The 66,229-nt window shown below is 43.1% G+C and overlaps 3 protein-coding genes across 8 annotated transcripts; 2 read left to right on the top strand and 1 right to left on the bottom strand.

Annotated features, from left to right (window-relative positions):
• Positions 1-14,219: 14,219 nt before the first annotated feature.
• On the bottom strand, positions 14,220-18,302 carry adra2db (adrenergic, alpha-2D-, receptor b). Its single transcript, XM_037459609.2, has one exon. The coding sequence runs from the start codon at positions 17,943-17,945 to the stop codon at positions 16,665-16,667; it is 1,281 nt and encodes a 426-aa protein (XP_037315506.1). The 5' UTR covers positions 17,946-18,302; the 3' UTR covers positions 14,220-16,664.
• Positions 18,303-27,254: 8,952 nt separating this feature from the next.
• On the top strand, positions 27,255-33,318 carry simc1 (SUMO interacting motifs containing 1). Of its 5 annotated transcripts, none has more exons than XM_037460034.2 (11): positions 27,651-27,792; positions 28,667-28,743; positions 28,868-29,974; positions 30,055-30,299; positions 30,425-30,494; positions 30,812-30,960; positions 31,385-31,477; positions 31,585-31,716; positions 31,894-32,050; positions 32,204-32,288; positions 32,851-33,318. In XM_037460034.2, the coding sequence occupies exons 2-11, from the start codon at positions 28,693-28,695 to the stop codon at positions 33,051-33,053; spliced, it is 2,292 nt and encodes a 763-aa protein (XP_037315931.2). In that variant the 5' UTR covers positions 27,651-27,792; positions 28,667-28,692; the 3' UTR covers positions 33,054-33,318. The 5 variants fall into 5 exon arrangements, with proteins under 5 accessions (XP_037315930.2, XP_037315931.2, XP_037315932.2 ...); XM_037460035.2 differs by lacking the exon at positions 27,651-27,792 and adding an exon at positions 27,903-27,920; XM_037460033.2 differs by having other exon boundaries at positions 27,255-27,792; positions 28,667-29,974.
• Positions 33,319-33,446: 128 nt separating this feature from the next.
• On the top strand, positions 33,447-45,454 carry cnot6a (CCR4-NOT transcription complex, subunit 6a). 2 transcript variants are annotated; one of them, XM_037460037.2, is made up of 12 exons: positions 33,447-33,582; positions 34,727-34,848; positions 35,532-35,718; positions 36,020-36,105; positions 36,203-36,307; positions 36,451-36,519; positions 36,903-37,060; positions 37,320-37,474; positions 39,800-39,954; positions 40,145-40,378; positions 40,847-41,049; positions 41,130-45,454. In XM_037460037.2, the coding sequence occupies exons 2-12, from the start codon at positions 34,737-34,739 to the stop codon at positions 41,343-41,345; spliced, it is 1,680 nt and encodes a 559-aa protein (XP_037315934.1). In that variant the 5' UTR covers positions 33,447-33,582; positions 34,727-34,736; the 3' UTR covers positions 41,346-45,454. The 2 variants fall into 2 exon arrangements, with proteins under 2 accessions (XP_037315934.1, XP_037315935.1); XM_037460038.2 differs by having other exon boundaries at positions 33,472-33,568.
• Positions 45,455-66,229: the final 20,775 nt, after the last annotated feature.

Genomic DNA, 66,229 nt, shown 5'->3' with positions numbered 1-66,229 from the left:
AAACATATATTAAAGGTTGGCTTATACTTTAAAAAAACTCTTAGTCATCATGATCTGCAGAAAGTATGAAAAGATCACAGCATGAGTAGCAGGACTGGAGGGGAACCAAGGGAACGTTTTTCAGAGGAATATGACAAGGTGGGTCATTTTGGGTCGCCTTTGACTTTATATGACATTTCTCTTCATACTTTTTACATGTTTACTTGAGTATTTTAATTAGAGAATGTTTTAAGTATAAACAAATGGTTTCATAAATGTCTACACCATTGATTGATTAAAGCAATAGTAACATCAGGCAGAGCCTCTTTACTCAAAGGACAAACATCTCGTCACATAATATCCGAGATGAGGGGAATATTTGAGCATGAAAGATGTTAGCAGTTTGGTGAACCCAATGACTGAGAGCTTGTGAGATGGTTGAGCCAGCTGATAATGATTAGCTCATGACAAAAGGCAGGAGGGTTCCTTCCAAATAATATTTAATCTGTCCAGAGAGGCACAAATACTCTTGGTAACTTAGTAAGTTAAGCACAAGCTTTCTTGGACTTTAATTGAACTGAAACCAAATAAAACATCTTTACTGTGAAAAGACAGATAGGCAATATTATTGAAGTATAATATGACTATATAAAAAAATAATAACTGGAAGCCCATGTGAAAACTGTCTCAGGCAACGACTTCCCGTTTAAGGAATAAACGTTAGACCAGCTCACGCCAACAAATACATTAAGGAAGAATTCCACACCCCCAGATGAATAACTGACCTTGTCCTCACATGGAAGGCTGAGGACGGACCGCTGGACTCAACTCACTTTTTCAGGCACTAGTTTTTGCTCTGTACTCATTTACTTCAATTTGTATTTTTGTCAAAATGTTTATCATGCGCCACTTGCCAGTTTTCCTCCTGTTATTTAAGCCAGACACCCTAAAAATACCCCGGGAATGTCCAAACCGCTTTGTGAAACAGGCCTCTGTTTATTTAATACATGTTTGTTTACCACGGCTGGCTGGACAGAGTTTAAAGAAAAAAAGAGAATTCATGTGAGGCGTCAGCAAATGTTCCATCGGAGACACAAGCTTTTTTTTTTAACCCTTTTCATCCATCGGGTCTGCGCCTCCCTTCCTGCGGCGACTCTAACGGACGACTGGGAGCGTTTCATTAACCAACCCGAGTTTGGCACCATTTAACACGTAAAGTCTGACAAGTCAGAAGTCTTTTCTTACTGACCTTCGAATGATTTCGCACAACAACCATATTTGGCAGTCAACAAAATCACAAAGAGGATTTAAATGGCTTGACAAAGTTGCGCATTTACTCAAACTGATGGTGTGCTGAATGTCTTAGAGAGCTGCGGCGACAGCTGCTATTAAAACGTAAATCAGTAAAGGTTTTCTCTTTTATGCCTTTTTTTAAATGAGTGTGCAACAGAAACATGAATCTTGGCAAAGCTGTACTTTTCACAGTAGATTGTGCCAACATGTTACAACAAAAGCATCAACGGGTGCCAGGACCGTTCTCTTCTTTAAGGGACCATTGTAGGAAAACTCTTTGTTATCTAGTGTGTTGTGTTTTTCTCCAGCGGTGAGTCAGAACACAGTGTAAGCTCTGTGTGAACTGGACTTCTTCGCTTGTACTTTGTCGTGACCAGGAGTCATGGATGAGTTTGCCTCATTTCAGTTTGTGGATAGCACACTAATCACATGCACATGCACACAATCAGGGAACACCTGGAAACATACACACACGCACAGAGACACACACACACGCCACAGACCAAATGATCCATCAAATTACTGAAAGGGAAGTGGGAATTTGAGTTTGTTTATCCTCAGGATCTGAAAAAAGAAATAAATGGCCAATTTGCCAAACAACAGGCAAATAGGCATTGATTTAAAAGTTTGCAAAACAATTTTCAGGAGGAGAAATGAATCATTAGCGCTGCGTGTTTAAATTCACCTGAGAGAAAAACAAGGCCCGTGGGCGAAGCTGGTCGCTCTATGAGACCACAGCGCTCATCTCACTTTAATCTAAGGTTGATTTATTGTCACATGTTTCATTTCACTCACTTAGGTTTGGTGCATTGACTCATTGACGATGGGGGCATCTTAAGAACGGTGCTGTGTGCCGGCACTTAGCAGCACTGATGATGTGATTCCACCTGATGCATTGAGGCAGTGGCTCATGTATTTATGAATCTGCCTTCAAAGTGTTCATAGAAATGATGATTAAATTTGGCTAACTTCCAACAGCGGCTCTCACTGTACAGTCTTTGCTTCTTCTATATATTTGTTCATATAACATCTTGATTGATTGAAGGGGATGGTGTGCAGACACACACATAAAACCCAGAAGTGACTCCTAAAGCATTGATGATGATCATAAAAAAATATGTATAGGCAGCAAAATCCATTCACAGAAATGCTGCTACTTGTGGCTGTCCTTACCCCAATTATATTTGAAACCCTTCAATAACAGTATTTTGGTCACTTAGGGTCAGCCCATGGCTAACAATCCATTATTTACACATCCAACAGTAGGGCCGATCCCATCTCTGCTTTTGGCCTCCTCCAACTAGAGATACATATGTCTCTATTTAGCTGCTAAATTGTCCACCATGTTCTCCTTTTGGTAGCGAAATGAAAAGAAAAAATGAAAATATTTGTGGTACCAAACGCTACAGACTGTGCTGTTATTTTTTGGTGCTGATATATCATCCAGTGCCGTCAGCAGCTCTTCAGTTTAATGGAGCAGCGGTTAGATCACATATCACACTTTTCTAGACTCAAGTCTGTCTTCTTTTGAAAGAAATGTGAGGTTTGCACACACATACAGAGACGGTAAGATAAGACGGTCGGAAGAGACCAATTAATTATTTCAAGGTATAATTCACAAGATCTTAGAAGATCAAGTCCAGTTTGTGACGCCACCTCCATCTAAATCAGGACATTGGACTGTCACTGAGTGAGTGAGTGTGGCTGTGGTCTCGATGCAGATGCAAACAGATGGATGGAGAGGCCTCTCTTCAGTCTGAGCATGTTTTTTCGCGTCCCTCTCTCCTTGTTATTGACAGTTGGTTGTCAGCATCGGTTTACTTGACTTTCCCAATACTGTCACGTCTTCTGATGTGATATTCGTATAGTAAAAGATGCTGTTTGTCTGCCGTGAATTTTCCTGCAAAATGCATGAATACAATTTATGCTCATCACATGCATACACCTTCTTCCAACAACAATTACATTTAGACAAGGAAACCACTTCATTTGTATTTGAAACAGATCGTTTTGGGGGTTCAAATAACTACGGATGTGCAGTCGCTGAAGAGTGCAAGTTTTGTGTCGAATAAATCCACGTAAGCTTCTCAGTTAACACAGGAAACAAATATCGGCTTTCTGGGTGAGGGATCGTTGTTTGCTCGATCCATCTACCTCACCTCCCACCCGCTCCGTGTGTCCTCTCAAGCTTTTTGTTAATTTAAGAGGATCTGAGCAATGCTACACTCACTGCTGCCTCAAGAACATCATGTACCACGGTGCAGCTCACTGTCTCGAGCCCTCTGCCCCAAAGCTCATTTTCATCACCACGAACACTAACTTTTTGTTGTTATCGCTCTTGGTGGTAAAATGTTTTAACAGTTTAGCGCTATTTGCCAGATCTTCATGAAGTCTAAGGTAAATTTGGACAGGAAGACTTACATGCATATCACTCCTCAACCATCCTCACTCATTGTTTCCTTGCTGGTTGTTGTTCATGATATCAGCTGTTTGGATCAGCTGGTCTTTTCTATCCAATCTACCTTCAGTACCTACCTCCCCGCTATCTATTTGGAGATGTTCATCACAATGCTGTCCCTAGTTCAGTTGATTTATGACTTGAGAACTCTCCTAACTCAAGTCTTTAATTTGTACTTTAACTTGTAACGTCGCAGGTAGAAAAGTGTTGTAGTGTTGGAGGTTGTAATTACAATCATTTCATTTAATGCCACCAAGACTCTAATAAAGATTCATTTTTAATTTCATCAATGTGTCCCAACAGAGAGAATCTATGTCTATGTATCGTAGTATTGAGATGCTTTCTTGCTATAAATGATATAGAAAGAAATTGGGCGGTGGTGGAGGAGGTCAGAGGGCGTCATGACGATTCCATCTGGGGGAGCTATTTTCCAGTTTGCAGTCAGTCACTAAACAGTCGTTCAGGAAACGTCTCCACATCAGACTCACTGGGACATGTGCACACTCAGTGCGTCTCAGGCTTGGTTTGTTTTTACGAGTGCTCATGATGACATTCAATAAAAACGCTCTTCCAGCTTCTCTTCTCCTCTTATGCTGTCCTCATACTCTTCTCCTAACCCTGGTTTCCTTCCCTTCCTTCCTGCACAATGAGCAGAATGAATCCATTTTTAATTGACAGGTTCCTGTTGCACTGTGGCCTGGCCTATGTGCAATGGGTAATGCATTAGGGACCTACATGGTTGGATTTCCAATGAGGAACGACACAGTCAGGCGCAAGTGCTGTGTGTATGTGCATGCATATGCTCACCTAACCCAGCTTCAAATAAGCACTGGCAGAGCCAAATGGCCATCAGATGACAGCTTGCTTGTCAGAGTGTGTTTACGGATTCGTTTTGAGCCGGAGTCATGAACTACATCGCACACTGAACTACGTCACATTGTGTCTGAAAGCGATCAGTTTCGCAATCATGATGTCAATTGCAGGAAAACAAGGGGCAGATAATTGTATGAGCTGAATGAAGTGAAGCATTAGTTGTCCATCAGCATAGGAATTAGGCAATAAAGTCCTTATTTCGGAGTGAAATAATACATTTAAAAAAGGATAGTCAAATAAGAAGAGGCTAACTGAATTAGTTGGTAAGATACATATGAGAGATATTTGTGGCATTTTCTCCTAACACCGTGCAAGATACAAACTTTCCTGATCACGAAAAAAAGGAATCCTCCGAACCTCGACAATACATTGGACTACTGGGTTGTGCCCCTAATGAATGCAGGGATCCATTTTACATTTACCAAAACCGTGAGTGAGACCGGCAGGTCGAAAGGAATCCGATTTGAGAAGCAGCGTGGCACATTTCACGTGATTTTACTTTCCGTGATTCATTTAGGATTTGTTTGCAGGTTTGGATTTAAGCCGTCTTCATGTTTCATCGTAGCGTTTGAAACGGATGATGACGGCGTGCTGCCGAACCAACCTGCCTTCCCACTGAGGGCACCTGGCACCACAGAGCGATTGCACCAGTGTGCCGTCTCTAAGCCACAAGTCGACCCTGCAGAAACTGAAATATGAGCTGGGGTTTTATCGGGTTGTGTGCTTTGAGCTCGCAGCGGGCTGTGATGGAGACATGAGATATGTGGAATCACTCACAGAAGAGGCCAAGAAGTGCTCTTTGGGGAGAGAGCAAAGCTTTGAGGCACAAGGACAGACAGGTCGGTGGTTTGGGAATAATAATGTGAGATAAAGTGCATCAACTCATCTTTTTCAAACAAAATGGGGTGGGAACAGAGATTTTAAATTGAGAATTTAAAAAAAAAGAAACGTCCAATGATTTGTCCCTTGAGACTCTTTTTCTAGTTTTCTAAAGTTCTCCTGAACAGTTTGAGCCCACACAGTCAGTGTCAGTTTAGCTATATTTAATCAAACAGTACGGAGGTATAATACTCATTTCTTGCTCACATTAAATGAGATGTGGTTGAAAAAATCCATGTTAGGTTTATTTTAGGAAATATGCATATGAACGGATCTCAATGTGTTGTGCATATACTGTTCCTCTGCTGAGACTCTAAGAACGTTACACTGTCATTAATGATGTGAATTTCCCTCTTCTCCTTCAAGATGGTGACTTTTGGAAGAATGAAAAGCGCAGGCAACCGCTTCAGTTTGTGTGCGTCCACGTATGTGATGTACGAGCACTAAACAGCAAACGCGCAATTAAATCAGAAGAAAAGAGTCAGAAACACAAACGCGATGATCAAGTCTTCACAGAGTCCGATGGATCTGTGAAGATGGTGAGATGGTGAGTAACAACAATGCACTGGTACCGTATCTAAAAGGGACAGCAGCGAGATAATAGGATAGGCTCACAATGAAATTGTTTCATTGTGCCATTGGATGGAAACTCCTGTTCAGAACCACTGCAAAAAGTATTAGCGTCCCTGAATAAGACCATCAAGGAAATGCATGAGGAACAAATGGCTGATGTACGAGGAACAAAGTAGCTTTAGCATACAAGACTAAAGTCTTATTGACTAAACCGATGCTCGAGCTGCATTTGGCTGTTGAATTGAACATTTAGATGCAGATATTTTTGTCAAAGGATTGCCATGGCCCCTCTGTGTTACAAAAAAAGTACATTTATATAATTTATCCATTTAAAAAAACATGTCTTGCCAAGAAGCATATTCCCCTTATTTCTGTGATTATGTAATTTATTTTAAAGTAAGTTTACATCCATAAAGTCAACAGAGAATAATTGGACAGAACTACATGTGAAGCAAAGCACCCTTGGGACCGAACCAAACTAAATGCAGGCTGCATTTTGTGGTATCGCTGATTGTGAGGAGATGAGAGCAATATATAACGACAAAGGTTTCGTTACGCAGATATAATAAGTACAGCAGGATAATTAACCTGCCAGGTAAGATTATTTTTAATGGTACATATTCCTATTTACAATCCAGCAGTAAGCCTTCTTGACATAATTGTCCTCTCTGCACTGCTTTGCCCTGTTTTTGTGATCCAGCCTTTCCTTTTAACCTCAAAGGATGCCAAGGGGATTTCAGAAATATTCTACCCATGACACAAATGCAGCCGACATACACATGAAAACCCCTCTGAACTGTAGGAAGCGCACACACAGCCCACAGGCTGCTGCAGCATTAGCATGTCGGCTCGTTTGCCTGACCTAACCCTCTGTCTGCTCCACCGGCTGCTTGGTCCCTCTGCTCCCTCCCTCATCTTACACCACCAAACCTGGCCAGAGCAGAGATGGACGGAGAGCTATTGGTGTGGGTACAGTTTGGACTACATGGTAGGCTGCTTATGTGCACGCATGACTTTTGTAAACTACATACACTCACGGTAGCTTTTCTGTCCATATGGTCTGGTATCTGTTTCAACTATGTCTGTAATCTGCAGGTGAGAAAAGAGCCGAGCTGTAAGAATGCAAGACATAACGTGAAAGAAAACTAAGCTGAACCTCCAGCAGACACAATGATGATGAAGGATCTCAGACTCACAAGAGTTCAGCAAGTGACAACCCGTAGGAGGCTAAAGTTTGTGGTGCAGGTGCAAGCTTACGTGGAGCTGAAGAAAAACAGGAAGCCTGGCCAACAGCACCCATAGCCAAGTGCAGAAGTGCTTGAAAATAGTGACATGCACGCTCGTGCAAAGCCTCGGGAAGGAAAATGATATACAGAGAGATGCTTTGGGTCTGATGAGGTTTCCTGTTTGAGGGCCAGTTAAGATGCATATCAATGAGTACATGAGAGGCTGCAGGCAAGACTTCCCATATTTTGAGAGTGAAGTGATGTTCTCCCTGATGGAGCGCAACATGTTGGAAGCATATCATGTTTCCTTTTAAAACTCCTCTTAACTGCACAAATGATACGGAGGAGGTGTAATATTTTGGATTTTAAAAGGGTTAGAGATGTGCTGCAGATGTTCAGCTGTTGTTAAACTTTGATGCCACTGAAAGCATCCTGGTAAGAATAGAAGAGCGTATGTGGTCACTCTAAAATACATAACCACAAATAATTCAGCTTGGGGTATTTTGCTATTCAAATCTAAATACATACCATATCATCAAAAAAGTAGTGGATTAACAAAATGCGTCATGTCACATCTATCTACAACAGATTGTGTTGTCTGAACAGCGTCGTGGACATAATTCAATGCAATTAAATACGCAGTGATGGGTAATTAACATGGATATAATGTACCAAAGTATAACATTTGAGTCATTGCTACATCACAAAATGGTGCCTTTAGTGTTCAGTTGGAATGAAACCCTCACTGTTTTCTCCCGTATTTTGATTCTTTGTTTTTTACAGCTGAGAGTTTGTGATATTTTTCTTTGCCTGATAGTCCTAAATTATTCTGAATCGGCGCTGCTCTCCCCGTCTATGATTCTGACTCACTGTGTCCATTACAGGAAGGTATGTGAACACCAACCATGTTTTCAACCGTCGATTTACGAATGCTGTTTGATGGGTTATGCAGAACTTCAATAGTTTCATCAGCTACATCTGAATGAACTCCAAATTCAACCTGGATGAGTCCCCCAGGATGTAACATCAAGCCCAATCGCAGATGGATTTGGAATTTATTTCATGATAAAATGCTACAAATATCGCCACTGCCTTTGTTTCCAGGAATTGTAGTGCAGGCCACATGGACATTGCATAATTCACAGGCAGAGCAGAGGGACACATCGCTGTAATAACCCGGTGTGACGCAAATCGTCCCCTCTGTCAGCGATAAACAGGATGAAATGTAAACGAGATGCATTGTAGAAACACAAGCACATTGTATTCAATTCAGGATGTTTCACATCTTAATGAGAACGAGTTCTACGGTTTTAAACCCACTTCGTTGAACATGGATGGAGACCCATTATTTTAAGCCTCCAGAAAGTATTGAAAGAACTACAATGATTTACTGTTTACAGACATTCATGGTCTCCAGAGGAGGAATCTGAAACACTGCGGTGGTCCAGGCTTTACCTGAGGTCCAACATCCCATCATCACCTACAGAACCCTTGATGCACACATTCAGCTTCCTGTACAAACTGAAAGGTTTCCCTCTGATGAGGTCCTATTATTTAAGTCAACGTGACACCAGAGTCTCTACAGGGGAGAATTGTGGAAAAATAGCAATCCTGCCAAACACTGAGTTAATGGATTCTTTTAAAAAATGATCACAATGTTTGCTTTGTATTACACGTTCTTTGCATGGGGGGATACTTGCTTTTGCTAGTATCAGGTCATGCATTTGAGCATAGAACAATTTATTACCTGGTGGCAGCACAAAAGTGGAAGTTTAGAGGATCCCTGGAGGTAACCACAAATGTCTGTACAAAATCAATCCCTTGAGTACTGGTGGATATTTAAGAATCAATAGATCTGAGGCAAATGCTGCAGAGAGCTGGTCTCCAACCGTTTTAATACATTCCATAAAGAGTGTCTGTCATACAATTAAAAAAACAGTTTAGGATCAATTATAAACATCATAATCTCAAATAACTGCAACATTTTTATCAGCCAAGTGTGTGTCTCTCGCATCCATCCATCTGTCACCTGTCAGTCCAGTTACTTCTTCCTTCTATCATTTCATTTCTCACCTCTCGGAGTGTGTGTCTCTGTATATTTCTGTCTCTCCTCTCTTTTCACCGTCCTCTCTCCGCTCCTCTACTCCTCCATCTGCCTGCCAATCGGAGCGGCGCAGGTCCCCCCCCCCCACCCTGACCCCCCCGCACCTGTTCTTCCTTCAAGGAGTGTGGATCCCAGCAGCGGGGAAGATACTGCCTACTCATTTAGCCAGCAGAGCACTCACAGTACATTCACTTTGCAGCAACATAACAAGGCTATCGTCTCCCTTGAACCATTCAACAATAATGTCTCTTTTTGTTTCTTTTCACTGCGGAACATTTTTAATCAATGTGTAGCCTCAAAGAGCACATTCAAAGCTGAGGAGGCCACCTTCAAGCGCCCGACCCATCACAGCACACCTACTTTACACCCTGAGAATTGTTCATGAATGGAGATCAGAGAGTTATTTTTACCCCGTGAGGAGGAAACGTGTTCTCAGACGGGGTCTAAGGCTTCGTCAACGTCCTGAGGCGAAGTAAACAGGTCTTTGCCTCACTAATGAAAGGCAAGAATGTCACACACACATGAACACACATATACAAAAAGTATAACCGCATATGCTCATGGACGTGTGTTATTGGGGGGACATGATGGATTAAGAGCCTCCCAATTGTCCCTTGGACAGGGAGGGGGGGTCGTCAGTTCAACTTCTGACATCGATCATGCTTATTAAAAAAAGTATGTCTATCAGGGGAATCTCAACAACACAGTACCCAGGAGCTCAGGCCCCTTTGGATTTGTTGCAGGGTGCTGGACAATCGTCACTACATTTGACTTTCCCTAAAACTAATGATTACAGTTTTAAACCTTACGTAGAGATAAGATAAGGAAAATGGAGGCCACTACGTGCGGTGGAAAGGGATCATAGGTTATGAAAACAAGCCCCTCGTTGGGATCAGTTTGCTCTCTCTACGGGACGTCAGTGCATTCCCTCACAGGGTCGTCAGCTCATCTTTCATTCACTCCTGTATTCCCCCCCTTGCTTTGTTTTGATGTCGCACAAACAAGGGGCCAGTATCTTGCACAGCTGTTCTCTCCTCAGCAATCACTTTCAATCAGCCCCTGCCTTTGATGGATTACTTCCTGTCGTCTTTGGGATCGCTGTAACTACTCACTGCACTCGGTCTGTCTGTGGCGGCGGTTTGAAACTCCATCTCCTTTGGTGCTTGGGAGCGCTGACCCAAGCCCCGGCTGAGGGGTCCAAAATAGTTTGGAGTCAGGGGATGAGATTAAAGAGTGGGACGGAGAACAAAACGACGATCCTTCCAGATCTTGGCTGCTTGTCGGCAGGTTCGACGGCCTGCGAGAACGTGTCGTCCCGCATGATGGGTGTGGGGGGGCCCCCGTCGACGTCCGACAGACCAACACTTGAGTAATTGTTTCACAATCTAGCGTCTGAGTGTCAGACACTGTGTCCACACACGGCGTGATTAGTGAATGTGAAGCAGATACATAACAGCTGGATCTCTGCTTGCGGAGTGACTGTGGGCCTCATTAGGCTGCGTTCAGCTCGGGGTCGCTGAGACCGAGGTCAGCGCCGGCCGGGCTTTTTCTCCTTCCTGTCCCAACAGCTGGCTCTAGCCCGTCCCCTGGAAAAGTGATAATTTATTATTTCAGTGGTCAATTTTGAGGGTGAATTAGTGTGAGGAAAACATTGATTGAGAGCAGATGGTGTTGGACACAAACAAAAGAATTTCAATAATTTAACTTGATTATCTTTTAAAAAGCTAGACACCGCTTATTCATCTTTTTGTTGTCGATATTTTTGTGGTAAATGTCCCAGATGCACATAATTATATGGAGATTTCTGTTCATGATTGTCTGCACTAAATAGAATAGGGTTGGGTTTATTTATTTATTTATTTGGGGCTTTCCAGTTTACATATCTAGCAGACTTATTGGCATTTGATTGGATTTGTGTTGTGGCCACGATACCAGTGACATTCACTCCCTTTTGGTCTCCACCAACTGCAGGTGGAAAAAATCTGTCTCTTGTGTTTCCAAATGCTTGACTGTGTCCACCAGCTGTTCATATTTGGTTCTGCGCAGTTTGTGGATTCGTCAGAGCTTTTTTGTTTTTATAAAGAATCGTAAAACTCTTTCACCCAGATTCGTTTTGGATCCTCACACTTCTGCCCTTAGCTACAGAATGTTATCTTCTCCTTACTGTAGCTTAAAAAGAATCATCTCCTCCCTTCTGGTATTAAAGCTTGAACTGATGGCCCTCACATGCACACACTTTATGGAAGACATTTATATATTTCAAAAGGATGACAGCCAAAAACACCCGGGAATTCAAATGGGTGTTAGATTATTTTCGCTCTTGTCTTGCATTCGCCTTACAGTTTTGCATTTTTGAAGAATCGATCAGGCTGAAGGCAGTCTTGACTTGACACTAATTTCTATTTTTTATCCCTTGTTCAACATGTCACTTGACACTGCACACTGAAGGAGCTCGATGATGAACGTGAGCGATGAAGAGGTTGCAGAGTCGGAGAGCCACGCACAAACCCTTCCTGCTGCAAAGTGCATGCGGCCCACCGAGGCCAAAGGCAAATTCAAGCACAAGAGACCCTTTAATTACACCTGCAGCATGAACCCCCGCCCCTCTGACTCATTGAAACCAGGTCAGAGCAGAGAGTGCAATAAACTCCGGTCATTGTTATTTCGTCATTCTCCCATAGCGCCCTACATTAGTTTAATGGCTGCAATTAATTCTACTACAGCTAGCAGTAGAGCTCTTTCGGATGATGATATATGCAAGCTGTTGATCATGACAGCTTGCATATTGACATGGGAAGTTTCTTTATGCCAAGTAGGCGGTTCTGCTTTTGTAAATTGTATTGTTTTTAGAGAGAAAAATTGGTTGTGTATAAATTCTTTTTTGAAATGTTTGTTTTTTTTCCGGTGCTCCCTTTCTTCTTGTGACCCTCCTGCACACAGTAAAGCCAGTCCATTTCCTGTGTTTAGAGTTTGAATAGTATCCAAGGTCATAGAGGTGTCCGGTTAATGGCATGACTACTATGACAAAAGAGTGCAATAAATTCATGTGTTTTTAAAACATTCAGGACAGCAGAAAGCCCACAGCTTCAGACGCAAACCACAAACACACCTTGAGCGGATATACCTGGACGAGGTAGTGCTCTATTAGCACTTACCATGCCACTTACTTTGTCGTTTGCCTTTCTTAAAGAAATTGTAGTGTCCTTGTCGTTCTGGCTTCATCGCCTTGTGGTTGAATGCATCATTTGTAAGTCGCTTTGAAAAGAAGCGTCAGGTAAAAATCTAAAAATGAAATATAGAAGTTATGGAAGGAAATAGGAAAAACAAAAGGGAGGAGAGAGAAATCTTCTTCAGAGAAGCAACGGAGGAAGTACTGGACAAATAGCACCTTCCGTCAGACACAGAAACACATTACTTACGATCTCCTTAGAAAATGAAGCAGCTGCACCTATGTTTTGTTCGGGTTTAAATGTTGCCGGTGAATGCCCACTAGAAACGAAAGAAGATTAAATCTCACACAGAAGGGCTGAGGAGGCACGTTCACTTTATGAATCAGAGTGTGTGGGGATGAATACAATTCCTCCTACAAAAGAGAAACAATACAATTCAAGACAATGTTCACACATGTACATCTCCACGGTGCTGGACCATCTGTGCTCATCAAGCAGCCAACATTCCTCCAATGTCCACCTCTGTGTGTACGAGTTGGATGGGGAAACGATTGTAACTGCAAAGAGTTGAACATAATCTTTGCATACACATTTTTAAAAAACAATTTACACTAGTCGCTGCGGAATGGGAATAAATGGTTAACAGATCTCTCTTTGAATAACTGACTTCGTAACTAGATGTTTAACAAATGCAGGAACAAGACAGGTGATAAATATCTAGATGAAGGATCCCCACTGTGCCTTAAGGTACCGAATGTTATCCAACGCACTCCAAATGAATCACATCAACGCTTTCTTCTCCAGTTAGAGGAACAGAGCACATTAGGGGAAAGCATACTTTTGTTAAATCATAGCATAATCAAAGTTTCCTACCCAAACCCAAACAAACCATTTTAGTTCAACCAATTGTTTTTGTTCTACTTTTATGTCTTTTTTTTACTGGCAGTGTTGAAAACAGCTCCAAAAGAAAATATTAAAATAAGCAAAACGAAGGTCTGTCTTTCAATACTTTCTGAACTACAATGTCGGTCTCTGGCTCTCAATCACATTTGTTCATTTGTTTACTTCAAAAAAGAAAACACACATATAGATTCAGTATCCAAAACACAATCAATTGTTATACCTTCCATAGCAGCTGGGCTCTGGCAGCACACGTTACTCAAAGAGAAGTTAAGTGTGTTTTCAGGTTGAATTCTCGGGGTGTTGAGTAAAAACACAAGAAGCTGCTGTTTCCGTTCCCTGTGAACTTGTTAACTGTGTTTTGGTTTTCTTTCAATTTAGTTTAAGCAAAAATATGTTTTAATTGTAAACCTGACCCATTTTTTTTTTAATTTACAACTTCTACCACCTGTTTTTTACTGTTTCAAACTGCAACCCTTCCAGAAAAAATGTCCTCCTTGTGAAAGCACTTTAGTCGTATCACATTTCCTTGAAGTCGATATTTTTAAATACAAAATACGCAATAAATATACAGTATACTGAAACGTGTGATTCTTCTATCCTCCATCCGACCAGGACCCAACTGGTTAAGAATCTGAATACGAGTACATGCAGAGCCGGTAATGTGACTGTCATCTTTAGGTGAGCACTGCAGTTTTGTGATTCCCTTTGACACCTCAAGTCGCCTACTTGTGTCTAACGGGGCGACATGCTACGAAAGCTTGAAACATTTAGAACCACGTTTCCTCCAACTGCTGTGACTCTAAATAGCTTTGCCCGCACAGATGACCCTAAAAAGCCCAAGCAGCTGGCTCTGAACCGTCCACTCTTCCTCCGCCTTAAAGGGCTTGAAAAAGGCGTTCCCTTCACTCTCCCACACCAGCCAATGTTTTGCTTGTGTCCAGTTGGTCTGCTGCTCTCATTAAGCAGATTTGGGAGGGTTCAAGGTCTCCTCAGCTCGGCTTCCCTTCCTGAACTAGTGTCCAACTCTGTTTACAGTCTGTGATTTAAAAAAAGGCTCACCAGGAGAAGCTGGCAAGCCATAAAACAAACAACACCATTTTTTGGTCTTGGAAACGGATGCAATTAGAAGAGCATTTTTCTCATGAAGAGTGAAGGATTGTAAGGGACCTGTGAACATTTGGGTTTTCTTTAGATACAATTGACCAAAATATAACAGACAATGACGCTTTGAATGTGGGTCTCTCAATTCGGACTCGTCATCTGACAGCTCATTAAAAGCACAGTGCTTCATTTGTGATGTAATGTTGATTAGAAGGATAATTTAATTGGGAAGTGAGATTAAACAAGGGAGTTGCAAGCCTTGTTGGACAGTAATCGGTTTTCAATCAGAAAGAGAATCACATAGGCGTACTCATGGGTCAATAACTCTGTTGTTTATATTGAAATTAAGTTGTATACGTACACAACAACATATAGTTACACAATTCCCAACATCATTAACACCTTTCCCCCCAGTAGTAGCTCTTCAAGTTGAAAAGCAAACAAACATTTGAATGCTACCTGTGAGTAGGACTATGCCCATACATTTCATTATTTTGAAGCCTCTCCCCTGCTGCACTTGTCTCAGAATGTTTAATACTCATGAATAGAATCGTGCCATGTGTCCAGAGTCAAAAAAGAAATATGCAAACGCATTCGCTCTGGTTTCCCTCGACAATATGTTAACAACAACCTCATCACAAGAAAGACTTGGATACAGCTATAAAAAAAGGACTCCTTTCAAGCATGACAGCCTTCAAACAGCGTGATTATCTTTGGCGAGGCGCCATTGAGCCGTAGAGCTGCTTTGAAGACATGCCGCAGAGGATACAAATATAGTTTATCCCCCCCCCACCATGAATACAGTAGGCTAATACGGAACTAGTCAACTTTTTTTTCTAACTATGCAATGTTTTTCCAAAGAAGAGCAGGAACTTGCAAGTTTCATCATATGTACAACATTTCACATCCAATTTACATCCAGTACGATGCAGGCAGAGTTTGAGGTGGCCATGATTTATAGGACTTTTTCTATAACAGCTACATGAGGCCGAGGAGCCTGAGACTTGGCGAGATACTACAGTAAGGTCTCTTATTACACCAAGGAGATGGCGTGCTGGGTGGAGATCAAGCTCTTCCCACAATATCTCTAGAGATGTTTTTTTAAGTTTCTCATGTGAGCAGCTTTACAATCCTGTGTCCATGTAGCAGTCAGTCCAGTCTACTGAAGGCTACTTTTCTCATCCCAGCAGTCACATTGTATTCATAAGAGACTGGAAAGGTGATTTTAAAGCACAATGAAAGTAGAATTTGCAGGACTACACAACCCAAAAATAAGTGTCTGTTTCAAATATTTACCAAGGAAATGCCGAGGTACGTGGAGGTGTTAAAATGAAACCCACAGATTTGTCCAATAGGTTTTGCATATGCAGGCCTCAGCTTAGACATTGTTGTGGCGTGAGGTGGTGCGAGATTAGACTCTTACATAAGTTTAGAGGGTTCACCGGCAGTATCGCCTGTCTTTCTGTAGCTTTAACGGCAGCAAGAAAAAAATCGATTCGAAAAACCTGCCGTTGCGCCACTTTTATCTACGATGCTGCATTCTATTTTAAGACGAGGACTGTAAATAATTTCATCTGTAGCATTTTATTTCATTTTTGATCCACTGTGAGATACACTGACTGAACATACCTGCTTGCCTCCTCATCCCCTTGCTTATTATTTATGGATGGTGGAGAATAATCTCCTTTTTTTCTTTACACAAAACACACACCGTGATGCAGGCGCCAGCAGTGGAATGCAGCTTCATCATGACTTCAAGTTTGCCTTGAAGTCGTTTTTTTCTTGCTTTTTTGCAGCAGTGGTGATTTATGCAATACAGACATCTTAAGATCAAACGTGCATGTTTGCAGGACTTCTTATACAATTACATATATTAAATCTATATAACATTACTGACCATAGCGACATTGATATACTAATATGTTTGCTTTTTTTGCTTAATTTAGAACTGTATTCACAGATATTTTAGATGTGCACACAACACACGTCTTTTTTAAACATGAGAATAGTTCAAAGTAAATTATTTTGGAGCGGCGGGGGGGGGGGGGGCTGTTAGTCAAGGAGATTGAGTGCCAACCACAGCATAAAACAACATATATCAGTGTTTATGTCCGTTCAGAAGTTCTGCAAATGATTTTCATGAAGGATTTCCTGAAATCCCTGTTAAAAATGGTGTAAATGATGGGGTTTACAGAACTGTTGCAGTAGCCGATCCAAAAGAAAAGGTTGAAAAGTGCGTCAGGTATGTAGCAGCTGTCTCTGCAGATAGCGTGCAGGCTGTAAGTAAAGAAGAAGGGAAACCAGCAAAGCACAAACACTCCCATCACCACCGCCAACACGAAGGTGAAACGCTTCTCCCGCATCTGGCTCACTTTGGACTTGTTGGCCGCTGCCAGTTGTTGCTGTCGCACAGCGGGGTTCCTCTGCTCCGGGTAGAGCTGCAGCGCCCGCGACGAAGCCCAGGAGAGACGGCAGTTCTGAGGCGGGCAGCAGTCTGACCCTTCGACCTTTCTCCGTTTGGTGAAGCAATGGTTGCGCATTTTGTTATCCGTCGGACAGCAACTCTCCTCCAGGTCAATGTCATCCAGCTCCCCCTGCCTCTGATTCTGATGGCGGCTCCCCGAGCTCTGGCTACTGGGGCTTTCCGTCTCAAACCGGTCCTTCCTCACGAAGCACGTCTCGGACTGAGACGGCTGCCTCTCCTGGCCGTTCTTGGCCACAAACACGGTGGAGGAGCGCTGCTTGGCCACCTTGTAGATCTTACAGTACACCAGAATCATGATGAGACCCGGAACAAAGAAGGACACCATGCAGGAGGAGAGGATGTACCAGGTCTCGTCGTTCAGCAGGCACTCCCGTTCATCGTGTTTGGTCATGAGAAGAGGCGGGAAGGAGATGACCGCGGATATCACCCACACTACAGCGATCATGGACTTGATGCGCTTCGGTGTCCGCTTCAGGTTGTAGCTGACCGCCTTAGTCACTGACCAGTAGCGGTCCAGGCTGATTGCGCACAGGTGCACGATGGACGAGGTGCAGAACAACACGTCCAGAGCCAGATAGAAGGCGCACCAAGTACTTCCAAAGTACCAGTAGCCCATGATCTCATTGGCGAGAGAGAAGGGGATGACCAGTGTGGCGACTAGGATGTCCGCTGATGCAAGAGAAACCAGGAAAAGGTTTTGGGGCGCACGCAGAGCCCGGCTGGTCAGCACCGCCACGATCACCAACACGTTACCAACAATGGTCCCCGAGATGATCACCGTAACCACCAGGATGATGAGCGCAGTGGTTGCCACCGTGTGCGGCAAGCCAAGCGATGCGTCCGTGGTGTTGGCATTGTTGGAAACGTTTTCCGCCAATACATTTAACTGGGTCGTATCCATTCTGGCTCCGATTTGCGCATTCGTGTCATGTTGGTCGTTTCGCACCCTCTTCCTTTCCAAAACCAGACAAGACTGGCCGCGCTCCTTTAACGCATGGAGATGTGTGGTGCGTAACGCTCAGGATTGTAGCCCGCAGAACGCTCTCCTCAAACAGCAAATATTCCGACCGGCTCATGGTGTTCCGAAAACATCACAACGCGAGTAGATTCGCTCCTCTTTTGTCACCGCGCGCTGCGCAACGGTGTTTTTCTGCGTGTTGGTGAACAGCATCTTTGGAGAGACAAACAGCCAGTGGAATGAATGCCCACACTGGAGTGAAGTGACATCACTCCAAGCCTCCTCTAAACTTAATGGAGAGAGAGGGAGAGGGGGCGATGGGAGAATAGAATGGGTTGGAAAGGTGGAGAGAGAGAGAGAGAGAGAGAGAGAGGGAGAGAGAGAGAGAGAGAGAGAGAGAGGGAGAGAGAGAGAGAGAGAGAGAGAGAGAGAGAGAGAGAGAGAGAGAGCATTGTTCGAAAGATTTAAGATTTCTTGGAAAATGGAAGTGCAGGCATGGAGCTTTCTGTGTTTTATTTTGCAGACTCACACATTTTTTTCTTACTTTTCATATGAACGTGTCAAACACAGAGCTCATCCACATCTGTAAAGTTCCATTCAAATTCTTCAATCATTCGACCATTATTTTTAGAATACGTTTTAATGTCACTGCTGAGAGAGGTTTAGGATGAAGTGGCCTTTATTAGTGACTGATGAATATGGATATTGAGGTGAACTTTATCAGCCCTGCATGGCTGCTAATTAGGAAGTCACCGTGTTTCATGCAGCATTGATTGTGTTCTTGGCCCGTCTCTCTGATGCAGCTCCTGGGATATTATCCTCCATCACTCTACATCAGTCATTCTAGAATTGTTCTACTGCTGCATATGATGACCGTAATACCTGTTGCTGAGAAACTCTTGAGTTATTTAACATGTATGTCGTGTTGTTGGGCGGGTCTACAGCCAGGAGATATTTACCAGTCAGGAGTGATACAAAAAGACACACACATACAGACACACACACAACCAGTCAGGGGTCACTGTGAAATAACACTTTAAAATAAAATAAAAGCTGATGCATCATTCTGCAGCTCTGCTTACCAGATTCATTCCCTAATTTTGGATTTTAAAAAAAATCTATTTGTAAATGAAAGAGCATCTGCTGGATGCCTGTCATCAGCGGATTGGTCCAGCTAAGCTGTGTTCATTCAATTCAATTCATATTATTTTGTATAGCCCACAATTCAAAATCTTGCAAGCTGACAGGAAGATATGAGCAAAAATGAATCAAAATTCATTTTGATACAAACAAATATGTATTTTAAAAATAGAATTACTGCCCATAGGGTTCAGAGGGCTTCATACGCTACATCCCCAAAACTATCACCTCGTCACTGGTAAAAATCCCCCCAAAAACCTTTGATGGGGAAAAAAGGGACGAAACCTCAGGGAGAACGGCAGAGAATGTCATGTGCACGGAATGAACAGCGTAAGAGATGTAAGAAAAAGTTCAAAGTTCTACAAAACGATTCAACTGATGAGAGAAGCAAGCCAGGTGTGATGCAGCAGCAACGGCCACCATCCACAGAAACATGTGGGCAGGGGAAGAAAAAGTGTGTAACGCTGCGATGACAGAAACAGAATTCATCATTATAATGAGAGTGATAGCAGATGCAGTAGCGGGGCCATGGCAGGAGGCAGGAACAGGTCCAGACAGAACCATGATCCATAGACAGCACAAAAAGTCCAGGAAAGAAGCTGAATTTGCGATGTGCATCAATTCGATGTGAAATCCCTCGTCAGTCTAGCCCTACAGCAGCTTATCTGAGGGCTCGTCTAGACTAACCTGAGTCAGCCTTTAAGCCTCAGCTCCATCTTAAAGGAGCTGACTGGGTCTGCTGCCCGGACTCAAAGAGGAGGCTGGTTGCACAAAAGAGGAGCTTGATAACTGAAGGCTCCTGGCTCCCATCCTACCTTTTAGGACTCCAGGACCAACAAGTACCCCGATATTCATGGAGCGCAATGGGCAATATGGTATCATAAGCTCCTCAAGATTAGACGGCGCTTTGACCAGTGAGTGCCTTGTAGGTGAGGAGAAGAATACCGATAAATTCTATTCTTGATTTAACAGGGAGCCAGTGCAGAGAAGCTTAAAACAGGAGTAAAATGATCCCTTTTCTTAGTGGTAATACACATGCTGGAGCATTCAGAATCCACTGGAGAGACTTATAAGAGCACCCTGATAATAAAGAATTGCAGTAATCTAGTCTAGGAGTAACTCTTTTTTATGTATCCCTTTGAGACAAGAACTGCCTGTTTCTCAAAATCAATTAGATAGAGGAAAATCATGGTTGAGCGTTGTCTGGAGGCTTGGCGTCCTTCAGTGGCTGCAGAGACAAAACGCAGAAGAAGATTTGGAGTAAGATACGAACGAGGATTTGGATAGCCTCACTTCCCTCTCCCTCTCTCTCTAAATTACTCCCCTGGATGAACAGGAAAGTGAAGATCATCTAAAGCGAGATTGTCAACATATATCAGCGGTTTCCTCATTGATCTCAGTAACCAGCGTCCCGCAGCACCAACATGCTCTTTACCAGCAGAACGGACACTTTTGAGGCTGACTTCGTAGCCGGCGGGGAGTCCAGAAATAACATGCAATTGTAATCATTTCAAATGAGCTTTCCTTTGCAATCCTTGGGAGGATGGAAGATGCAATCATAGCTTTCCTCTGTTTTTATTACTTTTTTAATTTGATCATTAGTTGTAAAGGAAATGCAAGGAATGAATGGATTTGTTTTGAAGCACAGAGATCGGACAAATGCAAAAATGTGTAGGTAGGTCAGACATGTAAACGTAGATATTCTCTTAATTTAAGTAGACCTAAATGAATGACTTGCTTTTGTAACGTTTACCGTATTACAAATAGGAACCGTAATTCTTATTGTTCTGCTTGCAGGTGTTAACAAAATCCAGTCAACATGTCTTGGTAGTTAGTATCTAGCTGCACTTTCCAACGACTTGTTTAAATTGTTCTGGAGAAGAAAACTTTCTCCCGAGTACTGTTGACCTCTCTGATCTAAAATAACAAGTTTTGCAGTTACATAACGCATATTACTAAATATCTCTAGAGCTGAAAGTCACTGCAATATTCTTTATGTTACAAGGTATTGTAGAACGCTCGTTCCTGTATTTTTGAATACACATAAAATGTGTAGAGATGTACTGCACATCTACAAAATATTGTACTTAAAGAAAGAAAGAAAAACAGGTAAAAGTATTCGATGGACAAATACATGTATTCATGCTTCATATCTTGACAAACAAGCTGTCAAAACCAAAATGAAGTCATCACAGAAAAATGATTTGTGAGCTGAGAAAAAATGAAAAAATGATTGCGCTGCGTTCCGTGCTCTTCATCCCAAACAGCTCAACAAAACCCCACATCCTGACACTTTGGATTCAGCTTCCTGTTGATGCACTCAAGTCCTAATGAGGGCTCCTGAGGTGCACGCCTCTCTGCTGCCAAAGGTTTCCCCACAAATTAAGAAGTGACACACATTAAATCTCCCATCAACACTTCTACCAGACAATTACAGTTTCCGGGTTGAGAGTAAAAGGCGTCAACAGGCAGAACCAATCAGCTGTCTCGTATGATATCTTCGTGACACACATGACGCAGATGCCAGACTCGTTTAGCGTCACATTTTACAATATTAGAAGCTCTCGGCAGCCAAAGAGGTGTTTGTTTGGTGGTTCGTTAGGATCCCCAGTAGCTTTTTCATCACAGCAGTCATTCATCCCAATCTGATGGGAGCAAAACGCACATTTACAGAGTCGACGGGATGGCTTTAATCTCGCCAACCCATCCATTATTAGACATGCACCGTATTGCTTTGAGTCATGTCGTTTTTAGCTTAATAACACTCAAAACTACAAACACCTTTTTTTTAAAACTAAAATCTGAAAGTGACGTGCAAATATCCAAGAAGAGTCTGCAGCTCTACTGACATCTGATGATGCTGAAAAGAGTCATTCTTTAGTAAAATGTCATGTTGTCACAGGCCATACAAGGTGTGTGTGTGTCGACAACAAGACGACTGCCGCATTCAGAGGAGACTGATGACTGCGTCCCCCCCCCCCCCCCCCGCTTCAGTCCGCGTTTCTTCTGCTTTGTCCAGGCGGGTTGCGAGCGGAACCCACTGCTGTGTTATGAAACGTTCCAGCAGTAAATGGCTTGAGACGGAGGGTGAAAACCTCATCTCACTTTCCAGGTGGTTTGTTAGAGTAGATATTTTCATCAGGAAATCCAGCCAGGACCCCATATGATTACAAGCTCTTATTGTGTGTGTGGGAGATGGTGTACATTGAAGTGGGAGGTGTGTGTGTGTGTGTGTGTGTGTGTGCGTTTGTCACATCAACACTGTGATTTACAAGTTTTTCTTTCAGAGATTTCACATTTTTACACATCTCCCACTTTCTTGCAGTGCTGCTGTTGAGGCTCGGCAGGTCGGGATAAATACAAGAATTCTGACCTTTCCTGTGTCCCAAACAAACAAGATTTGCCTCAGATGTTTCCACAGCTTTGGACACGGCTCCACTGGCATTTTTTGAAAGCATGAACGGTTAACGAAGCCATGAAGGCCACGCATGTCAACACATTCCTTAACAGAAGCTTCAGTTTTAATTTCAGATGAAGTTTGGGCTGGCTTGTTATCAAGGGAGTCTCCTTTTTTTTATTAATCTCAGAATGCCAGGCTGTCATCTCTGTATGTCTCATGGCCCTGAATATGTTTAAACTGGAACTGGTTTCATCAGCTGCTCTCTGAATTTGAATAATGTATAAAGGGCTTCATCTTGGATGAAGAGCTGTAATGGTTGTGAACACATTCAGCAGAGGAAGGAGCTTTTAAACCTCACTTCTAAGAGCCCCTGAAAATGCTTCCTGGAAAAACACTCCAGTGAATGAAACCCCCCTTCTAATTTTTAAGGGACAAAACACATCTGTAGCTTTATAAAAGTGCCCTGCTGGAGGGATTTTGTCAAATTAAGAACAATGAATGAGGGCTAATAAAACCTTTAGTAGATTGATCCGTTCACTATACTGTAAGGTGTGGAAGAGCCCTTCCATCTAATAGATTTAGTACAGAAGAGTCACTGTGTTTACACAGAAAAAGGAGATCAATGACTCACAAAACATTGGGATTTGGTAATTGTGACAAACTATTAAACACGAGATACCAGATGAGGCAGATTAGAGGGAACATGACTCATGAAAGCTTTACTAATGTGATTTCATTCCTTTGATAATTTAGTGTGTATTTATCCTGTGAATGATATGTAAAGGCAGTGTACTGCTAATTACATACGGAAAAGTACAGTTTATGAACTCTCAAACAAAAAGTACAGTTAGGCCTGAGGATATGGCACAGATATGACCGTCGTGTTACCAAAATCATACCTGTAGTTTTTTGTAAAGATCTTTCACCTGCCCCACTAGAATACCATCACTAACTCAATGTCTGCCTCAGATGAGGTAACAGCGTCACTGACAGTAAAAGAACACAAGGACGAATGCCAGATTTAAAAATGACACAACAAAGGTGTATTTTATTAGCCACGTTAGTGACATTTTATACAAAATGGGGACGGTTGTATTTCACTGTTTACATCACCATGTCGGTGTTAACCCTAACCCTGTGAGCATGTCTTTACAATGGTCGCTGTGTGTGACACAAAGACATTTTGCATGGGATTTAAAACTAAGCCTTGTGTTCCCGGTTGTTCTCCAGTGTCAGCTGTGAAAACAAAGCCATTTAGCCTACCTCACGGTAATTCTTGTAAACTCTTAATCGCCATAATTTGGCCCTTCTCTGACCCTGGTTAGTGTACTTCCCAGCTCAGGAAGAGAGCTATTAATATTCAAGGTATCCCTCTGCTTTCTAACTCCAGCCCGAACGGTCATTAGAGCTTTTGTTTCAAATCTGACTTTGGCCTCGTTTCCTGTTATTTTTCTGTCCAATGCATTGTGAAAAAAAACAACTTTTAATTGACAAAAACAATTTTGGTGGCACTGATTGCCGCTCTATTAATTGCATGGTTGGGTTTTGATTAATATTCAGGGTAATACATACATTTATTTTAAAGAACCATAAGAAGCATCTGCTAATTCTGGTGTATGGTTTTGATCAAGGCTTCCCATTAAACAGAAATCATCAGCACGAAATAAACCCTGGGCTAGAAAAAAGTATTTTTCACGTCAGTTTGGTTCTTACTTAGCTTTGCCTTGTGCTTTATCTGAGCAAACAATGCCCACAGGAGAAAAACCCAAACCATTCTGTGAATAACCCATCTCAAAAAGCATGCGCTATTTGTGATTCTTTAGGCGTTGACAAAATATCAAAATACCCTTTCAGTCCTCTGACACATTGTCCGGTAGTTCCCAGAAAACAGGCGTCCAGTGAAAGATCATGTTGTGACATCCATCAGCCTCTGAGGTCACAGATTGCAGGGTGAGTCATGCAGCCATCAGCCTCCTCTGTCTCTGCACCCGGTACGCTCTGCCACTCAAATGAACCTCGTTATGGGCCCTCTGAAGCTCGACCGCCAGATGATAAAAAAACAAAACAGGTGCACAGAGCATGACATGGATGTGCACGGGGAAACAGAAAAGTGCCGAGGTGGGTGTGGGATGCTTTTCAGGCAGCGTCCCTGGTGTTACCCATCACCGTCTATCTTCACCAGACCTCTCTTGTCGCTTTCATCTATTTGCGGTAACAGATCTGACACCTGTTGGTTCTGTCGTCAGTGTCACTTCTCCCTTCTCTCCGCCCTTGTTGGGAGGCTCCGTTGTTTTCCCCTGTCTGCAGCTCTGTGGCAGCAGACCTGTAGCTCGAGTGCTCGTGGCCCTTTCTGCACAGGAAAAGGAAAGCACAACCCAGCATACCCGTCCAAAGGCCGCTGACAGCATGAAGCCTGGCTGTTTTCATGAATACAGATTTCTTATAGAGCAGTGATTTTGTTAAGTGACACTATGACTCTCACTGAGAGGAGGGATTATAATCCACTAGACGTGTAAAGTACTTTTATCAACCTACTCAGTACTCATGTGAAAATAGTGACTTTCTATTCTGCTCTATTCATTTGACAGATATAGTTACTACATATGTTCATTAATGTCTCATATATATAATACTATATGTTAAATAAATCTCTTTCATTGCTTGTTACCAAAGTTGGTGTTTATTTCTTTAATTTTGTCTGTGAAACTGGCAGACTGAGAATGTCACTTTGTTCCGAGAGTGTGCAATATCATGTATTTAGTCATAGGTCTTAAAAGAATGCTGCGACCTTTGACCTTTGACTTCAGCGGAGCGTCATGGGCAACTCGTCGATCGATGCCACAGAGAGTCTGCACTGTCCGCCTGGGACAGGAAGTGATAAACACAAGAGTTGTCAGCTTCTCTATACAGTCCTCCTTTCTGCTTATTTGATCTTCTATCTGAGGCTGGTTTACCCAGAGTTTAACGCAGGTTAGCGGTTAAACAACGATACATTTGCTCCATACCTCCTTTACGGTAGTTAGAGTCCGGCATGGGGCTAATGTTCTGATAATTATAAACCTTGTTGTGTTGCAATGTTTTTGCTGCACACTCATAACTCATAACGGATGTGTTCCTTTGTTTCATTGTGTGCTGTTAGTTTGCTGTAAAGAATTCCAAAGCTTTTCACGGATCCGCCAGCTGGCCTCATATCAGCCATCATTGGTTCCCAGAGAAAATGACTGATGGGGCCAGACGTGCTTTAGCTTACCTTTTAATAGAGAATATCACATGCTGTGATCTTGATAAAGTATTTTATTCTAAATCGGTATCCATCTATGGGCAGCAGAGTGTGGAGGATCGTTTGGGATTTAAAATATCATTTATCTCTCCTTCTAGGTCTAATTGAACTTGGACCACCTTTTGCAGCTGAAATATATTTGATATGGTGACAATAGGTTTTCCCACAACTATTAAGCCGAACACAATAATATGAACTGGCTCAAAATGATGCAGCACCAACCCCTGTTGTGTTGGACATTATTATTCTGATAACAACTTACTCAGAAATGTAGTGCGCAGTCTGTTTTCCAGCTCGTGGTTGGGCTCCAGAATTGGTAGAATTCTAACAGGACAAAAGGTAAGGATAATATCCAATGCACAAAAGAAACATTTACACTTACAGTATATATATATTATTCCATTATTTCCATTACATAAAGACTTCCCATTGCTCAATACTTGTCAGGAAATTGTGTATGCCTGATTACGATGACTCATCCTGCCTATAATCCTCACAAGGCTTAAGGATTTTGCGCATTTGGGGTTAATAACACCAATTATATTAAATGCAGTATTCAAAAAGTCCAATTCTTTGAAAAACAAGTATGAGTTATAGAAGGAATAGTGATCTTCTGTGGTATATCTGCTGTCCATATCACATGAATTTCAAAATAATAACAACATTTATATTTTTGTCATAGAATAAAAATGTTATCGACATTATAACAAGGTTGTAAGTTGACAGGTTTCACATTTTCCACAGCTTAAACAATGTTCTTATTGCCACACAGTGTTTCTTTAAATCAACTCAACACACCAGTGTCCCTGTGTGTATGTCACAGCTTCCCATTAAAAGAAAGCGACACCATGCATCATAAAGCACTCAAAGCTCTCATCCGTGCTTATTATGGGAAAGGATGCTGTGAAATACCATGTAATGTCTCATCTGGGGATGGCTTACAATAAACATGTACTACATTTGTTCCCTGTGGTGTACTTAATTATGTCACTGTGTTTACATCAGTAAAACACAAGTGTTTGCAGGACACTGTCCAGTGGATCCACTGAGTATCAGAAAAGGGTTTCCTGCGGGATCAGAGAGGAATAGAAGAGCAGAAGGGCCACGGCAGAGTTTTAGGAAGGAAATACATCTTCCTGATTGTGTACTGTGTACATTATGTTAAATCAGGTAGGAGTGTGAGACATTTCTTGAAGGAATGCTGAGCTCTGGCCTGTGGAGGTTATGTATTGGGCCCATTTCAAAATAATGTGCAAAACACTAGTGCACTCTAAAGGTGATGAGTGAGATTACACAATGTCACAAAACTAGATAGGAATATCCGATTATCTGTGTATTTATTATGGCACATATGAAACCCATATGCACAGTAAAGTGACTAAAGGTCACCTCTGTTTTAACAGAGGAAACCCGGCGGCTCGAGTCTTCACACCCCAGTAGGTGGTGATGTTTGCGACTAGCTGATTGCGATCCACCGTCCTGTAGAAGGAGAGATACAAGAAAGAAAAAAACAGGAAGCGTCATCGTTGGGGTTGTCAAACACAGTTGATTCAAGCGTACGAACGCAATGCCTTTGGATTATGTTTTCTTCGGATGGTGCCGAGTTTTAAACTAACTTAAGACAATGTTCAAGTCAAATAAGGACAGACTGGGGACAAACTACCAAGGAAAATGCCAGAGGACCTAAGGTCACAGAATGCGGAGTTCACTCTAATGTCAGCTCTTCCTGCGGCTACCATGGGTCCGCTCGAGGTGGTCACCCCCAGCGGAAGCCCCTGATATTCCGCTCTCGTTTTGACGGGTTTGCAGAGTGAGGCGAAATGGATGACGTGATCACTCTCAGCTCGGACAGCGATACGGGAGACTCCGACGTGGAAATCGTCGGCTCCTTCAGTAACGTCGAGCCCAAACCGGACCCGCTGCCCCTCACGGCGGTCCGGGTCGAGGTCGAGGCCCTCAACGTGGGGACGGTAAGCTAAGAGACGTTAGCTAGCTGCTAGTTTACGTAACGTAACGTAGCGTAGCTTAGAGTAGCGTAGCGTTACTTCAACGCGGCCGTTACCGGAGAAACATCGAGTGGATACAAAAGTAGACACGAGTTAAGTAACGTCAACTTTAAATGTCCTCAAGGTGTCGCTGTAGCTGTAGTTGTCGTTAACGCTCCGTAATTTAACCCGAAACTGCTAAATATAAGATGTGTTAATAACATTCGGTCGTGTAAGGCTAACGGTAAAGCTAACGATAAAGCTAACGTCAACAAGACTCGTTGACATATTGCGTAGGCCAAGCTTACGGTGTCTCAGGACAGGTAACCAATGGTTAAACAGATCAAACGTTGTTAACTCAAAACGAATTTAACGTTAGTTAACAACAGAAGATGCTTTGGCGCCGTGTTCCTTCCAACCAACATGTTGGAGTGAAGTAATGTGCGTTTGAGCCACTTATATGATAACAGTTCAATATGAATTCAACAATTCACAGGACCATCTAGCAAGTATTAACGTTAGCAATATTTTGACAAGTGTCTTGAGTTCTACGGAAAATACAAGATATACATAGATAATGTTATCCGTGTCCGTATGCTTTATGGGTTTTGCTATACGTTTTTTTAACATTCATTAACATAACATTAACATTCATTCAAACGGCCATATTCAATTATAAAATTCTTCTCAGAAGTGTGGATTATCAGTCTGATACCTTCATATACTTTGACCTTATTTTCCAAGAGAAAGTGGGTAAACAGTCAATAAGAATGTGGAGAAATGTGTTTTTACTGCCATAATCAGAAGCCATGAATTTAATCGCTGTTATGACCTTTTTTTATTTTACCCTTTTTTTTAGCTCTACATTGACCTCACAGATCCTCGATGGACTCTTCCAGAGCTGAAACCCAAGAGACAAAATTTGTCTGCTTCGAGGTTGGTAGACTTGACGGATGACACTCAAACGAAAGAAAACGGTACAAAAATCGAAACTCCTACCAAACAAGATGATAACTTCAAAGGACCCTCATCAAGAGACCCAACTGTTTTTGCCCTTCAGAAGGACTGTGGTACCATGAAACCAAAGAAGAGACCGTTGGACTCTCAAACACAACACCAGGAGCACGCAGATAAAACGCATCATCACACAGCAATTGTAAAATTGAGACGATTGCCCTTCCATGAAACTGAAATTGCAGAACTGCAAACATCAAAGACTTGTGTCTATTTAAATGAAGATTGTACACAAATGTCACTGCACCTTCAGAAAATGGACAATAACAGCGAAGCACCAGAACGGGTTAGTGATTTGAGGACAACTACTGCATCAAATGGCACTCCCCTGGATCCCTCACTGGATGAGTCTCTTCACAAGGTGTTTGAATCTCCGATCTGTCAAGAAGAACGGGAGAACAGTACTACATCTACAAACGCGCAGTGTAGTGGTAAAATATCTCCCCATCGACAGACCCCGGCTGACTCTGCCTGCTCAGACAAAGGGGACTTAGTCGAAATCTCAAAAGAGCTGAGCGCTCATGAAGACGAGAGAGATGACTTTTGCTCACCTGTGCTCATCCCCTCTCCAACATCCTCATCCCAAGATAGAGCACAGGATTCTTTACAAAAGTCTTTACTAGACTTCTGCTCCAAACTGGAACAACGGAACACAGACAAAGCGGGATGTGAACAAAGCTATGTCTCTGATCCCTTATGCTCCAACACTCCTACCACAGGACCCAACCGATGTGGACATTTTGACAGAGACTCGTCGTCCCACACGAATCCCATCTCTCATAACCTTAATAGCCGAGTAGACCCAACAGCAAACCTTGAGGATGCAGTAGCTGAAAGTATGTCTGAATGCCAGTCGGAGAAGCTCAATACTAATGAGGTGTCGAACAGCTCTGACTCCTTGCACTGGAGCGTCCCTAATGAGCCTCTTTTGTCAGTGTCCGATGAGGACAGGGATAACGGATCTGGGGCCGGGACATACAGAGAGAATCTGGGCATTGACAGTCCACTTCTTTGGCGGGATGGTAGTGACGTAGAGCATATGAACGAAGATGGCACATTTGATATGGACTTTAGGGTGGCCAGTCGAAAGGACAAGCAATTTGTGTGCCCGGTTACACTTAGGGAAATAATGTCTGGACGTCTCCAGGTGCTGGTAAGAGACATTTTCTGTTTCTCTCTTTACACAAGATGATATGCTAGTCCCAATGTACATCATCTCTGTTTCTGATTTAGCTTGATGAAGAAGAGAAGCTCGGAGCTCCAGAGGTGCTCTGCCGTCAGAGCTTGAGCCTGGTTTACAGTACCATCGACGAGAACTACCCAGAGGGCACTTTGCAGCTATTGTCTGACCTACTGCAGCCTGGTCACTATCCCCCCAGAGATATCACATGCCACCTGCTGCGTGGCATTCTGCTCGACCTACAGTGTCCCTATCACCTGTGCGTGCAAGCCTTTAATCTGCTGATGAGGACACAGAGGTGAACAAATCTAGAAACAAGAGTTAATAGTTAATGATTGACCTGTCCTTTGCGTCCCTCTGTCCATCTTCTATTTCCAATTTCCATATTTAGATTTATAGATTAAAACTGCTCTCTTATTGCAGACACCACATAGCTGATAAAAGCGCAGTTCCATGGGACTGGGAGTTGCTGGCGTCAGTCATGGCTGATCAGGTACTATCTTTGCTAGCAAAATGTGTGAGTGTACAATAAAGCTGGGTGATTTATCAATGTAAGAAGCCCCCAGTGTGGAAAAAGACCCTGTTGAATAAGATTTAGGTTGTAATATTATTAAATGGGCCATTAAACACGTGTGTATCAAATATCACAATGCCGTTGTCAAACTATTGTTGATAACATCATTGGGGAAAGATATTTCGATATTTCTTGACGTGTGCAGACATTTTTAGAGCTGCATAGCTTTTTGGTGAATGAAGTGTACTGAGATGTCCCTATCTGTGCCCTTCCTGCTTCCTTCTTACCTCACAAAGAGAAATTCATGTGAGGTTGTGCGGATGCTCCTGGACTATGTTGTGCAGACGTTGGAGGATGACTTCCAGGCCAAACGCTCCATATCTGCACTCCACAACTCCATTGCAAAGGCAACATTGTCATGTGACGAGCAGTTCCCTCGTGTCAGGTGCACATGTTTGTTTTTTTGGAAATGCTTATCTTTTGCTCATGCATGATCATGATCCTTCCATACCTGGTCTTTCATCCGGAAGTATACTTTTACTGACATCATTTCCCCATGTGTCCAAACCGCTGCATTTGAATTTGAACATCCTGCTGGTCTCAAACGTATTGGATGATAGTCAATAACCTCACCACTTTCCTGTAAACAAGATTCATAGCTTCCTTAACAGATTGGGAGTTCAAGAGAAGATTCAACATTCAATCCCACTATGTTGTTCAGGCTACCACATGACGTATACAGCTGAATATTGCAAATCAATCTATACTAGAGTGATCACATTAATGTTTATAGATTAGAAATACTACACTTTTTAAATTTATGCTATTTTCCTTTTTGTAATAATGTGGATGTGTACTTGTTTTCCCAGGGAGGTAATTAAGTGGCTCTTTTCTGCCATTATGAAATCAACAGAGCAGAAAGAGACTAGAGAAGCAGCCAGAAAGAGAGATGAACTAATCAGGTGAGTCACCTGGATTTAGAAATATAAGAAATAAGTTGTTTGATACATTTACATATCATTACGCCTGTCTTACCACCTTCAAGTTTTTTTCCTGTTGACCTGTGCAGAATGGTGTCCATCTTCCAGAGGATGCTGTCTTTGGCTCTTGAGGTGGACCGTTCTCCAGCTCTAAACTCTGCCAAGCTGTCCCAGGAGCTCTTTCACATGCTCATCAGCGGTATACCTCTGCGAGCACACAGGTGAGGAGGAGAGAGAGGAGTCAAGTTACATGACAAAGGAATAATACTTTTAAATGTATTTACATAATGATCATTGAAAAAAAAAATGTATTCCCTATTGCCTTGGAAATTCATTTATGTTCTTAATTCTGAGTTTCCGACTAAGCTAGAACGGGCCAATTTGTGTCTCGCACGCAGGACGTTGTTGCTGGAGAGCTTGCAGAGCAAGCTGCTGAGATGTAAGCTGTTGGAACATCTGTTGGATTACGCATGCCCACTGAAAACCCCTCTGCCCATGTCGCTCAGTCTTCTGCTTCACTTTCTGAAGTACTGCACTCTGGCACCAGACCCCTCGGTGAATATCACTCTCGCACCATACTTTCACCTTAATCTCGACAGTCCGCTGTGCACCGATGTAGTTTTATTAGATACAAATGTGATTTCCGATCCAACACTTGTAAGTGAGCCTCGTAAACCCCTGCAAACTGATCCATGACTGTGCTTACAGGATGGTACTGAACGGTGGCAGAGGTGGGAAGAGTTGGTTCATCTTCTCTGGATGTTGCTGCTCAGCTACAACAAAGCAATGAAAGGTAAAATGTTGGTAGATGCTAGTAAACTTTGCAACATGATTTGACACTATAGTCAGGAGATGGTTCCCCATAAATTCTGTAACTTTGAAGAGATGGTATCACTACACTCATAGCCACAGCAGAGTTCTTACTATGGTTAAAAAGATTAAACAAGCGTTGGCTTGTTCTTATCACACATTTATAAATTGATTTCCTTTTTCTTTCTACTTTCATTTTCTAAATTCTGTATTCTTAGTTGATTGCTTTCTGGTAACCATTGTTACCATTTTATCTATTACATAAATAAATCTTATACTATTATGCCTAATTTAAATACAATAATATTTACCGTTACTCACATTTTCACCTGTGCCTTTCCTGTTGTATCAGCAAGTTGATTTTTCACCTGCATTGAAATGTTTGTATGGTGTTTAAATACATTTCCATAAAAATGTATCCCTCACAATGCCTTTAAAACATGGGTTACATTAACTGATACTGTATCATATTCCTGAAAATTAAACTTTTCAATATTAGCAATTATCAATTTAAATATAAACCTTTTTCCATTTGTTTTACCCAGGCTATCTGTGCAACTCTGTCTCTGAACAAAGAGGCAACTTGGTTTACAAACCAGATGATATGATATCCAAGCTGGCCATTCGGGACGCTGTGGAGGCCTTCCTGTCCAGATCCCAAGCGGACCTCGGCCAAGCCTTACCTCTTCACGTGGAAGAGTCCCTCACGTATCTACAGGAACACCTGCTGGATGTCTGTCAGTGTTAAAGACAAAAGAAACCGTGTTGTTCACTGTTTTTCTTTAATTATTACATTTTAGGCATTGTTCTAAATTAATATTTATATTTTTGTACGAGTTGACTTGTTCTGATTTTTTAATCTAAATAAAGGCTGTGCCTTGTGTTTTATGAATTAAAAATATATTGATATAAAACATAAAACATGTTTTAATGAACTATTGTCTCAGCCAGCAAAGCGCATCTAACGCAATCTTCCTTGGATCGCCATTTAAAACTTAGCGTCATTACTTTGACTACATATTGTTCCACCTGGCCTCCTGAACTGATCTTTCATTAATCAGTACCGTGGTCCATATACAGCATTTGGGGATCTTATGTACATCAACAGCTGGTTGGACCGTCTTGCACGCTGACCAATAGGATCGCACGCTGTTACCGACGCGGAGAAGAAAAAAATCCCAACAGTCGCCATGATACAGCAGCGGAAGCGAGTGAGAAGTAGCTAGAAAACAAAAGAGAACACGCAGTCGTCCTCGCGATTTGGTATGCTCTTGCAGGTACAACCAAATAAATCTTTCTGATTAGACCGGAGTAGTTTTCAGACATTCCACGGCAATCTTATTTAGATGTTTAAAGCAATGTGGTCATTTTTCAAAGTAGGACTTAATCTGGATAGGAAGTCTCAGCTTCGAGTAATTGAGCTACGTTAGCTGAAAGCTAACAAGCTACCTCAATCTAAGCTAAATAGCTCACAATTTCATGCAAGCCCAGCATTGTGTAGCGTAGGGAGCGCGTTCACTTGGTTTACAACATAGCAGCCAATTCTGGCCTTTGGGGTGCTAGCTAGCGGTAGCTAACTTAACTAATGTTAATGCGCTGTTTCGTGGCCTTGTGTAAATGCGCAAGTCAGTGCTTTGCCATTATGTAAACACCAACTGTGTAGTACATTTTAATATACATTTGTGTTTTTTTAGCTAACCTACTCGCAAACGGTGCTAAGGACAATTAACTAATGGCACTAACATGATATCACCTAGCGTTACTTCCCTTGTTCTTTTACGATCTTGCTAGCTAGTTAGCAAGCTAACTTTAGCTATTTAGCGTTTGTTATGTTAGTTTGATAGCTAACGCTACTTATTGGGGTTAAGCTAGGCTAATGAGTTAGCGACAACGGAAGGAAACATCGTCTAATTTTAGCGAGAGTTTGCTATTTTTACTCTACTAAATGCAGTTTAATATCAGATATTTGCTCAACGTTAATTGAAGCTTTAGTCTATTCTAGTTTGCCAAGTTATTCATGAAATGTATTGTTACGTTGCTGATTTTAATTCTGCTTGTTATGTAACTTAACTCTAATGCAATCCCAGCCTCTCTAGAAAGCAGTTTAAAGTTAGTTGTATTATAAACAATTGTAAGTAATATCTCATCTTAATCATATGTTAATTAAGTCAATTACTTGCTCTCTGAACGGTGGGGGTTACAGTTTAGTCTTCTGTTTATATGTGAACATTTGTGAACATTATCGCGTACATGTGTTAACATTATTTAATGTGTTTACCTGTGTAGTTAATATGTAAGTTTACTCCTTCCTACATCTGTATATTTTAGGTTTAGTATGAAGAGAACCTGACTGGAATGCCTTTCAATTGAGGACATACGGGAAGTCCATGACTGATATTGAAAATAATAATATCTCCGCAGTGTTATAGGAATGCCCAAGGAAAAATATGACCCGCCGGATCCCAGGCGGATGTACACAATAATGTCAACCGAGGAGGCAGCCAACGGGAAGAAGTCATACTGGGCTGAGCTGGAAATCAGTGGCGAGTATAGTTGGAGTTTTTAGTTCAGTAGGAAAAGTCGTGTCTTTATGTATCAACTCTTCCTGGTCGCATGTAACAGGCCTGTTGGCACATGGTCCTGTTAAAGTAAGACACAGCATGCACAGTACCAGCAAGCTTAAGTCAAAGGAATGGATGCCTCATTTGATTAAGTCAAATAGTCTTGCACAAAAATTGCCGTAATACTCAATTTTCACTATTTCAACTCTGCACATGTCAGTCCATTTTTAATTTGTTTTTAACTGCATGTGTTTATTCATTATGGCCTTGGTTCCCTGGCATAACAATAGTGTTGAATGTAAATTGGTTTGAGATATTTCTCCTACAAAATCATTTCAAGTATTTAGCCTGTATTCCCGTGGTTTGCTAGCTAATTCTGTTAAATAACTTTGATAACTAATTATCAAAGCTCCACACTGTTTTGCTAGGTTGGAACAAAGTCACTGTAACATTGTTTTCTTACTATTATTTTGTTTGTCCATGTTTTATGTGAAGTTTTCTGTTTCATGCCTAAGCATCATCTTAATCATTCAACACAGTGTTGATACATTCACCCTAATAGAAAATCAGTTATTCCATGTTTTTCCCTCATTGAAAGGGGAGTAAATAATTGGTTAGCTGGATTTAATTCTCCCATCCGTGTTCCTTTCTCACCATCACTGCAGGCCGAGTAAGGAGTCTGAGCCAAGCCCTCTTCTCTCTCAACCATCTGACTGCCCTGCATATTGCTGACAACTCCCTGTCACGCATTCCACCAGACATTGCCAAACTAAACAACCTGGTGTACCTGGATCTCTCATCCAATAAGATCAGGAGCCTGCCGGCAGAGCTTGGCAACATGGTTTCTCTCAGGTGAGTTATTTCAGTTCATATTTAATCCGTAATTCTGGCCCAATGGCAACGAGTAGCTGTCACTGAGTTGATCTTAAAACCAGCTTTGGCACTCCCACACGTTACATGTTGGTACTGCCATATTTGGCAACATGTGTTATTTCAATCAATCGTAGAACCATAAGGTATCTGCTGAGTTCCTTCCATATTAAGTTCACATTAGCAATCAATCTGAAGTAGGGAACCGTGGTATAGGAAAGTCTTTTGGATTATTTCTCACAAGGGCTGGTTTCTAATATTGGTTTCCCTATGTCCTCCACAGGGAACTGCTTTTAAATAACAACCAGTTGCGAGTTCTGCCATTTGAATTGGGGAAACTGTTTCAGTTACAAACACTGGGGTTGAAAGGTGAGTGCCTTATCAATGTTGTTCGTAGCCATTCTAATTTTGAAATCCCATTTTCCTTTCGGCGCTGATTCAGCCCACTTTGCTTTTTCATCAACAGGAAACCCACTTGCACAAGAAATTATGAACCTCTACCAGGAACCCGATGGCACGCGAAGACTGCTCAACTACTTGTTAGACAATCTGGCAGGGGCTGTCAAGCGCAGTGAGTTTATATTCACCCTCTAAAATGTCCTCAGTAAATGTAGGTGGTGAAAGTTTGAACTCAACAGCGTATTATTAACTTAATCGCTTGACTGATCTGTGTTCATGTTGTCACCATATTACACCACTTCTCCCTCTGCTCAGTACCAACGGAGCAGCCCCCAGCCCGGTCATGGATCTCACTGCAGGAACCAGACCGAACAAGGCCCTCGGGTAAGGACAACACACCTGAGGTTAAGGCTCCAATAGATAACGGAACCTTTTAATTTCTGTCAAATTGTGCCTCGATAGAGGATTTTGGAGGAAACGAATACATGCATGCAACCTCTCCTCCATGGCCACACCAAGTCTCCTTTTACTATCACTAAGTGTTACTAAATGGATCTGGTTTGCCAAACTGCATAGTGTTTTCTATGTATACACAGAAAAAAAGAACACAGCATTGATCTAGGCTTTATTATGGTCATTTAATTTTAAGACCTGTAGTTAAACGATTGGATATGTCCCTATCCCTCCTAAAAATAATTTGAGGCAGTAAATCATCAGCTTCTCCAGCAATTCTGAGTTCTGTCCTGTTTGTCCATTTCTCCCGTTAGCCCTGTTCTCTGTGATGTGCTACAATGTGCTGTGTGATAAGTATGCCACACGTCAGCTTTATGGCTACTGCCCCTCTTGGGCTCTAAACTGGGAGTACAGGAAGAAATCCATCATGCAGGAGATAATGAGCTGCAATGCTGACATCATCAGTTTGCAGGTGAGATATAAATAACAAAACTTTATCAATGCAGATTCAACAAGATAAAAAGATTTGGGTTTCGTTGTAGCAGCAAACCAGTCAATACAAAAAAGCAACACTTATAAAATGTAATGCTTACCAATGAATGCTCTTTGTTGCGTCTTGTCTTAAAATGTTTCATTTTGAAAAGATTTGTTTTGTAAGGAGCTGTTTTGTTCTAAATGTGTGGCTGTCAGTCACTCCCTCCTCACACGTTTCCTCTTTCTGGTAAATGCAGGAAGTTGAGACCGAGCAGTACTACAATTTCTTCTTGCCTGAGCTGAAGGAGCAGGGATACGAAGGGTTCTTCAGTCCAAAGTCACGAGCCAGGACGATGTCTGAGTCTGACCGTAAACACGTGGATGGTTGTGCAATTTTCTACAAAACCGACAAGTATGTACATGTGTCACAATATTGTTGTCGAATTAGGACATGAAATAATTTCATTTATATTTTAAACAGTTAAATAGTTATGATTTGTGTGTTTCTCGATCAAGTTAATATCTGGTATTGTATGAGGATGGATTTAGGCTAGTTCCTGATTTTGTTGCTTGAGTGGCTGATGCAGTGTTATCGTTGTGCAATTATAGTTTGCTAAACTCGTACAACTTTTTCCCCCTGTACTTATGAGTCTCAAATTATTCTAATGAAGAAGTTAGGGCGGACCCTTTTTTAAATGCATTTGCAGTCCAATTTGTGATGCCGGAGAACTGAGTCTTGTACTGTTTTGTTTTTTTAATCGCTGCGTTGAAGGCGTCTGGTTTTTGTTGAGCAGTGTGGTAAACACCGCTGCTGACCTACCCAACCGCTTTGACTATTCAAAGGTCTATTTGTTAAAGTGTTGAGACGGCGCATTTGTTGCTGTAAAATCCCGCCTGCAGTCATAGATTTCAGAAGCTGTACTTTTTTAAGATGGAATATTAGGGGTTGGGATTGATCTTTGAAATCATCAACATTGGTTGGGCACTTTTTAAAAGATCTATCAGTTTTGTCAATGAACCTGAGCTCTTAATTTTAACTTCCATTAGAGGGGCACAACATGGATTTAGCACTTCAGTCTTTTTAAGGGGTTTGGCAAATATTTGGAAAAAGTTTGTACAAAGTCTTTTGTGGCTCCACTGAGCCGCGTTGAGGCTGCTGCATTTCACAAAGTGATCCATTAAAAAATGAAGATCTGCTATTGTGGAGCAACAGCTGTGTCAGCTCATCGGACCTCTTTAGCTGCTACTCGCGTCTGGTTGCATCCTCAGTCGTTGCTCGCAGCGTAATCCTAGCCCAGCTGTTGGACATCCTGAATCGTGGGTAATGTAGTTACAAGAAAGAAATGTGTGGAATGCATTTTGCTCTTTTCCGCTGTCCAGCTTGAGTCTAATTAAAAATATGATGCTAAATTGGTCGGTTACTAATGCCAAGTTGACATAAAAATCATTAGTCCATTTTTAACAACAAGCGATCATTTAATTATGACAATTTTTAATTGATGCAGAGGGTTGAATTTTGAATGTGGCTTAGTGTGGGTGAAAACGATACAACCTGATGTTGTTCATGGGACTGTTATAGGCCTGTAATGAATAAAAGCATGTTTATAACGTCATTTAAAAACCAATAGCATAGTGCTGATGACTTACCATACAGTGAATGGTTTGAATTTGTAAAAAATGTGTCAAATCAATTGAACTGCATGTGATTGCTATTATAGCTTTACCTAAATTGTCATAAGAATCCTTTCCCATTTCTGCTTGCTTTCTTGTATGGATATTTAGAGGAATCAAGTTCCACACATTGATGAAATGTGAGTCGTCTCTGTGCTTTGGGAGAATATTTGTCTTTATTACGTGAATAAATATACAACATCTTGCATGTCTAAAAGAAGCATTTGAAGGACACAGCTGCAGAATGCGGCTGGCTGTCACATTCAGTATATCTCGCCTCCAGAAGGTGCTTCCACTCAAATGTTGGTATTGAATAGTCTGGTACCAGACTTCGAGTAGAGGGGGAAGGACTTGTTTCCGCTGAGAGAATGTTCAGAGAAGAGACTTGATTGTAGTGCTGGGTTCTATGGCCAAAAATTCATATCACAGTATTGTATACGACGGTATCACAGTACTTTTTCACACATTAATTTATTGACCCCGAAAAGGACCGCGGCGACCCGAACAGCTGTTCCCCGCTCGCTGGCCAAATAGTCGGCAAGTTAGCTCGTTAGCTCGTTAGCGTGTTAGCTAGTGTGGCTGCTAGTGTTGCCATCAGAGGCAAAACCAGTGGCTCAACAAATTTTGTTCTGCGTTTTCATGTAGCGACAGAGGTTCTCCTCATTGATCTGGCGGGGAAGCTGTTCCCAGCATGCATTTCAGCAGGGTTATGTTACAAATCATGTGTGTCAAACGGTCGGGTTGTTTTAGCCTGTTAGAGTGTTATTGAATGTTGTATAAAGTTATGACCGTCTGTCAATCTATATACACGTAACACAAGTAGCCATGGCACCGGTTTTCAGTACCCAACCCTCACATTCTGTCTGAGCTTGGTTGTCACCCAGCTATCTGTTTTGTTAAAGTGTTGCAACTCGGATAGTGAACGCGTTAAGCCTAGTTTAGACTAACTCAGACTTCATCCAGGATCTGTTTGCAGCGCGTCACAAACGGCGCTTCTTTTATATTCATTTATTGCCAACACACCTTGCGGAGCCTCTAAGCCTTCCCTCCTCCTGTCTATCTCCAGGTTCAGCGCAGTGCAGAAGCACACGGTGGAGTTCAACCAGCTGGCCATGGCTAACTCCGAGGGCTCGGAGGCCATGCTGAACAGGGTGATGACAAAGGACAACATCGGCGTAGCTACGCTGCTCGAGGTCCGCAAAGAGATGATGGAGGCCTCCTGTGAGTAGATACTCAGTTCTGACCTGTGGCCAACAAAGGTTTGGCTAGTCTCGCCTATTATGAATGAACTTCTCTGAAACTGACTCACCTAAGGATTGCCGGTGTTGACGGGCTCCATGAATGACCAACTGTGCATTTCATTAAGTGGAATTCCTATATGTATGACGTCTGCTTGCTTCTCTCCCCTCAGCTGGAAAGTCCCTCCATGGCATGGAGAAGCAGCTGCTCCTGGTGGCCAACGCCCACATGCACTGGGACCCCGAGTACTCTGACGTCAAGCTGGTCCAGACCATGATGTTCCTGTCCGAAGTGAAGAACATAGTGGACAAGGCCACGCGCAGCCTCAAGTTGTCCTCCGTGTCTGGGGAGATCAATGCCATTCCACTGGTGCTGTGCGCTGACCTCAACTCTTTGCCTGACTCTGGTGAGTGTGCGAGGCCAAAGAGCTTCATCTGACCAGAGGTAGAGCTGTCATGATCATTGATATATTGACACGAGTGAGTCTTTTTGGTGCTGTGATATATTGTGTTCTTTCTACATATAAATGAAAGTCACCAATATGTTTTTAAAGCTGCAATCTTCAGCTCTGGTGTGAGAACATTTTGGCTTTAAGCTGAAAATGAGGAGAGCCCATGAAAAGAGGCAACACAACTAACCTAAAATACAACCATCACAACAACAGCAACAGCAGTTCCTCCGGACTGCAGGCTTCACCTCGCTCGATGTCCCTTTCACTTTTCTGTATTATTTATTTAGGATGTATAGGTCTCAGTATTCTGAAGAATAATCCTGGAAGAAATGCCCATGGGGAAAATGGGAAGAGATTTTAGAATCTGTGCAAAGTGCTGCGTTACTTACGAGGTTTGCGCCTCCTTTGCTTGCGTCTGTTCAGGCGTGGTGGAGTACCTCAGTAGCGGCGGGGTGGACTGCACCCACAAGGACTTCAAGGAGCTTCGCTACAGCGACAGCCTGACCAAATTCAACTGCAACGGCAAGAGCAGCTCGTCCAACGGCCGGATCACCCACGGCTTCAAGCTGAAGACGGCCTACGAGGACGGCCTGATGCCTTACACCAACTACACCTTCGACTTCAAGGTGATTGCACGGCTGGCGCTGCTTGGTGACTGTCATACTGGTGATGTGTCGCTTTAAGGTGCCTCCTCTTCTCTCCACAGGGTGTCATCGACTACATTTTCTACTCCAAGCCTCAGCTGAACGTGCTGGGTATCCTGGGCCCCCTGGACCCCCACTGGCTCGTAGAGAACAATGTCAGCGGCTGCCCACACCCCCACATCCCCTCCGACCACTTCTCCCTCTTCGGCCAGATGGAGCTTCTCCTGCCCAATCTGCCCCCCCAGGTCAATGGGCTCCATCTGCCTGCTCGCAGGTAGTGAGTCCCTGCCACATCACCACGAGGGGAGCATCTCCCATTCAGACCCTCCTCCCTCCCACTACCAGCCCCTCCCTCCACCATTCCGGGGGAGGAAGACAAATACACAACCTGTAAAATATTCGTACAGTGAGGTCTGGCCGACAGGGATTTCGTATAATGTTATAGATAATCTATTTTTTTCTTTCTGTTTTTCTTTTTTTAACTGCTTGATTCAGTCCTGTTTGTGTATCATATTTTGTGTTTTGGACCCCCTCCCCCTCAAATCCACCCACTTTGCTTCTGTCCTTCCACCCACAGGGGATGGTAGCTCCTTCAGATCTGTCACGTTGGGCCGCCGTTTGGTTTCAGAGCCGAAGGGACGACCCCCCCCGCTCAGGGTCTGCCTGTCTGTCCTGTATAAATTCAAAACCAGCAACGACAGCAGCCTTGTCAGTCTCGGACTTCCATCATTAACTTGTGCTTGTCCCGTCTCCCCCCCCTCCCCCCCCCTCCTATCCCCGTGCATTCTGGGCAGCCGGCACACTTTCTGTCTCCTTTGGACTCGCTCGTTAACTGCGTCGGGTTGTCTGGTCAGATCCACCTTTTTCAAGAGCCCCCTCCCCTCACGGAGACGGGTGTGGCGAGATATCCCGCGTTCATTGTGTGGCGCGGAGGTCTCTTGTGTGATCCCGGCCTCCTGCGGTGCTACGAGATAGTTTCCCCCCCCTCCGACTTGAGGATCAGACGTCCCGGGAACCACCCGGTTCTCCTCAGGGCTGTACGTGGTGAGAAACTGAGGGCAGCTACCCATCTTGTTGGCAGATTCTTTTAACCCCAGCTTGTGTCATTGTGAGGCCGGGCTTGTGCTGAGGAGCTCATGTGGCCCCCCCGTACCCCCCCATCTTCGGTCAAGGGATTTAGGCTGATGGGCAAAGTGATAAAGGGGCTTTGACAAATCTTTTCTTTGTCTCTGTTGCTTTTAGGCGGAGGGAGCATGTAAGGTCTTAAACACAGGAGTAAAAACCAGCATTCCTCTCACAGACACACGGGTCATTTGCAGGCAGATCTGTAGCACTGTCTCCGAGGCCAGTAGTGACTTTCCCCAGCCATGAAATCCATACACAAAAGCCCTGGTTTTTCCACAAGTGTTTGTACAGAATCGAAATCTAGACTCCGTCTTTACATGATTGTATATGAACCACAAAAGACCGGTTTTCTGGCGTTTTTTTTGTACTAAAAGTAAATTATGATCAGATTTGAAAAAAAGGATTGTATTGTAAACTATGGCTAAATTTTTATCCAGTTAATGTTGAGATGAATTGATATTACCAGCTTGTACAAAAGACGTAAGAAGAGGTTGTTCAAGGCGTTCACTGTCACAACTTTGCACTCCCCAGCTGTTCACTGGTCCCTTTTCTCCCCCCCCCCCGTTGCCCCTTCTGTTGATTTGATACGTCGGCCTATTGCTGCAATTGTAAATAGACCAGAGAGTAGTCTGCCTGTTGGTTCTCACCCATTAACAGACCATCGATCCACATCCGTTCAGACAAAAGGACACGCGCCGATGAGTCGCCGCCCACCGGGGACTCTACATCTGTTCATCGCTAGATCGCACACACACACACACACTAGTGAGGTGTGACCGATACAACTATTATGAATCCCACATGTACAAGAAAAACATCGTGCCTCACTGTAGCAGTTGTCGTTGTCTTGCACTATCTACATTTGACGAACGCCTGAACAACCTTTTCTCCTTTTTATTTTTAAATACTGTTGAGACATGTGTGAAGATTTTATGTCCTTTTTATTATTTTTTGTTAATGTTGGTTTCCTTTTTTATGAGCTGTGACGATGTTATGATGATGTGTATATTCTTCCTATTCATTGAGCTCTATTAATCAGGTATGCTTTCTCCCCCCCCCCCCTCACGGAACACGAGATCTTTGTTAAGTCCACTCTGTGATTGTCGGCCCCCTTTTTTGTACCTCAGTACAGCTCCACGCCCGGACCCCCCCCATAAATATCTAGCCCTTTGCTATTTCCACGGCCATGAAATCTAAATCTCCTAAGCCCGACCTCAGACCCCCCCCCCCCACATATTACTCAAGCTGTGTCTTTTTAAAACCTTTTGCTGGACCACTCTGTGTAGCTCTTACCTTCGTCACTGCAGCTATAGTGCCATCTGTGGCCCCCCACCTCTGCATCGGAGGAGGTGGGGGGCCCTTCTGCTTTTGGATGAACCGGGGATGGGGGGCAGCGATTTCTCCCTGAAAGCCGGACAGGCGGCACGTTGCGACGAATCAAATTTGTGTCTCAGCAAATGAAATGAATTCTACAGCCGTGTTTTTTTTACACTCAATAATCCAGACGAGCGCTAAATGAAGCTCCCCCCCCCCCGCTGGTCCATCTGTGGCAGATGAAGATTTACTTTAATGTGTATGTTGACACTTTTTAAAGCAAGAGGGAAGCGAGTTAATAGGAAGTACACATTTAGTCCTCTGGTTTCTTGTCCTCCCCCCCCCCCCCCCCCACATGTCTGTCTTTTAAACTTTTTTTTTTTTTCTTCCAAATGGAAACCGATGTGTCCAGTTTGATTTTTTTCTTTTTCTCTCCTGAATGGCATTAGTATTGTATTAGATTTAAAGGTTAGCTTTTTTTGTAAAGTGTGAATAAAAGATGTATCTCATGTTTCCTTTCTAAAAAGAAAATGAATTGTGTTCTGATGTGTAAATCATGAATTCTAAGGCGGTGTTGTTTTTACTTGTACTCGATATATTTCCTCCTCACACCGCTGAGCCGTGGTGCTGATGAGAGCAGCTGGGGGGTCGGGGGCTCGTCAGCACACGGTGTTCCACCTGATTTCTGCTTTTGTTGAATTAGCTTCTCGGCTTTATTTTGGGTGTTGCATGGCACTAGCTGGAGAGTGCTGGTGCCTTTAGCGTAGGTCTCGGCACCAGAACCGCACTTCCGGCTGCTGTAAAGCGTGTTTTCCTTGTTTAGTTTTTGGGGGCGGAGCTAGCGGAGCTAGCGGAGCGCCGCTGCTCTGTGATGACGGAGTACTTCTAGTCCGTTTCACTCTGTTCTTGTGCATCACTGTGTTTAAACCTGTTACACTCGCTAGCTACTATTGCCGCTCACTGATGTGGCTGAAGTTTGCTTGTTGACTGCCCCCCCCCCCGCCTTGCCTCCCCACCCTTTATTTTAAACCCCCGGACTACGACTTGCGAGTGAAATTGCGGCGAATGGCTGAGTCGCCCTGAAAGCTTTGGTCGCTTTAATCTCCACTGTTGCATTGTGTTTAATAGTTGGCTTGTTTTTAGGTGTCATTTTTCCCAGGGTGCATCTCTTTGTAACGGTGCACCCCAAAGCGGCTTGTAGTCCTCTGTAGAGCAACCTGTCATTCATTTAGTTTGATCCCCATCGTAGTCTCATGAAGCGTTGATGGCTGTCAGGAAACCAACAACGTTGAGCCTTTTTTCCTTGAATCACGTGAACAAAGTCAAGTCGTGTTCGGTTTCTCAAAAGACATCAGATTCTGAACGCATCTTTTTTCCAAAACTTTCAATGACACCCAGTAAACATTCAGAGCCAAACAACATGGCTATTCCAATATTTGATCTGTGAAATGTGGTTTTATCATTTGCTGCTTTAGGGTTCTTCTGCTTTCAATCTTCAACCTGCTTTCCTGCTTCGTTCCCCACGCATCATCCATCTTGTATATTTGCTGATCCAGTCGTAGTTGTTCATTGATCAGAATTGTCTCTTTGTAGTCCGCTGAGTACATTGATCTGTGTCACTGTGTTTATGCACTGGACCAACTATTGTTTACCATTCATGAAATACCAGCGAAAAGAGAATAATGTCTAAACACTTGCACAATGTTGTAGAATGTCCATTGATCCAGATGAAAAATCAAGGCAGCTGTTTTCAAATCAACACCCCGTTTAAAATAAGAAAGTGAATGGTAAACAATGCTTTCTGTTGTACCTTTAGCCGTCCTCTTCTCTTCGGACTAGTTTTTGTTTCTTTTTTTCTGTTTGACTACAACAGGTTCTGCTTGTTTCCTTTACACCTACCTATGTATTTTCCTACTTCTGGTTGAAAATAAATTCTATATTATCTGTTTCAGGCCGTGTCACCTCTTATTATTTGCAATGGATGTTGTAAATAAAATCTTCTTGAACTGCCTGCTTTTTACTTTCTTTAAAAACAATCTTTCCAGTCCTTTTCAGACTTAATCATTTAAATGTTTTTATTCCCACTCTGTTGACCTTTTATCAGTAATGTGGAACATCCTGCTGTGGCTCAACCCACCTCACATGTCACTCTAACTTTCAACTTTCTTTACTCTTTTCTGCAGTGAATTAGTCAGACGTCAGTATCGTGGGGGATGGATTGTAATTAAAACCTGGTCCCTCGGTGTGACGCTTTGGCCTCTCAGGTGGGTCACAGACAGTGTGTCAGTAAGCTCACCCCCCCCCCCCCCCCCCCACCCCGAAGGGCCTCTAGTACGGGCACTGCACGCTTACTGAAGCCTCAGCTTTTTGTTTTCCTTCCGGGAGGCAAATGAAGAGGATTTCCCATCGGGGGGGGTGAACAAAGTTTAACGTTGCCTATAAATGGGCTGGGGCTGACGGTGTCGTGTCATTTGGAGACACACGGTGGAGCCACAGGACCAGGATGGGAGGCGGGACTAAAGAAAAGGATCCATGTGTTGGGTCTGCAGAAGTCTGCCAGCTCTCAACGAGTTGCTGGAATTTAGAGCGATGTTGCTCAATAACATGGGGCCAGTTGTTCAAAGGTAAACTGATCGGATTTTGGTTATCGGATTGGATCAAATCTTGAAAATGAGTTGTTCAAAAGGGAAAGAAGGAATCTGAAATCCGATTAGATCAGGGAATCCAATCCTAGTTTTAATCTGGATCAAACCTTCAGTTTGTGTTGTTCAAAACTTGTCAGTGGGATTTGGATAACTTTGATCCAAAAAAACAGGATTATCCTGATCCCAACAGGGGGTAGGATTTCAAGGTGGATTTCAGGAAGAAAATGTAGTAAAACTTTAAAATTGGTCAAATAATACATTTGTATCATTTAGTGTATATACTTTTATTTATATTTTGCACTTGACTTGTGTAACCGTTGTAACAGTGATAAAGTAGACATAGGCTAACAATTAAGCTATTCAGTATAGTAAAGTAAAAATAAAATAAAAATGATCGTGTCCCCATGAAATAATCCCCCAAACAGATTTCAATAAACAAAAATAATATATTCATTTTTCGGTCATTCATCACCGTATATTAATTTCAAAGAAACAATCATCAGAGATGAGCCTGTCAAAAATAATGTCTAACAATTGCATCCCTTACTATACGTCCAGTCAGTCCCTGATTCTGACAGACCACCAGAGGTTGGGCTGGTTCTTCAACAGGCTCAGGTGCATCACAAACATCATCACAGAGAGGGACATTGCGCCTGGTAGCGATGTTGTGCAGGACGATACACGCAAGTATTATGTTGCATGCTCCCTGTGGTTCCACTCGCAAGTAGTTAAGGCATGCAAAGCGTCTCTTCAGAATTCCATTTAAATGCTCAATTGCACATCTTGTTTTGCAATGAGCAGTGTTGAAGCGTGCCTGCGCAGGTGTGGTTGCTGCAAGAAAAGGAGTCATCAGCCATGGTAGGAGTGGATAGGCACTGTCTCCTAATATTATGCCATCCGGTCGGTTGGTTTGGAGCTCTCTGTATAAAGCACTCTCTCTCAGGATGCGTGCATCATGAACAGACCCAGGCCACTTCACGACACAGTTTGTGATGATGAGGTCAGCATCGCCCACAAGTTGGATGTTGATGCTGCGCCTCCCCTTTCGGTTGATGTACTCCCAATCCCTCTCATGAGGTGCTTGGATATGCACATGAGTGCAGTCAATAACCCCAATAGTATTGGGCATATTCCCCAAAAGAAAAAACTTGTGCTTGGTCTGGGCAATCTGGACATCCTTTGGAAGTGAAACAAACTGATTGACCAGGCTGGCCAATGCAATTGACACAGCTTTCACTACATCACTCAGTTGATTTGTCCACTCCTATATTGTCACCAACAACTTGGTAGAAAGTCCCAGATGCATAGAAGCGCAGAGCAATGAGGACCTGTTCTTCCACAGACAGACTGTGGCTCCTTCGGGTTCTCCGTTGAAGTTTTGGCCTGACAAGGTCTGCAATGTACTTAATATCAGCATTCCCAAAGCGAAAGCGAGCATACAGTTCTTCAGTGGTGTATTGCTCCAGTGGTTGTGCACGCTCAACATACACCCTTTGACGGTATCCTCTTCCACCAACACGGTGGTAGCGATGAACAATACCTGCCATGTCAGTGTCTCTCTCTAAGTCCTCTGAGAAAGGCTGAATATAAGATGGCTGTCAAATACCCACACACCAATTGGCTGACGTGCTGTGGCTTGTGTTCAATTAAATCAATCATGCCCAAGGCCTACAAATACTATTTTCACTACAACAGAAGCGGTGAAACCATGGACTCAAAAGGACCTAATTTCACTGTTGCAGAAACCCATGCACTGCTGGAGGGTGTTAAGTGCCATTATGCCTCAATAGTAGGAAGCTCTGTTGCAGGTGGAATGGTGACTAACAAAAGGAAGAAAGACATTTGGGTTGAAATCACCCAGAATGTAAATGCAATGGGGTCTGGCCAGAAGAGGACCTTGGAGCAAGTGAAATTTAGATCGAAGAATCTGAGGGCCAGAGCAACAAAAGACCTTGCTGAGGCAAAAAACACCCAAACAGGCAACAAACCCTTTAAGAAAGGTGAATACACAGATGTGGTTCTGGACATTATTGGAGGTGAGAACTCTAAAGCTCTGCATGGGATTCATGGTGTTGTAGGGGATGGTGAGCCTACAATTGTAGAGGAAAGTGAGCCAGTTCTTCCTAATGCAGAGGAAACATTCATTCTGGATCTCAGCCCTATTATTGAAGAACAACCTGGATCCTCACTGGTAGAGCCAGCAGTCACAGGAGCTCAGAAAAGAGGCTTGAAGCATCCTTTGCCGAATAATAATGATGATGCCTATGAATCACTTCTTAAACGAGAAACTGAAAGAGCAGAAGCGCAGATATTCCTGGCAGAGGAACAAATCAGACAAATCAAACTTCAGATCCGCCTCCTAAAAGCAGGGCTTGGAAATGCTGGTCTCTCCTCCTCAGATGAAGAAGAACCCTGAACATTCTTTATTTCGTTAACAATTGGATATTTAGCCATTTTATTTTTTAAAGATGTTTTCAAAATATCCACTATGTATTTGTTAATGTATATTTGTTTTTTATTTGTTGTGGTTCAGATGAGGGGTCATAAAAGTAATTATTTAATATAATTTAATTAAAGTTAAATTATGAATGGAAGTGGATGTTTATGTTATTTTTGTGTTTTGGCTCAAAATGAACACTTACAGTGACCCTATGTTGGCTCTTACTTCTACCTGTTCTTTACATAGCCCACATTGTGATATGTTGTCCCATTTAGAGCACTGTAATCCGGATTTGGTAATCTTGAAAACTGTGTATCTGGATCAGAGTGATCCAGTCCAATGTTGCTTTGAAAAACCGGCATAAAAGTAAGATGGATTACCTGATCCTGGATAGGAAAAAAGGGGATTTCCAAATGCGGATAATTTTGATCCAGATTAAATGTTTTGAACAACTGGCCCAAGGAGATAATCTTGTGAATTTGAGTGATGTGCGATTGATAAGCCAATCACAGCTGTGGTTCATAACTGAGTTAGTTTGTGTACCTTGTCTATAGTACACAATATGTTGTCATTTGTTCATTAATCACATTTGTTTCACAAGGGTTATGATGATCAATTAAATAATTTAACTATCAACCACAGAACATTCAACATTCTTTGTGTGTTAAACGTATGGATGGTTCATTTTGACATCGGAGAGATTAGTCATCAAAGTCGTTGCTCATTGGGCTGTTTGCTGAGGTCTCTTTGTTGCTTCTTACTGCTGGGCTGCTACATTATGCAGAACTTAGTGGACTTCAACACTCAAGCGGTGCAGTTGTGTCCATGACATTATCACCAGTTAACGGGCCTCCATCTCCTTGATTCAGAAGCTTTAACAGATGCCTACAGGAAAGCGCCAAAATTGTAATCATGGCGCAGAACAAAATAATTCTTGATGCTTTCCCAATCGCACACATCTCGATCCAGAGAGTGAATAACGCTGGAGCCCAAGCGCTTCCTGTTCTTACCCTGACATGGACTGTGACAGTCACTATAATGCCCACTCGGTTGGGCTCACATGGAAACCAGGGACTCAGCGCGCTGCCTGCGAGTTTGAAGAGAATCTCCATGGCGCTCAAAGAGGTCAATCTAACGACCTCTTAAGGGTGTAAACTCATTTTGGTTTTCAAAGGAATTTTCTCGCAGGAACATCTGTCAAAATGTGCCCGTGTGACGTTAGAGGAGTTCTTGGTTCGCGTGGAGAGAAAAAAAGGAGGGAGAGAAGAGTCCGATTCGTCTTTCCTTCGCCTCCATGTTGGCAGACGACGTGTCTCGTGTTGACGTGGCGGCGTGATTGCGATGCCTGTGAAGTCCTCTGCAGATGTACACGCCCTCCCTCTCCTCTTGTTTTCTTTTATTTCTCCTCCCACACTCAACCACCCCGTTTCTGTAATTCATTCCCTCTGAAATTCCCACGTGTGTGTGTGTGTGTGTGTGTGTGTGTGTACTGGACTACTAGGCCAGTTGCCTGTGTGATGTTCTGCCAAATTCTCCTAACATGCTCTCAGAGTCCTTGTCTGGATTCCATGGTTGTGGATTTAAGTTGTTAAACTCGAGAAAGGAGCACATGAAATATAGGCGTGTGTCTGAGAGGTGGAGCAGCCCCCCCCCCCCCCCCCCCACACACACACACACACACACAGCAGGCCCGGCCTGAGCTCCAAACATAAAATATCCCCAAGAATTTCTGTGGAAATCCAGCAGACCTTTTGAACCAATTGAGACAAAATAACGATAGCTTTTAGTGTGGAGGGAAAGACACCTGAGCATTTACTGCTCTGTAAAACACCACATGCTTGTGTGTGTGTGTGTTTTATCACTCTTGTTAAACCAAGGGGTGTGGTTTGGTGTTTTTACAAAGGAAGGTGATGACCTGAGAGTTACGTTCAGTTTTGGAAAGAGGACAAGAACTGAAAACCTTGTGAGTCGGTTTAATTCAAAGACGAAACTTTCCCTGATCAACAAGCACCTAAAGACATAATGCTTCAATGAGGATATTTGAGTTGGACCAAGGATACCTATTATATACACATTTATGTAATAGTTGGTCGTTGGTCAAAGATCTGACAAAGTGATGAATGTTAAAATGCCAATTAAGCAGCACCCATGGTGCTGTGTGACAGTGATCGTTGCCACTAGCAACCGAATATTGAGATGAATAAACTGAAGCCAAACTATTGCTGGTTTTTGTTGATTCTTCTCAAGTTCTCATAAGATTCAAGTCAGATTCTTTGCTGTGTGTGTGTGTGTTTTATGACTTGAGGGTGCAGCAGGGTGGCCGTGTGGCCAGATGTGACGCATTAACTCAAGTCACCTGTCGGGGGGGCAGTGGGGTCAAATTCAGCCCAGAGCTCAAATGAAGCCTCTCATCTGCCTCCTAGTTAATGTATGATTATAAAATGTACTTTTCTTTTCACGTCCCTTTGCCTGTTACTATGTGATTATTAATATTATTTCATTTTATTACGTTATTGTTGGTCCAGTTTCTCACTAGAGATTTTTATTATAAGAACAATCTCCCTTTAACATATTTCAGCGGCTGCTGTCTACGTCACGGCTCATAATGACCTTGAGATTGACTCTAAATGGAAGTATGTTTCCTTGCAGACTGTGAACAGGAGTCAATTCCAGCATAAATAATACTACTGGATACACTAATTCAAGTGCTACTACTCCTCATGTTAAAAATGATTATCTGAAAAGAAGAATTTATCTCCTTTTATGCCACACAAACAAAACCAATGCGATCACAGCGATCAATTAATGCTGCAAAGGGGATCCAGATTAATTAGGATTTCTGAGACTTATTTGAGGGTATTTTAGGATTAGAAAGCTCATCTGAGCAGTGGAATGTGACACCACCCTGATTTACACACAGCTGCTTGTGTAGGGGACATTTTTAAAGATACAAATAAACAAATATGCATTTTCCTTTAAGAATCAACCAATTTGCTTGTTTTTCTTTGACAGACATCAGAAGAGGTCGAACCGACTGACAGCCGTAACTGAGGTGGAGGACACGTCAAACGGTGAGGACACCTGCTTGTAAATGCACACATAAGGAATCCCTTCACCAGCAGCACCAAATATATTATTCTCAAAGAGCAGAGAAAATAAGGCCATGTGCCTGTGAAGTCGTGCCAGGAATCCACAAAACGTATTTTGTGGAAAAAAAGGAAAAGTTTGCATGCCCCGATTTCCTCAAAACAATGTGCCGTGTTTCCTGAGTTTATTTGTGGTCAAAGTGGTGCAGGTCCAACAATTTGCTTGTTGCTATTATTCTCAAAGGTGACTTGTAGCAAAGTTGCAATAATTCATTGAAATTCTTTCATATCTTCTTCTTTTTTTTGGCCAAAGCTAAAAGCGACGACGAGAGGGTGAGAATCCGTGTGTCTATTGATGGAAAGTCATCATCGATGGAGCCTCTGTGCGATCAGACCGGTGTTGAGAGTGACAGAAGGCCCGTGTCTCACAGAGGACAAATGGACCGTCTCCGCTTGGCTCTGTCAATGAGACGCGGTGCGTTGGAGCGAGGTCGCAACCCCTCGTCTCCCTCAGTGAGCTGCCTCCACATGACTCTCTCTCTCTCTCTCTCTCTCTCTTTGGCTGTGATAATTGTTCTCCGAGCATTTGTCTGTCAACTGAGGCCTGTCCACTCGCATGTGTGGGTCACGGAGCACAACAGCTCCTCTTTGTGTGTGTGTGCGACCTCTGTAGGTGTGTGTACGTGTTCGTGTGTGACTAATGAGTGCGAGAGGAGAAAAAACAAACATACAAATCAGTGAAAAGAACAATAATGGCTGGTTGGCAGAAACAGCATCATCTTAACTAGAAGGTGTGCTTTCACCAGGATGGTAGAAGAGTGACTACTGGCAGGGATTTGAGTTTAACATTAAAACAAATCAAAATGACGTGAAATGAGTCGGATGAATGAGAGTTATTGCAACGTAGGATCAATCAAACAGGGTACGCAGGACCTGGCCACTTGACAATGCTACAATGCTAATGCTATCAGGCTGCAACAGCATCAGGTGGATCCTTCCATTATCTACTTTGCCGAGGCACCGTTGCTGCATCCTGTGTACAGTGCTGCCCAAGATGATGATGATTTGCATGGAGAAGTACAAACAGGTTTGAGTGTTGATGTTGTTTTCCCACAATGTGGAGCCAGACTGTGCACAGGGTGTGATGCAATGCTGCTGCATTCCTAATAAATAACTACACCTACAGGTTCTAATTGTGAGCATCCGATGACTGGCGCTGCAGACGTTGTTGTTACTGCTGCTGCTGTCGGGACCCAAAGTGTAATGTTTACTGGTGTTTAGTCTCTGGTATTTATGTGTACCGTTCTCACTGTAACAGCTGATTAGGCTGCGGACGCCATTGGGATAATTACTGTGGTAACGGTTTGGCCCAAAGAATCTGAACTGGGTTTTTTTGTCTGAATGTGCACGTTTCTGTGTACGTCCGTGCCTGCGTTTGGGATCACTTTGGCTATTTTTCATGAAAAATTGCATATTTTTTATCCTCCGCTACGCAACCGCCCCTCTAGAAGGGTCCCAGGTCTCGTGCAACCTCAGCAGCTCACTTAACATGCAGACCCCGGGATGTTCTTTAATCAAGCCTAGTTATAGTTCCCCGGTTTCTGCTGCTCTCAGGTCAGTTGTTAATCAGGCTCCTGGTTCAAAAGTTCAGGGGTGTTTTTTCAGAGGCGCCTCTGAACGCCTCGTACTAACAGACCTCAACACCGGTACAAATAACACGGTAAGGTCCTTGTCCATGTCAATACAACAGGCTGCTGCTATATATGAACAATGGGGAACTCTGAAACGCCCTCTATGCATTTCTGTCTTCTGTTTTCGGATTCACGTGTCTGTGTCGTTATTGGTGTGCGGCTCCATCAGGAGAAGGCACTCCGTCATGTGACGGGGCTGAATTTATAAACCTAAGAGTCCGTCACTCCTACGTAAACCACAAGGGTTCTGATCCAGTCCTACAAAAAGGAATATGGAGAGCTCATTGAGCAAAGCCTAAGAAATAATTCAATCCAGACACACACACACACACACACACACACACACATACACACACACACACGTGCTGGGTAGAGGGTGTGCTGGATGGGTCACTGAGGTTTGACAGGAGAAAAACAGTCTGGTGTAAAGTTGAAGATACACATTTCATCTTCCTGTCTACAAACTCACAGCCTCAGGAGGCCTCGTGTTTATACATGAACTTTACTGTCTGAGACTTCTTTTTACTAAAGAGAAGTAAAGGACTGCAGGATTAATTATAAGCTGCCACTGAAGCTTTCCACTTTTTATTGGGTCTGATCAGAATGTGGTTGTGTGTATTTTTGTGTGCAGTAGAGCTTGACTGGATGTCTGAAGCCAACACAATAGAATGACATCTCCTTAAAAAATGGTATAATGCACCTTAAACAGGGGTCCCCTCACTCTCCAAGTGACTCTGAGACAGCTCGGAGGATTCAATAGTTTAACTAAAGATATTGAAATATAGAGTTTGTAACTATAAATAAAATCTGTAACTTACAATCTTACAGAAGTTAAATTACGTTCAGATGTATATTTCGATTGTTCTTCTCGTATTGATCTTATCACATCTTGGGGCAAATAAATTGATCAATCTGACAAGAAAAAGTATCCCTTCATCAGCTGTTCTTAAGTGCACTCTGTGGGGCGCGATGCTTGATGCTAGAACGGAGGGTCCGGAGGGGCGCGTTGCACTTTCCTCCTGATCTGAACTATTTGACCATGTGACCATCAACCATCCACGAAGAGCCATCTCAACAACTTTATCTTAATAGCTTATTTTCCAAAATGGTCGACTCCCTCTGTCTTACAAAGTTGGGGCCTATTGAACTGACTGTTCACGGTTAATCAAATCATTTGTCAAAACACAAACAGTTGAGTTGTAAGTTGTGTTACTTTTGGCAGAGATGGTGACTGGCACCTGTGTATCTGTGATAAACTGGTCAATAATACCTGCCCCTATCAGCTGACTCGTGGGTAAATTAAATCCCAGTTTGGCATCTTATTCTGTCCATCATGCCTGTTGGAACAACACAACATTGAGCTTTTGACAAGGCTCATCCTGTGCTTCAGCCCAATGGTTAACAAGCCGTGAGCATCCAACCCAGAGGGCACTGGTTTCATGACTGATGAGACGTGCATGGTATGCTGGCAGAAGATGCTGCCAGGTGAGGACCTCACATCGCCCTGCGGGTGCTGCCAATCACTCCGATTCTGTGTTGGTTCACTTTAGCACAACCAAGCCCACCTGTGGAGATCCAGCATTTAAAGAGGCGAGTGTGCAAGATCCACAAAGGGCTCGGTCCACACCGATCTGTACCAAATATCCTGATAGAGATTGAAATATGATTAAGATCCGGCTGCACTATTATCAGTATTATACAGAAGTGGTTGTCTACTACTTGTAGGATTCGATTGGTTGTGTAGCATTGATTCTCATTCTTGTCAAACACATCCAAGCGTTAAAGTCCATCTAATGACATATTCTGCCGTTAGTCCATGTTTTACTGTTGTTGAAGCCTTTTATTACGCCCTAATCTGTTATCAAATATCTACCATGTGGAATATTCACTATGTTCACTTATCTGAATCGCTTCTTGAGGCGTCACGAGCTTTCAGCAGTTTCGCTGTGGTTGATTACAACGTGTGTGAAAGTGAGGCCGCCTGCCACTTCCAGGTATGTTTCTCCCCAGGTTTGCACCTGAAAGATTACCTCGGAAATGCTTTCAAACACAATTTTCCCAATGGGAACACATTCATTTAACGTAATATGCAAATGACATGACTTTCCCATGTGCTCGTGCTCTAGATGGAGCAGTTGTGTTATAAATCTGTTCCTTTTCACATCCACTGTCTTTACCATATCATGTCTTCGTCTGCCACCAGTGGACCTGAACATGTTGGATTGTCACATGCAGCAAACCCTGGACCCTTATGTTTGAACACGGCCCCAGTGGAATTGAATTGAACCTCCTCGGGTACTGGGTACATTGCACTGGTCAGTTTTAGCAGCAATGGCCACCTGGGCTAAAGGGAAGGGGAATATCAGTGTGTTAAAAACAACTGTCAAGGAGGGATTGACAACAAATCTGCTGTGAGAGGAACTGTTGTGAGAGACGGAGGAGCTGAGGTGAGAAGAGATAATGATGTTGCTGGAGTGTGAGCCCCGGAGAATTCTGGGAAAAGTGCCTTTGTGTGCTGTGGCAGAGATCACATGACCTGCTCTTTTGTCGGAAGCAAGTGATGGACTTTGACTGCAGAAACGTGCGCGTCGCTGAATGACTTCATCTCCCATTGGTTTTTGCGTGTTTTTGTTGCGCCCATGTGTGAGTGTCACACAGCTGTTTGTGTGTCTGAAATCGGTCACAGATGGACACTTGTATGCGTCCATCGGTATTAACTCTGTTTTACTGACTTCCTCTGCAACTGATACCAGACCTGTTAACTTTGCTCTGGAGTCTCTTGTGTCAGATGTTCAGCTGGTAACAAGCAGCGCCGGGTGTCCGTGTTTTGCTCTCTTTTGAATGCTATTGAACCTGGAACATACCTTTCAGTTTGTCGTCATTGCAGATGGTAGAAGATGGCACACCTGCACATTTTGCCCAGCAGGTGTGATGGAAAGCAACAGTTTCCAAGAAAAAAAACAAAAAAACCCACATGACCTCACAGCGTCACCCTGCAGGCAGGCAGCAGAGAGGTGGTAAATGTGTGTTGTGTAAGCAGCGTGAGCCTTTGAACGGCCTGCTGTTACGAAACCAGCGCCCCGCCGTCTCTCCAACGCGCGCCTGGTGACAGCGTCTGTTGCCAGAAAGCCGTCCATCGCCTTGACCCCTTACCTGCCTCTTCGCTCCCCAGTTGCTGCTCGGCTCCCGAGGCCTCGAGCAGGAATTGAACGTTCTCACGTCTCTGTTCCTCTGACCTCTAAAACAAAAAGTCAAAAGAGAGACGCCACCGAGTTCAGAGTCGAGGTGTCCTGCTCCTTGTGGAAGGAGAACAAATATCTGCCAGGGCTGAATGACGTGTTCAACCTCTGCTCATCCTCGGGATGTACCGCACACAAGGGAGAGGCTTTGTGAAACAAATAGCACGACTGAGAGGGCCGGGGGGGGGGGGGGGGGGGGAGGGGGGGGGTGACTTTGGGTGAGGGTTGGTGTGACATGAGGGAGGCGGAGAACAGAGCTCTGTCAGCCTGCTCCTCCTGGTCTAATGAGCGGTGACACGTGATAGCGGTGTGTTCAGGCTCTGCGGCACAGAACCAATGATCACAAACACTGGACTAGTTTCATTATCATCGTCTCTGAATCTTTGCCCAGGTCACAATCTTTGATCTATATTTTAGACGCTCGGAGTCCGTGTCCAGAATAGATAAAGGTATCACAGGCTTGGCGAGCCGTGGCCCTGAGGGTTTTGCAGGGGACCTTTAGCTGAGCTGAGTCTGCTTTACACCTGTAATATAAATGAAGTGCAGGCGGGGGGGAGGGATGGAGACCTGAACCCCCTCCATGAAGCAAATGATGCAGCCTCACTTTCCTCTATCTCATGATTTATAACCCCTGGATGCAGGAGGTAGAGGTATCGCTCCTAACCTCCAGTGACCTTTGAAAGAGCAAATAGTCCGTTTACATGGCCAAGTGGGACCAGGGAGTTCAGGCCGAGCCACCACCCGTCTGCACGTCTGAGGCGCCACTAGAGACGGACGTTTTACAGAGCCCTCGCAAATATTGAAATAATGTGATGAGGAGGATCCTCATGGATTAAGTTTAAACATTCACTCTGTCTTCCTCATTCTGTGTTGACAAAGACGGAGTTGAGTTTGTGCTGAACATCTGGCCCCATCCTGGCTGTTGTTGGTTTTCATTCCAGACCGAGTGTGAATCCTTCAACAACACGAGCAGAGCACTTGATGTGGTCATAGGACACAAACCAGAAGGGATTGTTGTTGTTGTTGTGAAAGCTCAGAAGAACATTGATGCTGGACACACAGACTGCTGCTGGCTTAGTGGAAGGAAGTTTACTCCCCAGAACACACATGTGTAGCTCTAGTAACACGGTTAAACCGTTTTTAAATTTTACAATGTATATAAATAGTGAAGGTAGGTGTGTGTGTGTGTGTGTGTGTGTGTGTGTGTTAATTCAGGGTTAGCGCCAGGCTGCAATTAGCTCAGTTTTGCATAAATACTGTAAGCGTGACCATCTCCAAACAGTAGTTGTCACTTAAAGAACTATTCATTTATTTTGAATTAACAGAAGTGCAATTCTAAAAAATATTTTAGGATTAATGAACAAATTGTATCTGCAGTTAGAGCCGTTCTACAGATGAATGTTTTATCCTTTTTGTCTGAAGCCAGTTCTTTTAGGAAATGAGACCAGTTTAATGTTAGAACTGGAAGTTACACAAACACACCATGTTGTATGTTTTCATTTAGTGAACAGAATGTACCATGTTACAGGTGAAACTCTTTTGATAGGACGTGTTTAATATTGAGCGTTACGGGTGCTGATGGGTGTATTTTAGACCAATTGCTTCATGTTCTTACTCCTCAAAATGAACTGTTGAGCTCGTGACGTCACTGTGACCCGGGGATCAAGTCGCTTTTATTACATTTCAGTTTCACCATATGCAGATGTTAATTACCCTTAGGTTTTTTTTCCAGGACCTCTAAGTAAAAGTCAAGCTCAGTGTTGGATCTTAATTGTGCTCCAGAACGGCACAACGTGTTTCCCTGTGTGCCATCAAGTGACACACAACAGCAGCAGGACTGGCCCGACAGGATATTGGCTCTTTAAAATGTATATTAAGAGTGTTTGATGGATAAAAATGGAAGAAGTGTGTCTGAGTCATGCCCCCCCCCCCCCCCCCCCCCCCCCCCCCTCCACCGCTGTGGATGTTTGCTCATCGCGGGAGAAACAATCAGCAATTCTGGAAGCTTCCACAGGCCCCATTAAAAAATCATGAATCAATTTGAGCTTGTTCAAAATTTCAAACAGAGTTTTCATTAAAGATTCACTGGGAGCTCTGTGTCTGTCACTCGTAAACATCGCTGCTGCTACGCATGAGGAGGGCGGCCTCACAATAAGCCCAGCGCTTATGTGCTTGATCTTTGACTTTGGTGTCAAGGGCAAAGTGGTCCACTTGGTTACATAAGGTCGGCGTACTGATGGCGAAACAGCAACTTTTCAAAACACATTCAGCCATTGCAAGAGCTTTATGTCCTTGTTCCATTTTAGTTCTTCTTTTCCATTCGCCCCAACGGCCGTCACTCAAGTTTCTGATGTGAAGAAGCAGGTGTCAGGAATCAAGTTTGCTCTGTTACATGCAATCACGTTCTTACCTGAGAACTCTCTTTTCCTCTGTCCTAACACACACACACACACACACACACACACAGACAACCTGCCTGCTTTCCCCTGGTTTCCATGGAAACCTGTGCGAAGGAACAGAGAATCCAAGGACAGGTATGTTTGCAAATGAGAGTTTGTCCAGCGAGCCGCTGTCACCAGCCCAACCAGAACTCATGCTCTGGTTCTGTGATCCGTTTGCATGTTTGCGTGCTGCCGAGTTGTGTACATCTGCAGAACATGCTGTTGTTGCGTGTTTCCTCGCGTGAGTGTGTGCGCACCACGTGTCGGGCTGCCTCACGTACAACAACAGAATAAACACAGACACACTCCAATATGGTCCCAGATTGACCAGACTGTCCCGACTTCACTTTCACCGCAAAGGATGTCCAACTGTCTATAAATAACAGACACATGGTGTTTTGGAGGAAAGTCCCCTGCAGAAGAATGTATAATGTTCTTAAAATGCGTCTTTATCATTTTGTTAGTGGGAAACGTGAACACAACGTCCCACTTTGAGCGCTCTGTGACTGTGAGTCTCTCCTCTCTCTATCTTTCAATCCCATGAAAGGTTTTCGGTCACAAATATTACTTAAATTTGTATTACATTATCAATTTGTTTGCTGTAAGCAGAGTGACTTCTTGCACTGTATGACATACAGTTACTGTTTGAGATAAAGCTTTAACCAATGCATAAACAGCTCAGATGACATTTCATCAGCTCAGCCCATGAATGTCATACATGGATCTGATCAGTGCTCTGTGTCCAAGCCGAGGAATCCAGCTGTGTGATTGTTCTGTTGCACTTAAAAAGAGCGTCACGTTTAAATCACAATTGTCTTTTTTTAGCTTTTGGTCCTGGTCCGGATGGGACGGTTCTGGGTCCGGATCCAGTCCGCGGTTCGCCAGTTAGTGACCTCTGTAGTAGTGTATATCTATCTATTGTGTTTTCGTGCTGTATATTACAAGCTGTACTGAGAGGCTTTCTGCCCCGCTATGGCTCACCACACCATATGTCACCCCTGGAGGAAAAGCTAAATTGGGCCGTTGCCAGATAAAGTGTCTTTGCTTCGCTGAGGGCTCAAAATATCACTGAGCCATAAGAACACACTCACGCTTCCTATTTACCTGTCGCTTTGTGCGCATCATCGCACATGGATCTGCATTAGCACTTCTGTTATCACTTTAAACTTGTTATATATATATATATATATGTGTGTGTTTAATGCTACATGGATGTGTTTTATGTCTCTCTTTGTGGTGTCATCGACCCTGCACGGCTGGTTTAACTTGAAGCATTCACAGGCTGCATGTTGTCTGGGTGACTGGTGGCGGAGCGGCGTTCTCACTGCCTCCAAACATCTGCATGGCAACCAACCGGTTTGTCTCCTTCCGTCTCCTTCATCTGTCATCCACTCAGTCGGAGACGGTGATTAAGGCTTTGTTGGAGGGAGAGTGTGCGCGTGTGTCCATGTTGGATAATGGTCCAGGATTCAACACAGGAACATCTATTAAGCTCATTTAAGTTCATTCAAGTATTTGAGGAAATCTTGTTGCAGCCCCATTAACATGTTTTCAACACAGAGCTCACTAAAATGTTTTTAAACTTCATTTATGATGATATGATGCTACCTGAAATTATTAGGACACCGCGCTTATCACCCGATCTGATACTATCCAGGTGCATGGGGGCCCCATTGCTTATTCATTGCGTTTCCAGATGTTGATGCCATTAAATATTATGATTCTTTCCTGTTTTGTTACGTAACAGAAGTTGGCTCGTACATTTTGGGCTCTTTGGTCCACGGGGACAGCCAGAATATTGGAAGTAATTTGAAGTTGATTCATCTGTTCTCCCCCTTGGAACATAGTGGAGCAAGATATGTTCGTTTCATTTAGTAAAATGAACCTTAAGCACCTAGTTGGCTGCCATGATGAGATTGGGTTGAATGCTCATATGCTTCCTTCCTTATCTCTGTAGGCATGTCATACTCTGGACCATCCGATATCACAGGAAGGACAGCCAGAGACACGCAGTCACAGCGCAGTGCTTCATCATTTTGTCTTTGCTAAGTCAGCAGCCAAATAGGAAAAAGAGTGCACCCGGAATGCCTTTTCCCTCACACTCCCTGTATTTACTTTAATTTGTTGTTTCTCCGTCATTCCCTTCACTTCTCCGTTTACATCTTCCCCCTCTCCTTTTCTCTCTCTTTCCATCGTTCTCTTTTTTCCGTATGTTTACCCTCATGTCTTTCACCCAAATACTGTCCGTCTCTCCGTCCCCTTCCTGCAGAGACTCTGCATGGGTCAGGTCTTGGCATGGGTGGCATGCTTCCATATGGAAGTGTTCAGGAGATGATATAGAACATATGTGACCCCAGCTCGCTGGCTGGAAACTCTGTGGAGATCACACCATGTCATTAGTGGCAGCGAGGACGGAGCACAGCGGTGCAAGGGAGGAAAAGGACAGATATAATTAGGTTAAGGAAGGAGGAAAGGGTGAAAAAGGAGGAAAAGAATACATTTTGTCCTTTTGTCAGTGCGTGTGTGTGTGTGTGTGTGTGTGTGTGTGGTAGCTTGGCAGAAAGGCCAGGTAAACTCTGAGGCTGGACCTTCACTGTTTGCTTTGAAGCTCACTCTTTTTCACTCCTTCCATCCACCAGTTCTGTCCAGATCCATGAACTCATTATTGTAAAGAAAACACGTGCCTGGTTAAATACGCTGCTTTACAACATTTACACAAACGGAAAATCCAGCTTCTTGCAAAGTGGTGAAGACACGCACTGATGTCATGCTTCCACGGAACCAAAACCAAAAGTTGATCCCTACATTTTTCACATAACTCTTCGGTGTGACTGACTGTGCTTCGGTTGCTGCTGTCACAGCCCGAGTGGAACCATCGGGTCAACCAACAGCTATTCTGGTTCAGCTTGTGAATGTCAGCCAAGCCCAAACAGTGTTATTTCAATGCATTTTTTTATGATTAGGTTTTGACTGAGAGCCATGCAGGGAGGTCCCATGTCAGCTGGCCCTGCTGTATACATACTGTATATATACATATATACTGTATATACATGTATATACATACATATATGTATATACATGTATATACATACTGTATGCTGGGTGAGTGTGTCCCATCCACACTGACTCTGACCCAATCCAACCTTTATGTGGCAAGAGTCAGGATTCAACTTTTAGTATTGTATACTGTATATATGTATAGTGATGTGATAACTACGTATACAGATGAAGGATCAAAGGAGAATACGTTTTAAAATGAGTTAAAGAAGAAAGACCTAAAGTGCAGCTTAGAGCAGAAGGCTTCTTTTAGAAGCATGAATTCCATGCAATCCTATTATTAGGCACTTAATACAAGATCATAGCCTATTTGCATCAGTAAGCTGCTACAGAGAGGTGGAACGGGAAAGTGAGATGTTTATATTGGGAGTAGGCTTTTTTGAATGGTTCAGGACTCGAGGAGTGTGAAAAGAAGTGACGAAGAGAAGGGGAAATGAATCAGGAAATGTACATTGTTCAGTAAAACCTGGTTTTAAGTAAATGACTGGATGTTAAATAGTAAAAATGGAACTCGAGACAAAAGGAAAGAAAGAGGGTCAGAAGAAGCAGAGAGTATTAGAGAGTATTTAGGGCCCTCGAGGCTGCGTCTTCCCTTTACAAATGTGTGTCTTTCCTTCTCTCATCCTCACCTCCGCCCATCTTTCCTCTCGCCAGCGGATCATTCGTAGGGAACAAACAACGCCGCTCGGGAACGCTGGACCCTCGGTTGCCGGGCAACCACACACTGACTTGATGGAGCGGAGGCAACTTCAGAGGCCTCTGTGAGAACAGTATCACGGTTGTTATTAGACCTGAGTCCCGATAACCTCCACAACGCACGCACACACACACACACACACACACACACACACACAGAGTGTAGCACCAGTATGCACACAGCACAGCACATGTGGAAACTATCGTTTAAAAGATGTATAATCTGTGCTACTGTTCTCATAAAGGAACGGCACAGGATGCATGGACCCCTCATCATGTGCAGTAGTGACAGACTGAGCTACAGTTCATAGGTCCTGTATTTTACTCTTCTGTTGTGGATGTGACACTTTTTCACCTTCCTCTCTGGGTTTTTATTAGGGGGAAGAAGGAAGGAGTTCCTCTCTGCTCCCAGCTAAAGATACATGTGTGGCTTTGATAATAACAGAGACAGTTATTAATTAAAGGTTCTCCCCTCTTTATTCTGCACATCAAGTATAGATGTGGCGGAGGGAAAGTTGTGTGTGTTTGTGTCAGGCAGTGACCAAAGTGTACACGGGTCTGTGTGTGCGTTTTATTTCTATAATGTAAAAGTATGCAGTTTACAGTAAAAGATGAAATTTAAAATACTTAATACTACGTTATTTGTCAGAACTATTTTGCTTCCTGAGGCTCAGCATTTTGTGAATTTACTGATTAGAATGAATCTCCACGTAGTAAATCTAAGGCAGCAAAGGTTTGATTTTAATTCAAAGGAAGCGCTGCTTTGGTGAATCCTGAACCAGCGCTGACTGTCACTCAAACTGTGAGCAGTGACACCGGGACACAGACCTCACGTTGGTCACAGCTTAGTTCCTCCGTGTCGCTGGGAAGGCCCTTCACGCTCCGCTCTCTCTGCTCCAACCATCAATAATGGACCTTTATGACAGTTTCTGAATCCTCGCGCTGGGTAAAGTAGAAGCTAAAGTAAATACAAGTTAATGCATTAGCTACAGATGACATGCTTCATGAGGAATCCTATAAAAGGAGAGGGAGATCTTTAGAGTTTAAGAGTAGCAATTAAAGGAATGAGGGGCTATAACTCAATTATCTGTAAGAATATAGGTGTAGGGAGAATCAATGTTGGCTATGAGAGCTTTGGGGAGGGGGGGGGGGTGAGGTCCGCCCCTCAGCGGAGATTAAAACAGGCCTCACATACCAAACGTACACATCATACATCACTATTTTTTTTTGCACTGGCACAACGTCATGCCATGAATTCAAAGTGAATTGAATGGAGTTCACATAAGAGAAGGAAAGAGAAAATAGAAAGGATGGAACCAACACCTGCAGTCCAGCTGCCGTGTTCTACACAGGTGTAGAGAAGGTAGGAAGAAGAGTGGCAGGTAAGCAGAACGCTCCACTCTCATCTCCTCGTGGCTCTGTGTCTGAGATACATGCTACATGCTGTGCACCAGTACATTCTCTCTGCTCCACTCTAACATCTCCCATCATCCTCTTAGTGGGCCTGAGGTCAATGAGCCACAATGAAATGTTCCAAAGAGAGAAGCATACCTGTGTGTGTGTGTGTGTGTTGGCTTACGTTGTGCAGGAGTTGATCTACAGTACATTATTATGTGCGCTTGTGTCACTTCGGGTCAATCGGGAGAAGCAGTTTTTGTTGTCCATAGAGGGGCACAGAATTATGATAAAGACATGGAGATTGGCTTATAATGAGCTCAAATTATTTTTCACCCTCATGGAACAACATTGAAATATGTTTTTGATAAACATATCCAGATTAGATATCGTTGACAAAATAAGATGTTAAGTCATCATTGGTTGATGTTAATACAGATTACCACTCTTTCCATTTTGAATGTTTAATGTATTCTTAACATCAGTCATAAAAGAGAAAAATATTGGCCACGGTTTGAGAAATAGATGACATCATCCACGCTTGTGTGTTCGTGGGTCAACCTCTCCTCCCTCCCATCTGTCTCTCCCTGTTGCTTCCATGTCCCTCCTCCTTCAGGCCCTTCAGCGTCATTGACAGTCTGCTGAAATGTTACCGACTAAACAAAATTACAGGTGAGCAAGAACAGCGCCAGAGACACTAAGTTCCTGAGTGGGACAAATCGGACGTGTGTCTCAGGGAGGCCTCACAGAGGCTCCTGACAGCTTCTATTACAGGGCCATGTGGGTGTCAACAGCAGTTTGCAAAAGGGGTCAATGTGTGAATGGAGGTGCAATGAGAGGGTGCTAAAAAATGGAGACCGTTTCACACGAAACACGAAGGCGGGAGACTCTCCATTTAGCACAAACCAATCTTTTGATCTTCCAAACCGCAAATCAGGCAACGAAGCTCACCAGCTGTGCTTCCAGCACTGCGACCAAATGTTCTAAATACTTTATGTTATTTCATCGTAGCGGGCATAAAACTCATCCCAGTTTGGTGGGCTGTTTATTGCCTTTTTGGGCTCCGCATGGATCCAAGCACCTGTGCCTCTAGGATGCCTGCGGCACATCGTCCGCCAGGCGACGCCTGCTTGACCACGAGGCTGCAGAGCACTGAGCTCAGAGGAGGTCCAGCGCTGTTGTGAATCTGATCACCTTCCAAAAACACTCACATGACATTAGAATGACCCTGAGATCCCAGCTTGGGCCTACCTTTGGTAACAGCCTGAGGCCGGTTTGTGCTTTTATTTGATAGGTACCACGAGTATGTGAGTACATAAATGTGGAGGCTTTACGTCTTGGGTATGTTACCACAGATTACAGTTCCAAGATAAAGAATGCTCACTGCTGGAAGAAGTATTCAGACATTTTGTCTATATGTATTTTATAAAATATCCACTGCTCAAATGCTCAAACAAAAAAATACAAGAATCTGATACCTGTGGATGCACACAAGACTGTAACAAGCAACAAGTGATTTCATTCAGATTGAATGCTATTAGCTTTGTTCCACTGGGAATAATAAGAATGCAACTCTAGGTTTGATTATATAAGAAGAACCTGCATTCTCCCTGTACTGGAGCGGCTCTCTCACCAAGTTCTGCATTTAAAACAAAAGCAAAAGAACAAAAATATTAGTACCATATTATAGTCATTATGCAGATTGTCCTATTCATCATCTAGTATATTTGTGGTTCATTCTAATGACTTTAAATGCTGCTAATGTAGTGTAAAACCAATTTGTTTTGCCTTCCACAAGAAGTTTAAAGTTTCATACAATGGAAACAAGAAAAATACAATTACCTTAAAATTGTTCTTAAGTACTTGAGTGAAAGCCCCTAATTCTACCACTTGTAAAACCTTTTGGTTGTAGCTTTAACATAAATAGTTACACAATTATAGTTTGGGAAAAAGTAAAAATCAGCATGTTGTAAAACAGGTGTTTTAGTTAAAAAAAGGCAGCGGTTCAGTGAATCGATGACTCCTCACAGCTG

The sequence above is a fragment of the Pungitius pungitius genome, chromosome 2 (genome assembly GCF_949316345.1).
Source record: "Pungitius pungitius chromosome 2, fPunPun2.1, whole genome shotgun sequence".
In the NCBI taxonomy this organism is placed as follows: Eukaryota; Metazoa; Chordata; class Actinopteri; order Perciformes; family Gasterosteidae; genus Pungitius; species Pungitius pungitius.
This window is presented reverse-complemented; position numbering and strand designations above follow the sequence as displayed.

What these genes read in the sequence shown, in the direction of transcription:
- adra2db (XM_037459609.2), bottom strand. Translation starts at nt 17,945, where the DNA reads ATGGATACGACCCAGTTAAATGTATTGGCGGAAAACGTTTCCAACAAT.
- simc1 (XM_037460033.2), top strand. Translation starts at nt 27,643, where the DNA reads ATGGATGACGTGATCACTCTCAGCTCGGACAGCGATACGGGAGACTCC. An exon ending in CTGCTGATGAGGACACAGAG is followed by an intron (nt 30,300 to 30,424) that starts GTGAACAAATCT and finishes CTCTTATTGCAG; the next exon opens with ACACCACATAGCTGATAAAA. An exon ending in CTACAACAAAGCAATGAAAG is followed by an intron (nt 32,289 to 32,850) that starts GTAAAATGTTGG and finishes TGTTTTACCCAG; the next exon opens with GCTATCTGTGCAACTCTGTC.
- cnot6a (XM_037460037.2), top strand. Translation starts at nt 34,737, where the DNA reads ATGCCCAAGGAAAAATATGACCCGCCGGATCCCAGGCGGATGTACACA. An exon ending in GGCAACATGGTTTCTCTCAG is followed by an intron (nt 35,719 to 36,019) that starts GTGAGTTATTTC and finishes TGTCCTCCACAG; the next exon opens with GGAACTGCTTTTAAATAACA. An exon ending in AGACCGAACAAGGCCCTCGG is followed by an intron (nt 36,520 to 36,902) that starts GTAAGGACAACA and finishes TTCTCCCGTTAG; the next exon opens with CCCTGTTCTCTGTGATGTGC.